Below are 70,910 nucleotides of genomic sequence, written 5' to 3' on the forward strand. Positions count from 1 at the left end.
GCATAGAAAGGCATCCCGATATTGCTTGCCATATAAAGTGTCTTAACTTAGATGAGCATTTCAATCTCCAAGAATGTGCTTGTAGATCCTTAATATTTGGTCCATAGTGGTCCTCTGAGCCCCCATATGATAATAGTCTCTCAGTTTTATACCCTGATTTTACCGTATATTTCCCAGATTTTGTGTAATGCCAACCCAAATGATCAGGCTTATAAGTAGTGCTGGTAGGGATTCCCCGGATTATTTCTACATCAAATAGTTCAATAATTGCTCTTATCAAATCCAAATTCCATGTACAAAACATAATATTTGTATGATTATGTTTTGTAATATAATGGTTTAGTAAAATTGGTTAGATAATTTAAGATAAATAAATAATTTTAATTTACATAGCAATGTAAAAAATATAAATTATAGTAATATTTATATCTATTTCTTAAAACATTAATTATAGCAATATTTACATTTATTTCTAATTACATAAATTATAATATTTGATATAATGTTATTAAAAGTAATAAAAGTTGAAAAAAATTAAGAAAAATAGTAAAAAATTATTCATGTTTTTCAAGCAAATAATTTGAATCAAAAAATTATGATGTAGATATATTATAAACATGCAAATTAAATAATTATAATTATGTTATGTAACTAACAAAATATTTGATATTATATATAGTTTTTATGACATGTTATCATTGATAGTTAGTTTTACGTAAATATAAAAGTCTAAGTAACTAAATTTTACTCAGTTATAAAATATGTGTATTGTATAATCAATATTTAATAACGATAACATATATAACATTAATAAATACATGTTTTTTGTTTTATAAATAAATATAATAGTTTATTGTTAAAATAAAATTTATTAATTATTATTAATGTTATGTTTATATTTGTAGATATGTCGTCTAACCGCTGACAAAACACAAATGCTTTGGTCTGAAGAGAGACAAGTGTACCTACAGAATCATCAGCACTGATAAATTGTTAACATTTTTTTTTTTATAATTTTTAGTGTAGTTATAATTGTGTAAAAAAAATATTGAGAATTTTGATAATATGTAGGGTGCATATAATTTTAAATGGACTCCTATCCGAGAAAGAATATTTTATGAGATGTATGATGAAACGATTAAGATGTATAATTATCTTTTAAAAGATCCCACAATTTTGGGTAAGGAGTTTATGGTTAAAAAGTTTAACAAAGAGTTTGGCGTTAATAAAACGTATAAGTTTTTCAAAAAAAAACTTGAGCAGTTGAAAAAAAATACAAGAAGTATCTGACTCTTTTAGATTCTACTGGCATCACGGTTTATCCTATTACATTTGAGATTGATGCATCTGAATCATGGTAGTATGATCGTGAACGTAAGTACTCATAAGTCGTTTCACGTTCTGAATTGAATAGTCGAAATATGGTACTACAAAAATTAGTAATAATTTTATTAACATGAATGTAAAACTATTAAATCATTTAATCGAAAGCCGCCACAACTATGGGATGTGATGCAACAGTGTTTTACTTTGTACAATGTCCAATCCCAGAATCAATACTCTGTTAACCAGCAAAGAGAAGAATTGATGAATGAAGGTGCAAATACTGTTGGAGATGAGATGTACCAAGAAACATATGATAATGAAATGCCATACAATCAAGTTCCAGAGACAGAAGAAAATGAAGAGGTGTATCGCGTTAACAATGATGATGCGATACGTTCTTTGAATGACTTTACCAATGAACATATACGGCATAGTTTTTCAGCAGTTGATCCGATTCAAATTCCTGGGTCTAGAGTTCAACAACGAGATAGAGAAAAACGTTTATGTACTTCAAAAAGATCTGCCAGAAACTCACGAGTCTCTTTTGGGAGTGGCTCACGAGTAATTTGTACGAAACGATCATTTGAAACAACCCTAACATGGACAATGACTGGATTTAGAGAGTTTCAACACTAAAGTTTACGTCTGAATCCATTTGACAAAGACGATTACAACAATTTTGATGGGGCTGTGAAGATATTTGAATCGATGGAGCTTCCAAAATATACAAATTTCTTCCAAAAGATACAAATTTCTACTGGGCATGCATCCAAGCATTTCGAGAAGATGAATTTTGTCGTAAGTATTTCATTGATAGAGCTGACAACACTTTCTACGATAAGATACAATTTTTACAAGGTCTAACTGGATTTACATGCGATGATGAACGTGTTGGAAAGTGTTTAAGCTCGGGAAAAAATTTGGGAGCCCAAGTTCAAGTGGTTTTCATTCTGGTAGTCCATCTTCTGGTGGTAATAATACAGGTGGTCAATGGGGTCATCCTTTTCAACGATGGGGTACGCCACCTAGCGCTCAACAATGGGGCATACCACCAAGCGCTCAACAATGGTGCACACCACCAAGCGCTCAACGATGGGGCACACCACCCAGTGGTCCACAATGGGGTACATCACCAAGCACTCAACAATGGGGCACACAATAAACTACACAACAATGGGGTTCACCATCAAATGCTCTACAATGGGGAACACTTCCAAATGTCTCACATTGGGTTCATCATCAAATATTTTGCCATGGGATTCATCGCCGAGTGCTTCACAATGGGGTCCGCCTACGAATGTGCAACATGGGTACAGTGCGAACTTAAACGGAAACAACAATGAATGCTCAAGAAAGAGTTACAGAGGAAACACCACTTCCTAGTTCAGGAAACGTTCAAAGACGTAAAGCATGAGGATTATTCAACATTTTGGGAACAAGACGAAGACCAAATTTGAATGAAACTCATCAAAGCAACTCAGACGATGAAGATTAGATTAGTATCACATGTACTTTTTTATTAGTGATTATGTTGTGTGGCGAAATTTTTATAATAATATAATTAAATTGTTATGTATTATATTATAACAATTCGAGTGTTTCACAATGGGGTCCGCCTACAAATGTGCAACATGGGTACAGTGCGGACTTAAACGGAAACAACAATGAATACTCAAGAAAGAGTTACAGAGGAAACACCACTTCCTAGTTCAGGAAACGTTCAAAGACGTAAAGCATGAGGATTATTCAACATTTTGAGAACAAGACGAAGACCAAATTTGAATGAAACTCATCAAAGCGACTCAGACGATGAAGAGTAGATTAGTATCACATGTACTTTTTTATTAGTGATTATGTTGTGTTTGGCGAACTTTTAATAATAATATAATTAAATTGTTATGTATTTTTCATTCATGTCATTTGAGATCTTATTTATCTAATATTATTTTTATTTGTGGGTTCTCAAATGTTAGGTTTTTCGTATATGCCAGCTGCAATCACAAGGACTCTGCTTTCTAAGTTATGAAGAGAGAGTTGAGTTGTGGAATTTGGAGAACAAGCAATTTGAGGAGTTATTAATCCAACCAGCACTCAATTACTATAATCAGTATTTTGAAAGTGGACCAGTACAAATAGATAATACTTTGGGGTGGAGGAACATTTGGCGTCGCTTACAACAAGATCATGCTGCTTGTCTTCAGCTACTAAGAATGTCACTTAGTTGTTTTAGAACATAGTGTAAAACCCTGCAAACAAATTATGGATTACGGCCAACATTAAATGTAAGCATTGAAGATAGTGTGGCCATGTTTCTACGCATATGTGGACACAATGAAGTTCAAAGGGATGTTGGATTGCGATTCGGAAGAACCCAAGCAACAGCGAAAAAGAAATTCTTTGAAGTACTTACAACGACTGACTTACTTGCTTGTGATTTTATCATAACTCCAAGAAGACAAGACCTATTCAGAATTCCTGACAGACTTCTAATAAATTCAAGATATTGGCCATTTTTTAGTGGATTTGTTGGAACAATGGATGGAGTTCATGTATGCGTAAAGGTGAAACCTCAATTCCAAGGAATGTATTGGAGTCGGCACAGTAGAACATCGTTTAACATCATGGAAATTTGTGATTTCAATATATTGTTCACATATGTTTGGAATGGTGCACTAGGATCTTGTCACGATACAGAAATTCTCACGATGACACAAGTTAGTGACGCTGAATTTCCTTTACCTCCGGCTGATAAATATTATTTAGTTGACTCTGGATATCCAAATAAACAGGATTTTCTTGTTCCCTATAGATCTTCACTAATAAGGTTATTTGGTATCATATGTCACAGTTTAACAATGGTCATCCACCTTGAAATAAGCAATAATTGTTTAATCGATGGCATGCATCATTGCGTTCTGTTATTGAAAGGATATTTGGAGTTTGAAAAAAAATGGAGGATTCTTTCTGAGTTTCCTAGATATAATATTGAAGTACAGAAAAAGTGGTAATGGCTACAATGAGGCTTCATAATTTTATCAAAATTTCAATTTTTTTAGATGAAGATTTTGCAGAACTAATGGACCAGATTGAATTTGACAATGAGGAATCTGAAACTGATTTAAACGATATTGAAGCAGCAGAGATAGCCGGAAAAAATCATATGATGTATATCAGAGAACAAATTGCAGATATGATATGGAAAAATTAAAATAATAATATATTAACTTTTTCACTTAATGTATTATCTCTTTGTTTGTTTATGTATAATATTCATATTTATAATCATAAATATTTTTTCTATTAATATTTAATTTAAATATAAGTTTTGAACCGCTTTTCTCATTCAACAATATATTTGGATCATTTGAACCGCTTGGACCGTTTGATCTGCACTTGTTCCACTTGATCCAATTCATCTGCACTTGATCCGTCTGATCAGCTTGAATCGCTAGATCTGCACCGTCTCATTCGTTTTCTCCATTCGGAGTCTAAAATATTGATTACGAAGTACGTACATTACACATGCTGCAACTATGCTGTACATGCCCTATACACTGTAAAGGCACTTGCATGAAATTATTCGATTGAATTATTTTCTTATTCAACTATTATTTTTTATTTTTTTGGGGACGGAAATCCAATTTTTGTTGTTAGATTAAATATATATACTCTCACGATTTTTTTTTTTTAAATTCTTCCAACTCTTTGCATTGTAAGATTTTTATTCTAACTTAGTAAAAAGAATATATTTTCATATAAAAAATGAAGATAGATATGAAAACAAAGAAACATTTATAAACTCATTAAAAAAAACGCCACCTTATTCACACGTCACAATACATACATTTTAAAAGAAACCATAGTCACTAATATACAATAAAAAAAAATTTAAGAAATCATATAAATTAGTAAATGTAACTTACATAGAAATAAAATTTTACAAGAAATTTAACTTAAGGAAAAAACGTATTGAAAAAAAATGAAGGGAATTCATTTAAAGATATTTAAAAACTTTTTTCTAGATAATGAAAATTTATAATTTGAGAAGTCATGGATCTCTTATTCAATTTTTTTTTCTTGGTAAAATGTTAAGAACTTCTTTTACAAGTGAACATGTTTATGCTGAATATAGAATCTGTTGTTGCTATTGTACATACTTTTATTTTTAAAACCAATTTGGTAAAAGAATATATTTCATTGCTTTCGTGGTAGAGTAGAAGCTATAAATGCATTGTAGAAGACAATGACATCATTGAATTAAGAGTATTTTTAACAAGAGCAAGAAAAATCAAATATTCAAATAATAATACCAAGCCTTCTAGTTCTTATAAAGTTATTAGTTTAGGAATGATTAAACTCTCAAATTCAAACTTTGAGCTCAAACCAATTTTTTCTTTCTTGATTTTGGCCTTTCAAAACTCATGGCCGACTTTGCTTTTGGTTTGGTAGAGTTGGTTGTGATAAATGGGGAACACAATCAGAATGAATTGAACAAAATCTATTGATGTTCGCTTTTACTCTCTTTCTCTTTTTGTGATGTGTTTTTTTGTTTTGAAAAATCAACATAATAGAAAAACCTATGTATTTATTTTTCCAAATGATTTATAAGATTGTAACCATCAGATTTCAACATCACTGTGAATTAATACGAAACTCTGTTAGATGGTTAATGCATCCAATAAATACATTTATTAAAACAAACATTCTCCTACTGCTAATACTTATACATTATATGTTCTTCTCAGAAAAAAGTGGTCAAACTTGCATGGAAGATTGAATGTACAATCTTTGCCGATTTTAGAATTAAAAAACAAAACACAGAGAAAAAACTCCAATGTCTAAATGACTAAGATATAAACTTTCACACTGTTTTTTTTTAGGTTTCATAGCTCAAATAACTTCAGCAGAGTTATTTCAACTATATTTGCAAAACAATATTTGATATCTTAAATGAATATGAAGTCCCATAGAACAAAACCCCATTAATATCTTTTGAGTTTTATTTGGGGTTTAGTGTGAGACATTTGACATTTGGCCAAATTTCAAAGGTATTAATTGGTGTTTTTTGTTATCAAAAACCTCAAATGTCTAATGTGAAACATTTTACATTTGGTCAAATTTCTAGATTTTCAAACTTTCTAAGTTATCCATATGAGATCTCCATTTTTTAATTCAGGTGATTTCCAATTTTGACATATGAATAAACCATCTTGTAATGTTCATAAAAGCAATTCCATCATATCCAAATTTTAATCTGAGCATTCCGACTAAAAATTTTCTGAAAGTGATTGGAGTCATTACCTCAAAACAATTTGGTTATGACCATTAACCACAATATTGTAAGTGTGAATAAATTCAAACAACAATTCCTATGATTGGAAAACAACAAATCCAATATTCATTAAAAAAAAAGTTTTTTGCTTAACTTTACAACAATTTCACTTAATACGAGTTAACCATATTAACTTCTTTAAATGGTATCCTATAAAGTAGGCCTGATTTTTTCGGGAATTGTGACGTGAATTTACGGATAAGGGATGAGAATGGGAATTTCGAGAATCTGAATATATTACTCAAAATATTCCCACAAAATAACGGAAGGGGAATTTACTGGTATGGGACAGGAACGAGAAATTCGGAAATCAAAACATACTACCCATACAATCCCAAAATAAAATATAATCGGGCAAGGAACGGGAAAGGAACGGGAAAGGGACAGGAAAATTTCGGATAATACGGATAATTAGACTAAAATCAATCTTTTTTAAAAAAAAATTATTATTTGTTAATAAATTAGAAAAATCATTATTTATTATAAAAAAATTTCAATTAACCAAAATCTCTAAAATTTCACTTTATATAATTATCCAACGGGAAGTTCGGATAATCTCATTCTCATTCCTACCATTTCCCTTACCCATTCAAATATTATTTTCAAACCCGAATGAGAAATTACAATTTCCCTTTCTCGAAAAGTTTGGGAATTTCGGGACGGGTACGGTATGAGACAGGTTACCCTTCCCGAGAAATTCAGGCCTACTATCAAGTAACAAAGTTTCACTCTAATGATCTTACACAACATGAACTAATGAACTAAACACAATTGGCAATTCGCCAGTTTCCATCATCATGTATTATAGTTACACTAGATTAAGTCCAACGTGATACAAGGGAAAACTTTTAATATGTAGATTTTAAAATTGATAACTCCATTATGATCAGTATAGTTATATTCTAAATTAATATTTCGTTAACTTATCCATAAATTATATTTTAATTTATAATTTAAAAAAATTAAAATTAATCTATTTTTCTACAAACCTGATAAAAAAATATTTCTATATTAGAAAAATATATTATAAGTTTTAGATTATCATCTTGTTTCACAGATATGTTTTAGTTGAATTAATTCTTAATTTATTCTCCTTTTTTAAATTAGATTTTTATAATTTTTGTTTGTTTTGTTTGCATGATATAATATTGAAAAATGGTCTGCAAATCCACACTGATGGTGCATATTAATATAAATATACATTAAAAGAGATTTTTAATTGAATTAGTTAACAAAATTTTTTAGGCTCACTATGTACATTTTTTTTTTTCAAAAACTTAACAATAATCAAAATGGCTTAAAGCTGGAAATGTATAGTTTACTTAGATAGTTTCAAATATATTGTAGTTAAGAAATACATTTTGTCTGCTTTTGTATTGGCAGTGGTGGATGAGCGAGATAAAAAAAAAAACAAACTAACAACTCCTTTATGTTTGATAAATTTTCCCAAATATTTTGAAATGAAGGTCATTCGCCAGCGTAGATAATATTTTTTCGGTTTAAAATAGTCTTGATTGTCTTCTTTATTTGCATGATCATACATATTTTATAAATATAGTATATCGTCTATATAAATGCTTCTAATTCATAATATAACTAGTTAATTTGTTCACGCCTCGCGTGGGTTATATAAGTCTACCAAATGTAATTTTATAAATAAATGATTTAAAAAATATTATTTTTTATCTCTGTAATAAGTTAGACGAATCCAAAATTTACAAATAAGCTTTTGATTTTAACAAAATGGTAAAAAAAAATATTTCTGAAGTATATAGATAAGAAATCTAAAATTTTAATCTAGATATCATAATTAACGATATTTTATTAGAGATATAGATTTCATTTATTATTTTTTTTACCTTTTTCTTAGAATTTTACTAAATTTTAGTTTTATAAAATTATAGAAAATAAAAATCTTATAAACATAAAAAATCGTAAATAATATAATAATTAGCGATATTCTAGAATAAATTCTAAATTTTATTCCAATTTTTGTTTCTTTTAACATTTAGTTAGATTTTTTTTTTAAATTTTGGAAATATAAAAAATGGTAAATTTTTAGTTTTTGTGTTTTTTTAAAAAAAATGTTTTTGTTTAATTTTTTAAATTCGGTTAAATATAAATTTTAAAAACGGTTTGATTGACTACGGAATTAAGCATTAAATCTTAATAATTTAGACCGATTTATTTTAATTTATTTTACATATCATCAGATAAAAACAAAAAAAAACGACATATAACTGTAAAATTGGGCTAAATAGTTTTTTTGCAGTTGAAACTCATTCTGAAACTGACACGTAAACGAAAAACTGTGAAATTTGCTATTCGCGTTGACACATTAACAAATTACTATATAAATAAGTATATAGATGGAGATAAATACTGCATATCTTCCCAACTATCATTAAAATATTATAAGACAACTAAAGTATTATATTTTGTACAAAATGAAATCATTATTATAGGCTTATATATTTCTATTACAACTTTGAACATTTTATTCTATACTGACAAATGAAAATATAAATCTATAGATGCTATCGTTTTTTTTTCTTTTGCCAAAATCTATTGATGCTTTTAAGTTGCTATTATTATATCAAAATGAATCATTTTATCCTATGAATAATTTCTGAAAATAGACGAAAATCTTTAAATAACTACTGTTTTTGCACATGTGGAAAGTACGTGCCAGACTTAATTGATTTGACACGCCTTTGAGTTGTGGTTCTTTTTAAAAGCCACTTCAATCAACCTGTGTAAATTCGTTTAGGGGAAAAGATACACAGATATAACTCCAAATAAGAATCTATGTCGTGTACACAATCATTATCTTTTCGTTTCTATAGAGAAATCTAAATCTAAAAGTTTAGCTTCTATGAAAATTCACTTTATCTACAGGATATGTATGTATGCAACTGATTAAATACCATATTTAGACTATACAAATGAAACCTAAATAATAATTAAAAAAACATAAACCAGTGTATCCGTTGTTAGTTGTTTTTGTTGTGCAGGCTCGTTAGACTTAAAATATTTACAAAACCAAATTTTGATTTAAGTAAAATGGTCATAGTAACGTTATCGATCTTATATACTGAAATTCAGTGTTTTTTTTTTACAGCTGAAAGTCAGTTTAAAGTCATAAAGGTAAATCATCTAAAAAATATGTAATATTCGTGTGTTGCTAATTTTTTGTTTTCTTTTTTAAAAAAAAAAATACATGAAACATAACTTTTAGTTATTTTATTATTTTAACTAATGCATTCGATACTAAATTTTTATATATTTACTTTGACAAAGAGAAAAAGGATTAAAAGTGATATTATGGAGTTTGATGTCCACTTGCAATTCTTAAATATTTTTCAATAGAGAGTTGAAGATATTGTATAAACTCTTGCAATCCTCATATCAATGAATCTTATTATATAAAATGAGCAATAATATCATGTGCATGGCATGTATACCAACATTGTGGTTATTTTATGTGTAAAGCAATTATGTCGCCAAGTGAATTAAAAAAAAAAATCAACCAATATATAAGTCTCATAATTTTTTTTTTCGTGCGGGGTCAACTAACTAATAATGATATTTTACACATTTTGTATAAATTGTTGTTATTTAAAAAAAATGAACACATATTAAAGACTTGTTTAATCTAAGAATGAAAATAATGTTATTGTTAACAATCCCACATGAAAAATACAATAAAACCTTAGAATAAATATATGTGATGTCGACCGATCCATTCATGATCAATTGATATTAAATTGAAAGTTTATAAAATATAATAGATACTTATCGTAAACAAAAAATAGAAATAGTCTATACTCTTGACGGCTCATGTGTATAAATGTATATTTTCTTATAAACGAGCACTTTATTCTTTACGTCTAAATCTATTTCTCGTATTACATATTACAATTTGTGTATTCCTGGTTCCATGATATATGTGGGTGATGGTCAATAATTGCTCAAAAATTCTTGACTTTTCCACATCGAGCTAAATAAATAAAAAATGAGTGGGATCTTTCTTAATCAGCTCGAGATCTATAAGGAGGACAAATCTCACACGACCCTTATTATATACTTTATGCTGATCTTGTCAACAAAATAAGAAACTTCCCTAGACTTGCTTAATAAGACGTTTCTGCGTGTCCCTTTTTTAATTAAATTATTATATAGTAATAGAAATAAAATTAGATTTTCTCAACAGAATTAGAAGTTACATCAAATAATGTGCAAGAGATTCGAATCCGAAATTTATGAATTTGTTTTCGCTTTGCATTTATAAACAAAATATTAGCAAACGCATATTTTGGGTCAAGGTCGTGTCTCGTGGGTACGTGACGTACGTCATCGAAATGTTTGTGATTGAAGCATCTGAACGAACTTACTTACATATTTTAATAATTATCTTTTGTCCAATAAGTCCTGGTCCAACGAAATCTTATCGTATACTAAGAAAATCAGCCGCTGGGCTAGGCAGCTGCCAAATCGTTCAGTGGAGAACCGCAGAGATTTATGGTAGTTTTGGCAGCTTTGGCGGATTTCTGATTTTCTTCTTTTTAAACCGACTAATTCCGCTCAGCTTAGTTTTTCTAAAGTATTATTATTTTTAAAATTAATTGGATCTAAATTTGACAAATTCAAACTTATGTTCATAATTCTAATGAAAATCATAATATATTGAATCTAATAACCGATTTATACATATGCGCTAAGCACACTTTAACCATCTGACTAATTCTTCGAAAAAATATCTGATTAGCGCTTAACAAAATTTAAACAAAATATATACTTATCAAACATTGAAGAACTTTAAATTTAAAATATTATTAGTCAAAAAAAGTCAAGTAATGGTAGTTAGCTTAAAGTGAAACGTTAGTAACAATAGAGCAAACAAACATTAGACAACGAAAACTGAATAGTGTCATAGAGAAAAATAGAACCGTTGTTAAATTTCTATAAATTTGTCTCTAAATTTTTTAAATAATCAAAACAATTTATTTTATAGAATTATGTGGATGAAAACTAAACACACAAGTTCACTACTCTACGAATAACTAAAAAACAAACAAGGAAATTGCAATACAAATTGATGTAGAACGCCGATGGTAAAACGGGAATAAAAGTCAACAAGAAAAGAACCAAACTGTATTTATGATTCGATAGAGAAAGAACAAAAAATGTATTTATTGCACATACAGTATTTGTTGCCATTAAAACGAATACAATAAACATGTGAAGAGCAGAGTAGCTGAATCTCTCTCTCTCTCTCTCTCCATATCTTCTCTCAGTTTCTCGACGATTGTTATTTTCTTGGAGAGAAAATGTGGTTGGTTTCGTCTTCTTCTTCTTCGTGGCTCTCCGAGCTCTCATGTTCTTCTTCAGCGGTTATAGAATCAACATCTTCTACTCCAGTAGCAATCCAATGGCTGAGATTTGTTTTCCTCTCTCCATGCCCTCAACGTGTTCTCTTCTCCGCCGTAGATCTTCTACTCATCGTCGTCCTCCTCTTCTTCGCTCTTCGGAAACTCCTTTCTTCTTCTTCCTCCACCGAAATCAACGGAAACGCCGAGATTAGGAAACCCTTAATCGGAAACCGTGGAAGAATCGCAACCAGAACAAACGCCTGGTTCAAAACGACGGTCGTAGCCACCGTTCTACTGTCGTTTTGCTCCGTCGTGCTCTGTGTTTTGTCTTTCACGGTGAAGCGACGGACTCAAACACCATGGAACCTCGTAGAACCTCTGTTTTGGCTAATCCACGCCGTCACAAACGCCGTCGTATTGATTCTCGTCCTCCACGAGAAGAGATTCGTAGCTCTGAAACATCCTTTATCTTTAAGAATCTACTGGGTTTCAAGCTTCGTCGCCGCAACTCTCTTCGCCGTCTCCGGTATTCTCCGTTTACTCTCCGACGACGCAGGAGACGTCGTCTCGTCCTTCATCTCCTTCCCGTTAACCGCCTTTCTCCTCATCGTCTCCGTTAGAGGAGTCACCGGAGTTTTCACAACGGAAACAGAGGAAACAGAACCATACGACGACGTTTCGGAGAAAGTTTCAGACAACGTGTCTCTCTACGCAACCGCTTCGGGTTTCTCGAAGACGTTCTGGTTATGGATGAATCCTTTACTAAGCAAAGGCTACAAATCGCCATTGACGCTAGACCAAGTCCCGACGCTAGCTCCAGAGCACAAAGCAGAGAGACTCGCGAATCTCTTCGAATCTAGCTGGCCGAAACCGTCGGAGAACTCAACACATCCTGTCCGAACGACACTAATCCGATGTTTCTGGAAAGAAATCCTCTTCACGGCGATCCTAGCCATCGTCCGTCTCTGCGTCATGTTCGTTGGTCCAGTCCTTATCCAGAGCTTCGTCGATTTCACCTCCGGCAAAAGATCCTCGCCGTTGCAAGGATACTACCTCGTCCTCGTCCTCCTAGTCGCGAAATTCGTCGAGGTCTTGACCACACACCAGTTCAATTTCAACTCTCAGAAGCTCGGGATGCTTATAAGATCGACTCTAATCACCGCACTGTACAAGAAAGGTTTAAAGCTCACGAGCTCTGCGCGTCAAAACCACGGAGTCGGACAAATCGTGAATTACATGGCTGTGGATGCACAACAGCTCTCTGACATGATGCTTCAGCTACACGCAATCTGGCTTATGCCATTACAAGTGACACTAGCGTTAGTGCTTCTCTACGGGAGCTTAGGCGCGTCTGTGGTCACGGCCGTGGTTGGTTTGACCGGAGTGTTCGTGTTCATCCTCTTGGGGACTAAGAGAAACAACAGATACCAATTCAGCTTGATGGGAAACAGAGATTCTCGGATGAAGGCAACCAACGAGATGCTTAACTACATGAGAGTTATCAAGTTCCAAGCTTGGGAGAATCATTTCAACAAAAGGATACTTAATTTCAGGGACATGGAGTTTGGTTGGCTCTCCAAGTTTCTCTACTCCATAGCCGCAAACATCATCGTTCTCTGGAGCACGCCGGTGCTTATCTCTGCGCTCACATTCGCCACCGCGCTTTTTCTGGGAGTTAAGCTTGACGCTGGGACTGTGTTCACCACCACCACCATCTTCAAGATCTTGCAAGAACCTATCAGGACGTTTCCTCAGTCTATGATCTCTCTCTCTCAGGCGATGATCTCTCTCGGAAGGCTTGACTCGTACATGATGAGCAAAGAGCTGTCTGGAGAGGCCGTGGAGAGAGCCACGGGTTGTGATGGAAGTGTCGCTGTGGAGGTTAGAGATGGGAGCTTTAGTTGGGATGATGAAGAGAATGAACCTGCACTCAAAGACATCAACTTACAGGTTAATAAAGGAGAGCTCACAGCGATTGTTGGAACCGTTGGCTCAGGAAAATCTTCCCTTTTAGCTTCGGTTCTTGGCGAAATGCATAAAACTTCAGGGCAGGTTAGAGTTTGTGGGAGCACAGGTTATGTTGCACAGACATCGTGGATACAGAACGGGACAGTTAAAGACAACATCTTGTTTGGTCTTCCGCTGGTTAGAGAGAAGTACGACAAGGTTCTCAATGTCTGTTGTTTGGAAAAAGACCTTGAAATGATGGAGTTTGGTGATCAAACTGAGATTGGAGAACGTGGAATCAACCTCAGCGGAGGGCAGAAGCAGCGTATACAGCTCGCTCGTGCGGTTTATCAAGATTGCGATGTATACTTTCTTGATGATGTTTTTAGCGCCGTGGATGCTCATACCGGTTCAGACATATTCAAGGTAACAAAGGGACACACACAAAAAAATCTTGATGTATGTTCAAAATGTAACACAAGTTGAATCTCGTTCTTTGTTGTGTTTTATTTTGTAGAAATGTGTGAGAGGAGCTCTGAAAGGCAAGACCGTCTTGCTAGTAACCCATCAAGTGGACTTCTTGCACAACGTCGATTGCATTTTGGTAGAGACACAATGATTCAGACTTTTTTATCTGATTGAAATCGAGAGTCTTGAACTTTTACTAACGAGATGGAGTTTCAGGTGATGCGAGAAGGGAAGATTGTGGAATCAGGAAGATACGACGAATTAGTCAGCTCCGGGTTGGATTTCGGGGAACTCGTGGCGGCACATGAGACATCAATGGAGCTAGTTGAAGCCGGTGCAGATTCTGCAGCAGCAGCAACAATCATTACATCACCAAGAGAACTAATAACATCTCCCCGTGGTGCAAGCTCCCCAAGAACGTCCATGGAGTCTCCTCACTTAAGTGATCTAAACGATGAACACGTCAAGTCGTTTCTCGGCTCTCAGGCCGTTGAAGATGGCTCGAAGCTCATCCAAGAAGAGCAAAGAGAAACGGGACAAGTTAGCCTGCGAGTTTACAAACAGTATTGCACTGAGGCTTATGGCTGGTGGGGCATTGTGCTTGTGGTGTTCTTCTCTCTGACGTGGCAGGGCTCTCTGATGGCTAGCGATTACTGGCTCGCCTACGAAACATCAGCCAAGAACGCAGTCTCATTTGACGCCTCTGTTTTCATCCGTGTATACGTCATCATCACACTTGTCTCCATCGTTTTGGTGAGCTTGCGCTCGTATTACGTCACTCACCTGGGACTCAAGACGGCTCAGATCTTCTTCAGACAGATTCTTAACAGTATATTACATGCTCCCATGTCGTTCTTCGACACCACACCATCGGGAAGAATTCTCAGTCGGGTAAGGCCACAACTTTCACCCTCTCAGCCTTATTTATTACATAAATTTGAGTTGAGCAGAGATGTTAAAAGGTATTTGTCTCTTTTGCAGGCATCGACTGATCAAACCAATGTTGATATCCTAATTCCATTCATGCTAGGACTTGTGGCTTCAATGTACACTACTCTGCTTAGCATTTTCATAGTTACTTGCCAGTACGCTTGGCCAACTATATTCTTTGTGATTCCTCTTGGATGGCTCAACATCTGGTACCGGGTAAGCATCTATCCTTGATTCTTCATGTTCTGAATGTGTTCTTGTTCTAAAACGCCACTTTTCCTTTTGATCATTTTCAGAACTATTACCTCGCGTCTTCCCGTGAATTAACACGTCTGGACTCGATCACTAAGGCTCCTGTCATCCACCATTTCTCAGAGAGTATAGCCGGAGTGATGACAATCCGATCTTTCAGGAAACATGAGATATTTAGACAAGAGAATGTGAAGCGTGTAAACGCCAATCTTAGGATGGACTTCCACAACAACGGGTCAAACGAATGGCTCGGTTTTAGGCTAGAGCTGCTTGGGAGCTGGGTGCTCTGCATCTCGGCTCTGTTTATGGTAATGTTACCAAGCAACGTAATCAAACCAGGTACAGATCACTAAACCCCACTTTTGAGTAGTTAATGCAACAAGAGACGATCAACTATGACATATTCTTTTGGTCTGATGCAGAAAACGTAGGATTGTCTCTTTCTTACGGGCTGTCTCTGAACTCTGTTCTGTTCTGGGCAATATACATGAGCTGCTTTGTCGAAAACAAGATGGTTTCCGTTGAAAGGATCAAACAATTCACTGATATTCCTTCGGAAGCTGAGTGGCAGAGCAAAGAAAACCTCCCACCTTCGAATTGGCCCTTCCATGGAGATGTACATCTCGAAGACCTCAAGGTAATTTAAAAGAAAACCGAAACATCTTCATGATTGTATAACTCACCTTTACTGCTCAAACTTGATCTCATGAGCTTTGTCTTAACAATAGGTACGGTACAGGCCAAACACACCACTTGTGCTCAAGGGAATCACTCTGGACATCAAAGGAGGAGAGAAAGTAGGTGTAGTTGGACGAACAGGAAGCGGGAAATCGACGTTGATCCAAGTCTTGTTCAGGCTTGTAGAACCATCAGGTGGGAAGATAATCATCGATGGGATTGATATCTGCACAATAGGTTTACATGATCTCAGGTCAAGATTCGGAATCATACCCCAAGAACCAGTCCTCTTTGAAGGAACCGTGAGAAGCAACATCGACCCAACAGATCAATACTCTGACGAAGAAATCTGGAAGGTAATGATAACAAACCTTTATCATACAGCCAGAACCTTGAACTTGCAATCAAAACCTTTATAAACTGTTTATTTTTTGTTTTCCAGAGCCTTGAAAGATGCCAACTGAAGGATGTTGTCGCTACGAAGCCTGAGAAGCTTGATTCTTTGGGTGAGTTCTTTCACAAATTGAGGTTGACATTTATATATACATTTCATGAGATGAGAAACCTGAATGAGATACTTGATTGTTACAGTGGTTGATAGTGGAGAGAACTGGAGCGTAGGGCAGAGGCAGCTTCTATGTTTGGGAAGGGTTATGTTGAAACGAAGCAGACTTCTGTTTCTAGATGAAGCAACTGCATCTGTAGATTCCCAAACCGATTCAGTGATTCAGAAGATCATCAGAGAAGACTTTGCTTCGTGTACCATAATCAGCATCGCTCACCGGATTCCTACAGTGATGGACGGGGATCGAGTCCTGGTCATAGACGAAGGTAAAGAGAAGCACAACATATGTATTTTCAGTCATACAAATTCAAAACTTATGATGATAAGTAACTTATAAATGGAAATCTAAAACAGGAAAAGCGAAAGAGTTTGATAGCCCGGCTCGTTTACTGGAGAGGCAGTCTCTGTTTGCAGCGCTGGTGCAAGAGTACGCTCTCCGATCTAGCGGAATATGAAAACTTTTGACACCGGCCGGGACTGGAAGTTTATTGTTAAAAGTTGCTAAATTTCTAAAAACATTTTTAACTAACACAAGAAGAATATCGAGATTGTTTCTTGTGTAATTTATGAGACAAAATCTAGATAGTGAAATGCTTTTGATCAAAACGACATCACTGATTCACGGCATAAAACAACACAACTACACAAGGATGAGAGAAAGCTAAGAAAAAGCTTAATATCGTACTCTAGAGTCACACTTCTCTGCAATCTTCCAATCTCCAAAGTTGTAGATTTCAAACCTTTTTTTTTTCCCTCTCTGTGATTGTGTTTTATCTTTACTAATGACTCTTTTTGTATTTTTCCCTCTCTTCTAAAAATATAACCTTTGTGGTAATGATTAGCTAAAAATGGCAAAAGACAAGTCAACTGTCGTTGTCCTTGATGTGGAAAATTTACTGGAATATCAAGTATGGACCATCTTTTCATATAGTTGAAGAAAGCCCCAAATTTTGCAAAGATAGTTGACGAGTAGCATTCTACCTTAGATTTGTTAGAACAGCTTGTATATGTAGACACAGAATGTGGTCAGATCTCAATCAAACTTCTACGAGCTAGAATGCTTGTCGGGTGCGTCATTTGCAGGCACACCACCACAAATCCTGCGCATTCTGTAACAAATAAGAATCATCAGGCATAATAATAGCGAAGAACATCATCAAAATTTGGCAAGCAATTGAACATAAGATAGAGATGATACAAGTCACTCTCTAAACTGAATTGGAATAAACAGTTTGGTGAGTTTCATGTCTAAGCAATATAAAAGTCTATTCAAGCAACAAAGAATGATCTCATTTAGATTCCAAGAAATGGCACGACATTACCGAAACTGAGAGTTAAAAAAGAAAAGGCACACTTAGCGAGTAACGCAGGAATCGAAACAATAGCTCAGCGAGAACAAAGAAAAAAAAAAGAACCAGTGATTAATTGTTCAGTTTTTTCGAAGCTATGACGAAGCAATTATGGATTAAATTAGGACTTTTTACCATTGGAGGATGACGAAGAAGACAGAGACATCATGCCCAATTAGACGAAATTGAAGAGGACAGAGAGATCATGCTCAACACTCAAACCGTATTTGGTTTTAATTCGAATCGAACCGAAACTAAACCGGATTTGGGGTAATTGCTTGATCTGTTGCCCTTCTCATCTAAAGCTTTTGAAACGGTAACGTTTCGCTTGTAAACATTTGTTTTTTCAGACGTTTTGAATAGGCGAAGACGGAGAGAGACGAGGGAAAGATTTGAGAAGGGATTCCGCCATTGAAGGTCCCATCCAAGATTCTCCGACTTATTATTACTGAGAAAGACGAACAAGTGGAGAGAGAGAGAGAGAGATCAAAAAAATGGATGATGATTTCTGGGATTTGACCATAGAAGAGATGGATGCTCTTGAGAAAGAAGCTATTCAGAAAATCAACCAGAAGGGCAATTCCTCTTCTTCTTCCTTGCGAACTCCCAACGAGGTTTTCACTTTCGCAATTACCATCTCTGGGTTTCATATATATCTTCCTTAATTTTGGTTTTTGTTTGCGATACTTAGGGCAATTTCGGATGGCTTCGAGTGTTGTGTTTTGTGTAATGGGTTCTTCTCACTTTTCTTTAAGGTGTTTTGCTTCCCTTATGTGTGTTTCTTTTACTCAGGTTCCTATTTCGTCTCAAGGAACCAGATTCTTACCTTCAATTCTCGCCCCTAAACCAAACACTGGTTAGTTGATTTTCCCATTAGCAATTGTCTGGTTTCCCTTCTCAATGGGGAGATGTTTTTTTTTTCTTACTCTTTATGTGTGTGTGTGTGTGTCCTTAATATCTCTGCATATGGTTTTTGTTTACTGTATTAACTGTGAGGGTAGCCTATACGCCAAAAGGTGAAGGCTCCAAGGAACCTGAGCAAAAGGTCTCTGTCAAAATATTGCTTCATCATAGTGGAGATCTTGCTGCAAAGTTCCTCTATAACCAGGTAACTTGTTAGAAGTCTTAGCGTGGAAATGATTGGTGGTTTGGTGTTTGACACTTACTTGCTGTTTATTATTATCCAGGCGGTGGTGGATGCTGTGCGTAAAATCCCTAAGGCCATTTGGAATGCTAAAGAAAGGTTTTTTTTTTTCCTTTTGTACTCTCTCATATGCATGGGTCATTTGTGTGATCTTGTTTCTCTCTTATCTTTCTTATTTCCAACGCGCTTCGTTGTGATCTGTAAACAAAACAGAGAAATAAATTCTTGGCATGTAACGCCTTGTTTATTCTCTTGTGGAAATCCAGGTTATGGATATTTCCTCAATCTTCACTGTCATCAGCAGAAAAGATTCTGCGAGAAGTTTCCAGTGTTAAAGTTGAGGTAAGCCACCTTGATTTTTTTATACTGGTTCAGAAAGTGCAGCTTAAACTAGAGGTCAAGGGTCTCTTAGATACATATTTTTCCTTTGAATGATCAGATAGAGAACTTGGATCCTCTCGTGCAACGTGCAATAGCTTCTGCCTCTAGAGTTCCAGATCTACGGCGTAAGTCAGGCATCCGGTTTATCACTTCAGACACATTAATGATGTGATCTTAACTAAAGATTTTTTTGTTTGGGACCCTTTGTATGTCTTACTTTTCTCTTTTCTAATTGTCCTAGATCTGTATGACAAGATACCAAGCCACATTGAGCCAAAGCTTCTTCCGTTTCAGCGAGATGGCATAGAGTATGTCAGCGATATCTAGTCTTCTTCATTAGCTCTGATTCCTCGTTATTATCAATTCTTCAGCAACTTATTGCCCTGTTGGGGACCTGAGAACTGTTTCCTTTGCCTCATGATCTGTTCCTGCCTTTCTCAGGTTTATTTTGCAGCACGGAGGGCGTGTGCTTCTAGCAGATGAAATGGGTCTTGGAAAGACTTTGCAGGCAAGTGGTTTCCTGTCTAACATATCCTTTCATTTCTTCATGAAAATCTCACTCTCCTTTCATGGGAGAAGATAGAGTTAGTCACTTGCTAAGTAGATATGGCGTTATGGCAATCAGAAAAATTCTCCTCACAAGTATGGCTCCTTGCAAACTGACAAGAAACTAATTTCTGGAAAATCTTCACTCTGCTTGTAAATTTCTTTCCCATCAATTTTATTCACATGCCCATTGTCTGTGCAGGCAATTGCTGTAACTTCATGCGTTCGTGAATCTTGGCCAGTTCTGATTATCGCACCATCTTCGTTACGCTTACACTGGGCAACGGTAAGCTCATGATCTTTGTATGAATTTAAATTGGACGTTGTGGATGTCAATTAAGATGAAGATGATTCGCCATCTTATTTTCTTGCAGATGATCCACCAATGGCTGCATGTACCTCCGTCAGACATAGTTGTATGTAGTTTATTGCTTGTCTAACGTCAGATATAGACATTCTTTATTTTTTACTCTCTCATGTAAGTCATCCTTTAGTAGGTAGTTTTACCTCAAGCAGGTGGATCAAACAAGAGCGGATTTACTATAGTTTCATCCAATAGAAATGGCACAATCCATCTTGATGGTGTCTTCAACATCATCTCCTATGACGTGGTCACTAAACTGGACCAACTCTTAATGGCGTTGGACTTTAAGGTGAGAATATGGCTTCTTAGTAGTTTTTTGGTTGATTGTCCCTGGCATCTTGATGTATAATGATCACGTTGGTTACAAATCAAGCACATGAGTGTGAGATTCTTCAAATTGACGAGGAGACGCTAGTTAAGGAATGGAGAGGAAGGAAGCATTTATGGATTCTGCATTTTTGGATTCTGCATTCTATAACTTGCATTTTTAGTATTCGTCTCAGATCTTTGGGGTTTGACGATGTACTTCTCCGTCTTTTCAGGTTGTTATAGCAGACGAATCACATTATCTTAAAAACGCTCAAGCAAAGAGGACAAGTGCTTCCCTTCCAGTCATAAAGGTATTGTTAATTATTATATATATCGTCCACTCATCGTTTTGCCTACGAAGCTAATTTTAGGTTATCGGCTGACGGATGTAAAATCAGTTTCTTTTTGGTGCAACTGTAAATCTTTAGTACATTGTTAATGAGTAGTACTCTATTTGAATCCATACCATTTGTTTCAGAAAGCTCAATATGCAATACTACTGAGTGGAACTCCTGCTTTATCTAGACCAATAGAGCTATTCAAACAGGTGATATATCCATTTTACTAGTGTCACATTTTTTTCCTTTTTGGCTGTGCATTTTTGAGGGGCGTGTGGATCTCTTGATGTGATTTGATTTACTAAAAACCCTTCGTTCTTTATTTCTTGGCAGCTGGAAGCTCTATACCCAGATGTTTATAGGAATGTAAAGGAATATGGTAACAGATACTGCAAAGGCGTAAGTTCATTGCACATTGAGAAATTGCCTATAATTTCATGTAGCGTGGTTACTGTTCCGTCATAAAATTTTATACATTCCATTCAAATTTCAGGGAGTTTTCGGAATGTTTCAAGGCGCAAGCAATCATGAAGAGTTGCACAATTTGATGAAAGCCACAGTAATGATTCGAAGACTTAAAAAGGATGTCTTGTCCGAACTTCCGTCAAAGCGAAGGCAGCAGGTTATTAGTAGTAGCTCTTTCTCTTATGTCCATGCATCTTATGTGATCTTTTACTGGTTGCTATTGGATTTCTTGTGACGTTATTATTTCTATCTTTGTGTAAATAGGTTTTCCTTGATCTAGCGGAAAAGGACATGAAGCAAATCAATGCTTTGTTTCACGAGGTAACTTGGTGTAGTTTTTAATATCCATGCATTTTACTTTCCTTGAAGGATTCGTATCTGAAAAAAGGAATTGCCTTTATATTACCTTTTACAGTTGAAGGTGGTAAAAGCAAAAATAAAAGATTGCAGATCGGAAGACGAAATTAAATCTCTTAAGTTTACAGAGAAGCACCTTATCAACAAGGTATTGATTTACCTTTTCCAAATTATTTCTTCACAGCCAGTGAAGTTCATTGCAACAGCAATGGCCCTGCTTGATTCAACTTGGTGTACTTTTAGCTGAGAATGTATGTTCTTCTTTTCTTTCGTTGGACCTGCTTGTTATTTCCTAGTATCTTGTAACATCTCCCCATTTTGTATTTTAGATCTACACATATTCCGCTGAAGCCAAAATCCCGGCAGTGCTTGATTATCTGGGAACCGTGCTTGAGGTAATAGTGCTATTAGCGATAAACGGTTTTGAAAATTTCTCATACATGTCTGCTACCTTATTGTCCTTTCTCTTTGAGCTTTGTGATGCAGGCTGGATGCAAATTTCTAGTATTTGCACATCATCAGTCCATGCTTGAGGCATTACATCAGTTTTTTAAAGTAAGGCATTGAACTGTCAGCAAAACTTCCAAAAACCCCCTATGTTTCTCATACGAGTTACAAAAAAAAAAAATTTGCAGAAAAAGAAAGTGGGCTGCATACGGATTGATGGAAGCACCCCTGCCTCCTCTAGACAAGCCTTGGTTTCCGATTTTCAGGGAAATGATGAGATAAAAGCAGCAGTGGTAAGTATTTTCACCATCTTTAAAACAGATTTATCTATCTCTCTCTTAGCATGCCACTATAGAAGGAACTTATAATTTGTCATTGTGCGCCGTTTCTGGACAGTGCTTACTAGCCTGAGGTTTATGTTTATATTTCTTGATTAATTCTCCTGAAACCATATAAACTATTTTATTCATCATTTGAAGGTTGCTTTTAACAATATATTTGCAAAACCATATACTTCAAACTTTTAAGTTGCACAGAGACGTCATATAAGTACAAAATTGATCTTGCTTTCTTTTTTGTTTAAAACTTTCATTGTATGTGTAAATCTTAATCCTTTCATTCTACAGTAGAGATTACTAGCTCTTAAATATTTTGTTGTTGTTTACATGAATTTGCAGCTGTCAATAAGAGCTGCTGGTGTTGGGATAACTTTGACAGCAGCAAGCACTGTTATCTTTGCGGAGTTGGCATGGACTCCGGGTGACCTGATACAGGCAGAAGATCGTGCACATAGGATTGGTCAAGTGAGTCACAGTTACACCTTTTTCTCACTAGTCATTTGCAGTGTCATTTTTAATCCCTCCTATGGCTTTTGCTTAATTTCTATAGGTCTCTTCAGTTAACATACACTACCTTCTAGCAAATGACACTGTTGACGACATCATCTGGTTCTTTCTCATTCACATTTACAGTTCAAATCTCAATGGTTATCTCAATTTTGTTTGTCCTAGGTCAATTACGCTGAACTTGACTTTCTTTACAGGGAAGTTGTTCAGAGCAAGCTGGATAATCTTGGACAGGTATTCTTATTCTCTATGACAAGCCATCATTTGAGAAATGGTGTCAATCACATATCCATTATTATGATTATCTTTGACTATTATTACTGAATCCTATCAAAGTCTCAAATACTGGAAGGCTGTGTGATTCGTGAAAAAATAAATGTTTATACTGTCCAAAGTTTTGAGTTTAGTCATCATTTCTTAACTACTGGAGACGAAACTTTGTGAACAATCTGCAATACAGATGCTTGATGGGCAAGAGAATGCTTTGGAGGTTTCATCTAGTCATCTGATTAGCAGTCCAACAAAACCAAGAAACAGCCCTTCGAAGCAGCCGACTCTTGACTCATTTTTGAAACGCTGCAACAGATCAGATGATGACGCCGAAGAACTTCATTCCAGGCCCAAAGTTCCCAGAATCTGAAACTAAAAACATGTAAGATCTCATCTGTACTTTTGTTGCTTGCAGACACATGATCTTTGGAGCAAAATGATCAGTTGTAATAGTTAGTGCAAACAAATGATCTTTAGTAGCTTATAGGCTTCAAGACAGTTGGGTAGGGGTTGTAATTTGCGAAGGTTTTTGTTAAGTTGATCTTTACAGGTCTTATCGCAACAGATTTTCTTTTCAAACCAAAGTACAGTAAGATAAATATATCAATGTTACACTCAAAGATGCATAAGAAGACAGATATGTACAATGAGAGAAAACATCACACTATAACACTATATATATATATATATATATATATCTTTGGTCAGTTAAGAACACTTTCAATAAGAGACATAACCGAGTCCCTCTCTGCTAGATTCTTCACCAAAGAAACTTGTGACAATAGTTTCAACATCCTGCAATCCAACTCCTACACAAACGGTCTTGGACGGTGTCTTAACTGAATCAGTCATCATAGAATCATAAGTCTCGTTCACAACTCTAACGTTTGGACCATCTCGACACTTCCCCATGCACTTGCAAGCCACAGCGGATCCTTCCATGCCCGTCATGGCCCTTTGAAACTCATTTAACAACACAGCTCCTCCTGATTTCTTACACTTTCCTCCCATACACACTTCTACTCTCTTCAATGGCAATCCAACCACTGAAACCGCTTCTACTGTCTTCAATCTCTGTCCAGGATTTGCCATTAAGGGAAAGACTGTGGACGCAGCAGCTGATTGAAGCAGAGCAAGCTGCAATGCTTCGCCTGTGATCTGTGCATCTTCTTCGAGCTTCTTATTAGAAATCAGAGTCTCTTGGATCCTAGGAAGGGTTGCTAAAGTAGATTCTGGCTGTAACGGCTCAAGAATCGGTTTCTCCTTGTTTCTGAGAGTGTTCATGTCAACAACTTTTCCTTTGCCACAATCACTGTCACTTGATTCAGACGAAGATGATGATGATTCAGAGTCCATGTCAGTAGTCATCTTCATGGCTTTAGCTTTTGCCTTTTCTTCTTTCCTTTGTTTCTTCAATAGCTTCTCCTCTGCTTTTAACTGCTCTAGCTGCTTAACCAAAATCTCTGTTGCTTCCTGCGTAATCATAAACAAATCAAGATCCAGTTTAAGACATCATTTCGATCAATACCACCATGAAACAGTCAAATCAAAGAAGGAGAAAGTAGATTACAGCTTGAAAACAAATTCTTACCGAGATTGACTTGTTCTGAATCTCAGAAACCAAACCGGCTTCTGGATTAAGACCAAACCCTATGCTTGAGAACATGTTTAAGTTCTTAGAAAGACTTTTAAGGACCTTAGCTTTCTTCTTCAACGCCTTCTTCTCCTTCTCCATAAGCTTAACCTTCTCCTTCTCTCCGCCGCATCTCGTTGGCTTGAAATAGTAATTCATGTGCTCTTTATCCGCAAACTCGTTATTACACATAACCCCGTGAAATTTCCTGGTTTGAAACGACACCGTGCGTGAATTGCCGGAAAATTTGGACACCGATCGGAGACCGGAGTAACGGCCATCGGCAACGGCACCTGAAACGGAAGGAATTTGTCGGAGAACGACGCCGGAAACTTCCATGTCTCTTGTCTCTGAAGCTTAGACGATTGACTTTCGAATTTGGAAGCTAGAAATCAATGAACTTGACTTGAGCCTTAAGCGATCTTTTAGATACACGAAATCCTTAAGGCTGTTCCTTGTTGTGGGAGATTTCCAGTTCTTGACAAGAGAGAAACAACAGTGAAGGATAACGTGGCGTGTTTTGATTGGATAAAAGTGTCGTGAGTTGCACTCAGGCTAACCACCTGTGGTCTTGAGATTTCCACACTTTCCCGCGCTTCGGACACGCGCCATACAATGATTCTAAGCCGTCGATGGAAACTTTTGTGGAACTCAACGGACCAAAAATATGACATGAGTACATGTCAGATCGCCACGTGGAGAACCTAATGCAGGTTTTGCCACGTACGTAATAAATTTGTGAGCAATAAATGTTTTTTTTTTCATTTATAGAAGCTCTCAAAACCGATTATTTTAGCTATTATTTCGGCAACTTGATCCGAATATTTTATAAATAGAGAATATAAGAATTTTTTGTCTTAAGTATTGTGTCCGTACTTCAATCTACCAAATTATATTAAAAAATCAATACCATTATCTAATCTGAAAATTCGTAATTATACTTAAATCTTGAGTTAGGTATGGTAACCGATAAAAGTGGGGGAATCACGCCACCTTTCACTTTGTGAGTTATCTTATCAAACGCCTTTTCAGCCGTTCGATTTGTAATCTCTTTTCGTCTCAAATCAATATTAACTCCCTCTCAGCCGTCGGATCTTTAATTACTTTTTCTTTTATCTCAGCTCTTTACATCCCCTGAATTTGGCGTTGATAAGAAGATAAGATGCACGACAAAAATAAGAAGATAAATGCTTTTGAAACTAAGCTCCAAATTCAAGAAAGATTCGATGGTGTGATTAGAGAGTATAATTTAAACGAAAGTGAAGAAGAGATGTGATTGAGAAAATGTATTATTTCTGTATGAGCATATAGCTCAAAAATTTCTTTGAGTAATTTCATTAGAGGGGACATTTAGATACATTTAACATTATTCTTACGTGCCGTGGGATACTACAACATGTACTCACTCAACAAACACTATTAACGCAAATAACGAATTTTTATAACCAAAACCAACGGCCATATTACTCACATTTACTCCGGTTACTTTTCTACGACGGAGCTCCGGCCAAATTCCCCCGTGCCAGACGGAGATGACCCGGAACACGTTGCTTTATCTCTTCTAATGCACATAATGTCTCTGGATCGAGTCCACCCGCAAACTGAATAAAACAAATTGTACAGATCAAACCATCAAGCATCAATGCACACATTGTGTTGTATTGGACCCGAGCGAATGCTTTTTAAATTTGAAGTCTAAGGATTATTACCTGGTGCGTTCTATAAGCGAACCGGACTCCTTGGAGAAGCAAGGCTTCTTGAGTAGACTCTCTATCCAAGTTACGAACTGATTCTAGCTCGTTCGCAACTCTATTCATGTAAAGTTTAGCAAGCTTGATCGATGCTCTTTTGATCTATCAATGGCATTAGAACAATGTTAAAAAGAGTACATTTACTTAAAGAGACAAAATAAAGTCTCCATAGAAAGAAAAAAACATACCTTACTAATCATTCCCGAGTCGAGCATCCACTCGACAGGGATTTTGAAATCCTGGTAAGAACGCATGGATGAGGCGCGTAATCTGACTAGCCTCCTTATCCTCTGCTCCGACCTTATCATAACAAGAGTTTTAAGTTATTCAACATTTTTGGGAATCTAAAAAACGTTTCTTTTAATCATTGAGCCTTCGTATTACTTGTCTAGTAAGTTGACCATTTTCTTCAGGGCAACACCGTAGTGGATGCTCGGATCATCGGAGTAGGAAGAAAGTTCTTTTTCCAGTTTCTTTAGCTCGCGGTACTCAACTGCAGCCTCTTGCAGAGCATCGGCTTTCCTCTCAGGCCACTTGAAATGCTTAAGCACAGCTCGCTCATCAGCCTGTAAGGCATTTAGGCAAGAGGAATACGCATGTAAGATATGTGACAATGTAAAACTCGCTAAATTCTATAAAGAGTTTGGACTCAATAGACAGTTGATTTAAACCACGTTCAAAATGTGATAAATCAGTCACTTCTGTAACAAAATGTTAAAAGAGGAAGTAAGCGTTACCAGTGTTGCCAGTTCACTATCAAGCCAATCCACAAATCTCATGACATCTTCCATATCCGAGAAACAAGTGGTCAGAACTTTCTGGATAAGATCGTTGATAAAATCCCCTTTTGTCTCAATGTCGGCTTTTATCTGTGGAATAAAATGAAACTCATCAAGACTCAGGTTAAAGTAAACAGAGTCCAAGAAAAGGAAATGTTTGGTAGTTTACAGCGATGAGGTGAGCAGAACGGTTCTGAATTTCTCCAACTATACTGTTGTGTGCACTGTTAACTTGAGGCTTATTCCCATTAACAGACGGCGAAAGGTCTCTACTATTATCTTGCTTTTTCAACAAATGATACAGCTGTGAAACCGGAGGAGACTTCTGAGCGCGAGCTGCTTTAGCGAGTGGCCTAGGTGGTGGTGGTGGAGGCGGAGGCGGTGGTGTTGGTGGTGCAATAGGCGAAGAAGAAGCTTCATCTCTTTTACCTGAACTGGTAGCTGGAGATACCAAAAACTTTGGAAGTGGTGGAGATGGAAGTGATCTTGAAGGTGAAGGAGATTGTGGAGATGATCTTTGTATAATGGAGCTTGATGATTCTACAACCACTAGCTCCTTTTTAACCTTGGATTGCTCCAATTTGCTAGCGATTATCTTCTGGATATCTTTAAATCTTGTGTTCTGGTGTTCTTTAGCTGGCTGAAATCAACCAAAAACACCTGAGAGATTACTTCGAAAAATGAGCATACCATAGCCTAAATGCAAAATTCCTGATTCTGTACTCTCACTAAGTCAATGCATTGGTGAGATTTTCTCGCTTAATCTATGGAAACGAAATGTTACCTTGTCGTTAGAGGAAAGAGATGAGATCTTAGCTTCAGCTGAAACAAGATCCTGAGAAAGCTTCCTGTTCTTCAATTCTAGCTCTGCATTTGAGCTTCGAGCTTCCTCTAGCTCCGCTTTCAAACTCGAAACCTGCGCCTGCAAATCCTTAATCAGCGATTCGTTCGCCACAAGCTTCTCCTCCAACTCCTCCATCTTCTTCCTCTTCTCATCCTCCTCCGCCGCCATCTCTTCGCTCTTCCTAGAAATCGGCCGCCTCGGACAACCGAATTGCTCAACAACCGCCGGACGATTCACAGACCGAGCTCTCTGAGGAGCCAAAACCGCCGTCTCCTCCTCGCCGGATTTCGCTCTCTTAAGCAGAATGGACCGCCGGTTCTTACCGGGATCGTGACCGGAGGATTTCGGTTTACCGTTATCGTCTTGGGCTCTAGGTCTAGAAATGACTGAGTAGTGCGAATTGGCGGCTCTCACTCGAGAAGGAGTGGTGGAGGTGGCGGAAACGCGGGACATAATTAACGAAATTCCGCCGTAAACGGCGGTCGCCGGCGAGAAGACTCGTCGTTAACGTCGTACTCAGCTTTGACTTGTGAGAAAACGCAAGAGACGACGACTTCAAAAGCTGCACAAGAAAACAACAAGTAGTATAATATTAATCACCAATCATTAAAATCCAATAATCCTTACGCGATTAATCCTTACTTGAGCGTTAATAATTTGTTAACCAAGCAACTAATGAAGGAATGATCCGTCTGGAGGAAACAGTGGGCTTTGAGGCCCACCAAATTTTTTGACGACTTTTGAAATAAGACAAAAGAATTCAAGTTTGTGGGCCCGCTCTGTTTTTTGTCTTCAAACGTGTCGTTAAAAATCTAATACACAAAAAAGTAGACAGTGTCGCGTCTGTAGGTGTATGCGTGTAACTGCAAGCTAACAAAATTATTGTTATACAAGAATTTTTTTCTTTCTGATAATTTACTTTAAGAAAATTTATGTTAATTACCTTAGCTAAATTGACAATCATGTAAAAATTCTAAGCATTTCAGATCCCTGAGGAGGGTATGTGCCTAAAGATAAAGAACAAAGACATAATATATCTGAAGTAAAACCAGATTGTAGAATAGACCATCTACAGTTTGATAAAAAGAACAAAAATTGGAGCATATGTTAAACACAAAATTAAGAGACGGACCCACCAATAATTTGTCTCATCTTGAAGTTGCAAATGGAACAAAGCGCATTTGACATTTATGTTGGGACCATTATGTTTGGAATAAAAGTTGTGTGATTATTAATAATGAAACTACGTACAAAAGAGAATAGCGTATGAATATATGTGTGTTTTGGGGATAATTAAAAAAAAAACAAGTTTTAGAGAATAGGGAAGAGTATGTCCTAATCATACTCAAACTCAAAGCTGTTAGTTACCATTGGTTACAAGTTAAGTTATTGACTTATTTTGGAGATTTTGGGGAATTTGATCATAATTTGATATAATGATATTATGAATTATTTTGTCCCTATCTAAAAGCAATTATTGGGCTATGTATAAGTTGCCTTGCTAGGTAAATAAACTACTTCCAACTATCTACGATTTTATTGGACTCTCAAATGAAAAGAACAACAAATTAAAGCCTTGATAAAGTCGTAGTTTGATAGGAAAATTATAGATATGTATGATGAAAACTTATATTTTATCAAATAGAAAGTTGGCACTATAAATCTGTTTGCGTTTAATTTAATCAAATACTGTGATTATATTTTTCTACATTTCTATTAAATATCTTTAAGAATAAGAAAGTAAAACACAGACAAACAAATAATTGATTGATTCTTTTTTCAAACTAATTTTTGTGTTTTTATTTGAAGACATGCATAATATTTTGACATCTAAACATAAACACAAAAAGAAACTAAAGAAACGTCAGTCCCTGAATCTCAATGTAGCAAACTAGTTGGTAAATTATTGCATGGTAAAAAAGTCATTAATTATAAAATTGCAAAGCTACCAAGGTTGTAGCAAAATAAGATAGATAAAAGCAAATCATCTGTAGCACGTAATTATAAATTTCTCACCATAGAAAATGATTATTTGGATGCAATTAAGTGTGTTGTGAAAGAATCTTCAGTGCTTTGTGGATTCAGGGTACAAGAAAAGAAACGCAGTTCGATAATCAGAAACTATAACAAAAAATTTATATTCGTTTTTGGCAGATGATAATAATTTGAGGTTGAGCGAAACAAAAGAGGTAACATTTTATATCTAATTCAAAAATTAAAATTCATATATCTAACAAAGACATCAGACGTTTGTTCTTGTTCATTTTCAGAAAGCGAGAGAGATGAAGGAGAAATCAAGAATTAAAAATAGTACCTTGGAAACGAAGCTCTTGAAGGAGGAAGGAGAATGTCGTCTTATGAAAAAAACTTTGTTACATTCTCATTAGTGATGATGATCGATGATATTGCACATATGCAGCTCTTATATATACATGTATACGATGATATCATATTCATGAATCATGTGTAGATATATAATATCGTGAGTGTGTGTGCTTTATATTATCTCTGCCCGAGAATGAGTATAATTTTCGTTTATGTAATTGCGCTCAAAGGTATGTAAATGTCTTGCAGTCTTGGAAAGATCAAAAACTTGGAGGAACCGGAAGAAAATTAGTTAATAATGAAATAAACAATAAAAAGAAAGAGAAATAAATATACAGATCGGTTAGTACCTCGCAGTCTTGCATTGATCAATCTTTAATCTTAGTTGACCGGCCAGTTATAAACTTTTTTTTCCTCCCGGCCAGTTTTAAACTGATATTTAACTCTTACCCATCCATCTAGACTAGAGGTCACATACATGAAAAGCATCGAAATTAGTTAATTTAAAATATTCAGAAAATAAGTTGTTTATATAAAGTTTTGAAAATTTTGTTATTTATTCTATATCTATGTGAAAATCTTCTTATTTATAACCTTAATCAATATTGGAACAAAATCATGAATGCAACAACTCGATTCAAACTTCAAATAAATTGAAAAGCATATTTAATAATATAGAGTTATTGGTAATTGTTTGTTTATGACAAAACTTTAATGGTAATTTGTTCTCTATAGTTTTTTTTTAATTTGTTAATTTGCTATAGACGATATGTATCCATCTTCAAGATAAGATATAATATGATAGGGATGTCGTTATATATTCTTCAAACACTAGCTATAAGTATGTAGTCTTTATTAAATTTATGAAATATATATCATGAACCTTAAAACGCTAAACAGAGAGAAGAATAGAACCTTAAACACTCATTAAGTAGATAGTACGATGTATGTAATGTAAATGTAGACGTCTTTTTCACGAATGGAGTACAAATCAAACCATAGTTTAATACGGACAAATCAGGTGTACCCCTTTTGTATGCAAACTAACATAGTAATACTAAAATTCGTAAGGATAATGGGATGCATAATAATTTATTCAAGTGATAAATTTTGATTAGATGATGGGTCATGTTCCAAGAAGGAAGCGTGTATTTTCGTATGCCTCTCAATTGAAGAAATAATTCCAAAGTCATCTATTCCAACATATGTAGATTACATGTTTGAAGTTCAATGATTTAGTATGCAAAATATGCGTATATATACATGTGTGTGTTTTTTTTTTCCGTTACGGTTGAACTAAGATAGATGTCAATCCGTTGTTATACATTCATCAAACTGTCAAGAAGTAAATTTCTTTTCTTCCAATAATGTTCAGACATGATAATGAATTACCACAACTATGTGCTGATTTCCTTAACTAATGTGTCACTTCAAGTCTTCAAGACTACTTTTTTTGAAAAAAAATAAAATAATATTTTAGGCTACTTGTATATAGGGTTGGAATTATTATCTGGTATCCGAGATCCAATCCAGGATTCGTTATTCGAAAAAAATCTGGAGAGTAAAATCTTATATCTATCAAAACCAAATATGGATCTAGATAGTTAAATTAAGGTGTGGATATCCGTATCCGAATCTCTAACCTCTAAATATATTAAAAGTTATATTTTATTGATAGTTGTGTAATATAATTGAGATTTATATATACAGTAAAACCTCTATAAATTAATAATGTTGAGATCATGATAATTTATTAATTTATCGTGATATTAATTTATAGAGAAAATTTACTTTCCACATATAATTTTCTAAAAATTTCTTTGTATTAATGTTATATTTTAAAATTTTAACAAATCTCATGATATAAATTATGATTAAGAATCATAACTATCACAATAAAATAGTTTTTAACACCATATTGGATTGTCCATGTAAAAATATACATGTTCATAAGTTTAAAATTTATAAAAAAAATCATGGCTGCTATCAATATTACTGATGATAAAATTGAAGATAACACTAAAATACATTTAAAAACATTTAAAGGTGAGAAAATTAATTATCACGATAAAAAAATCATCGTAAATGTTGAATGTATATAGTAAAAGAGCAATAAAAACTACTGATATAATAATTAGAGAGATAAGAACCAATGAAATTTCAAATTTAAGTAAAAACAAACACATTAGTCATATTTTAGAATATTGTATTTATATATATTTGCATAAATTTATATCATTATTAATTTATGTTTTTGTTGGGACCATAAATTTACATAAGGGTTTCAAACAAAATTATTATCTTATTATCTTATCGAATTTGATGGATTTTTACATTGGTCCGACTTGGGACCAGCAAAATTTATTAATTTATAGTGATTATTAATTTATCGAGTATTAATTTATAGAGGTTTTACTGTATATCTATATATATAATTAACAATATATTAAAATATTTTTCTAATAAAAAGTTTATTTTTACAAAATAGTAAATAAATATTAATTTTATCATTTTTAATATATATTTTTTAAATATTTTATTTTTCTGAATTTGGATCCGGATTCGAATATCAGTGGATATCCGCAGAAATCTTAATATTTAAGCGAATATCCGAAGTTTGGATATCTAGACATTCCAGATACATATCCAAATAACTAAAACTCCCATGTAGCAGATCCGGATAAGAATCAGGTAATCACAAAATTATGAAGAGTCATTAAAAAAATTTTCATTTATCATAATAATTTGTAAGTATGGAAGTTAATCAAATTTAATAATCTTGTTGGAACCCAATATTAATAAGCATTTGGACTTGTAATATTGAGTTTGTGTGTGAATAAGAAATGAAGTTTAATAAGCAAATAGACCTTATAAATTCATTTGAGATTTGGGTTTGAGCCTATGGAAATGAAATATTCCTATTGGCTATAACTAAAAGTGGAAGTTTAGTGGAAGTGTATTTGTCCCACATTGCTGACCAAGGAGAAAAATCTCTTGTATATATATATGGCTTTCTCACAATAAGAGTCAGCAGCATTGTGGAAGTAAAAGGGCATTATGCAAAAACACCTACGCGCGCCGCCGTCGCCGCCGTCGCCGTCGCCGGTGCCGGTGCCGGTGCCGAGCTCGTGCTCGTGCTCGTGCTCGTTGCTCGTTGCATTTTTTAGTTGGCTCTTAGGGCTCTTGGGCTCTTGGGCTCTATATAGCTGGGTGTGGGTCGTGGGCCTCTTAGTTCCAGCGATATATTTTTTTGCATATTGAAAGGATAAATCTTAGGAAATAAAAGATTGCGTCCAGATAATAACAGAAGATTTCCGAATCCTTTTACTTGCGGAAAAAGGAGAATATTTTGTGAATATTCTTTTTTTCGTCAAAGCTTATTCCTTGTGGATCAAGCTGAACCTTCCAGTATAAATAGACGCCCTCTTCTCTCATTCTAAATGATCGAATAATAATCGAATTCTCTAATACTCCAAACACACAGCAAATAATTATTTCCAGCAAATCCCTCTCATCTTAATATCGTAAGTGTCTCGAGAGCTATAGCGTAGCATAATCTCAGTTCGCAGATTCTATTACGGGTGTTGCGTAATAGTCTCATCACGGTTGTATCCTGGAATTCAAAAATCGCAACAAACCGTCACACATTACGGGCGATTTATTGAGTTAAGGAAAGAGATCATATCTCGACTCCGTGTTTTCGTCTGTTTTCAATCGGTTTTATAACTCTCGTTTTAATCTCTTACCTTAACATATCGTTTATAATATTGCTAATTTTTGATTTGTAATTTCAGTCGGATTTTCGCGGTCCTTACAATCTTAACTCAATAAATCCGCTTCCTGCTTATCGCTTGAATTGGATTGAATATTGCGAAACAGTTTTTATAAACGGTTTTTTGAGAAAACGAGTTTTTTAAAATCGATCTACAAAATGTCTGCGAAAGTTTCTTAGCTATTTCGTAGAACTTTTGATCTGTTAAAGATGAATCTTCTAAAATGGTTTATGCGGCAGTCATAGACAGGTCCGCAAAACGTGTTAGGGTTTAAGAACGTCATCAAAAGACGATTTTGAGAACACCTATTTTCGAGTTCTAAGAATACCTATTGGTAATATCTGTGGAAACTCAAAGCGAGTCCTTTTCGGAAAAACGCTGTTCATAGCGACTTAAACGTCTTAATCGCTGATTTGAATCTTGGTTCTCAATACTAACTTCAGTTATCTTCTGTGAACAGATTCAACTATGACTAACGGTGATGTCGACATGACTACCAATGGAAGCTCGGGTGAAGTCAGGATGCCAGCATCGGTAACCGCAGGACTTCAGCCCGACAAGTTCAATGGTTCGAACTTCAAGCAGTGGCAGAAAGGATGCACTTCTTTCTGTCGTCAATGCAGCTGAGCAAGTACCTCACAGAGGATCCCCCAACAGTGCCAGAAGGAAACAAAGATGTTACGATTCTGGCTACCGTTGAAGCATGGAAGCACTCAGACTTCCTATGCAAAGGGCACATCAAGAATCGCCTGGTGGACCAGCTGTTTGATGTGTACAGTGAGGTCAAAACTTCCAAAGAACTCTGGGATGCTTTGGAAAGGAAGTAAAAGTCCTACAATGTCGGCTCTGGGAAATTCGCTACAGCGAAACTCCTCAAGTTTGAGATGGTGGATTCTCGTCCCATCATGCCACAAGTGCACGAGCTGGAACTAATCTTTCAAGAGATTAGGACTGAAGGAATGAAGCTGTGTGAGACATTCACGGTGAACTGCTTCATTGAGAAGTTACCTCCAAGTTGGGCAGACTTCCAGAACTATCTTGCTTACAAGCAAAAGGCCCTGTCGCTGGAAAATCTGATCTCCAGATTGCAGAATGAGTCACTAAAACGTGACAGAGTTGGAAAAGAAGATGGTCAGATCATGACCCATGATGCAAACGTGGCTGAGTACAGGAAAAAGGGCAAAGGCAAACCATCCAACAAGGCTGCGCCTAACAAGTTTCCTCCACGAAACAACACTAGCTTCAAGAAGCAAGGTCAAGCACCCATGAAAAATAAGTTCAATGGGAAGTGCAACTACTGCAACAAGCTTGGACATAAGTCTTCAGAGTGTCGCCGAAAGGCTAAGTCTGAGAACAACCAAGCTCACTTGACTGAAGCAGACCTGTGTGCAATGGTTACAGAGGCTAACTTGGTGGAAGAGAACCCCAAGGCGTGGTGGTATGACACAGGTGCAACCACACACATCTGTATTGACAGAGAGATGTTCAGTACCTATCAGAAGTGCAAGACTGATGATCAATTGAAGATGGGAAACGTCTCCCAATCCAAGATTGAAGGTACTGGAAAAGTTGTGTTGAAGATGACTTCAGGCATGGAGGTTACTCTCAACAACGTGAAGCATGTTCCAGACATGAGGAAGAACCTGATCTCTGGTACTCTAATGAGCAAGCATGGTTTTGCAATCAACTTTGAGTCTGACCAGCTGATACTTAGGAAGAATGGTGTTTTCATAGGAAAAGGTTATGTTAAGTCAGGATTGATCAAAATGTCTGTAATGACAATCCTGAAGAAAAACAAAGTTGTACCTGATTCCAAAGATTTAATTAATAAGAATCCAGTTGCTTATGTAGTTGAGTCTTCTAATATTTGGCATGAACGTTTAGGACATGTTAATTACAAGTCTATTCAAAGACTGATGAATTTAAACATGATTCCAAAATGCAAAATTAGCAAAGACAAATGTGAAATTTGTGTCCAAGCAAAGCTCACAAAAACACCATCACCTCATGTTGAACAAACTACCGAACCTCTTGGATTAATCTACACTGATCTGTGCGATTTAAAATATCTACCATCAAGAGGTGGTAAAAAGTATTTTGTGACTTTCATAGATGATTGTACAAGGTACTGCTACGTGTATTTGCTGCGTAGTAAAGATGAAGTCTTGGACAAATTCAAAGAATACAAACTCGAAGTTGAAAAGCAACTAGCAAAGACCATCAAGATGATCAAAAGTGATAGGGGTGGAGAATATGATGGACCTTTCAATGAGTTTTGCCAGATAAACGGAATTATCCATCAAACTACAGTCCCCTATTCACCTGAATCCAATGGAGTTGCGGAAAGAAAGAACCGAACTCTGAAGGAGATGATGAATGCAATGTTGCAGGAATCTGGGACACCCCAGAATCTGTGGGGGGAAGCACTGCTCACCACAAATTATATCCTCAACAAAATACCTCATAAGGTAACTGGCAAAACACCGTATGAACTTTGGAAAGGTAATGTACCTTCGTACAAATACCTGAAAGTGTGGGGGTGCTTAGTAAAAGTCGCAGTGCCACCTCCAAAGAAGGTCACAATTGGACCTAAGACTGTGGACTGTATCTTTATCGGATATGCTCACAATAGTGGTGCTTATCGATTTCTGGTACATAAGTCAGATGTATCAGATGTCCAAGTGAATACTATCATGGAATCAAGGAATGATTCTTTCTTTGAACACATATTTCCATATAGGGATAAGCAAACTACTAAACGCACTCGTGAAGAAAGAGATGTGACTACTTCTGTAAATGAGATGGAAGTAGAACAGGTTGAAGATGAACCTAGACGAAGCAAAAGAGCTCGTAAGGAAAAATCTTTTGGTGAAGATTTCATGATGGTCTTTCTTGTCGAGAATGAACCGAGATCTTACACTGAAGTCATGTCTACACCAGAAGCTCCTTATTGGAAGGATGTTGTCAATAGTGAGATGAGTTCTATAATGCAGAATCATACCTATGAGATAACTGACTTACCTCAAGGGTTCAAAGCACTAGGGTGTAAATGGATCTTCAAGACCAAGCTGAAAGCTGATGGTTCTAAAGATAAGTACAAGGCACACCTTGTGGTGCAAGGATTCAGACAAAAAGAAGGTCTAGATTTCTTTGACACCTATTCTCCAGTTACGAGAATAAATTCGATCAGAATATTGATTGGTGTAGCAGCCTTGCGAGGCTTGAAAATCCATCAGATGGACGTTAAAACTGCCTTTCTAAATGGTGATTTAGAAGAAGAAATATACATGAAACAACCCGAAGGTTTCGAGGTTAAGGGTCAAGAGCACAAAGTGTGTAGACTCGTGAAATCATTGTATGGACTGAAAATCCAAAACAATGGCACGAAAAGTTTGACAATGTGATGATGTCAAATGGTTTCAGCATTAACGAATGTGATAAATGCATCTACTACAAATGTACTCCAAACGGATACATCTTACTATGTCTGTATGTAGATAACATGCTGATTATTGGCAGTAACAAAGATATCATTCAAAAAACCAAGAACATGCTCAATGGAAAATTTGACATGAAAGACATGGGACTTGCAGATTTCATTCTTGGGATTAAGATCATTCGGACATCCGATGGAATTACTCTGTCTCAAGATCACTATTCTGAAAAGATCCTAGAGAGGTTTAAGACCTACTCAAATGGAACCGCAAAAACTCCAATGGATATGCAAGCTCACCTAACCAAAAACACAGGTGAACCAGTATCACAGGTGGAGTATGCACGGGTAATTGGAAGTCTGATGTACTTGACCAATTGTACAAGACCCAATCTAGCGCATGCGATAAACGTGTTAAGTCGCTACACAAGTTATCCAGGTCATACTCATTGGAAAGTAATAACTAGAGTGTTGAACTATTTGCGATACACTAAGAGTTATGGGCTACACTTTGGTAAAGAACCAGCAGTGTTAGAAGGGTATAGTGATGCTAATTGGATTTCAGATTCTAGAAATTCCAAATCCACAAGTGGATATGTCTTTACACTTGCTGGAGCAGCAGTATCCTGGAAATCTTCCAAACAGACACTCCTGGCCAGATCAACCATGGAGTCAGAGTTCATAGCTTTAGACAAAGCATGAAGAAGCAGAGTGGCTTCGGAACTTCCTGGAAGATATCCCGATGTGGGAAAAACCAGTGCCAGCATTACGTGTACACTGTGATAGTCAGTCGGCTATTTATCGGGCACTGAATAATCTGTATAATGGCAAGTCTCGTCACATACGAAGACGACATAAGACCATTAGGCATGTGATCTCAAGTGGTGTACTCACGGTTGATTACATCAAGTCAGCGGAAAATTTAGCGGATCCGTTCACCAGAAGCTTGCCGCGAGATCAATTCATTAAATCATCTAAGGGAATGGGCTTATTGCCTATCACGAAAGAGGATGTTTGATGGAAACCCCACCTACGCGATTGGAGATCCCAAGAGGTTGGTTCAAAGGGACAACTAAATCAAGCAGAATCTGAGAAAAGCACTGTAAAATGCTCAATTTCCATGATGATAAACAGTGCTTCCTGTAATTATGTAAGGTTAAGCTTTATGGCTTTTAATGAGATAAGACCATAGCCTTCATATACATGTATATAAAGTATAACAGGATACTTTTTGTGTATGTGACAGGTACTTGGCAATCACCTAGTGAGTGTGAAATGAGGCCGTTTCTAGGAGAACGAAGACAAGGCTATACTCTCCAAGTTCACTCATGATAAACTAGGCACGTTCAAGGCCACAATGAACACAATAGAGAACTGAATGCTACGAGAAAACGAAGCTGGGTTGTATCTGTTGATTTGGTTTACACCAAAATCCGGGCGGTTCAAGACATCATGTTCACTTCCTGGAGAGTAAATCCGTCAGATATTAACAATGAGTGGTTCAAGGCTGAAAAACGCTATTTCCTCAGACACAGTTAGTTTTCGCTTATACTCTCGAAAAGTCCGTCTGTCGAGTCTGTAGTCTAGTTTGAGTCTAGTCTGCATAGTCTATCGAGTCTGCATATGTATAGAGTCATTTCTATTCATGTGGGGGATTGTTGGAACCCAATATTAATAAGCATTTGGACTTGTAATATTGAGTTTGTGTGTGAATAAGAAATGAAGTTTAATAAGCAAATTGGCCTTATAAATTCATTTGAGATTTGGGTTTGAGCCTATGGAAATGAAATGTTCCTATTGGCTATAACTAAAAGTGGAAGTTTAGTGGAAGTGTATTTGTCCCACATTTCTCACCAAGGAGAAAAATCTCTTGTATATATATGGTATTCTCACAATAAGGGTCAGCAGCATTGTGGAAGTAAAAAGGCATTATGCAAAAACACCTACGCGCGCCGCCGCCGCCGCCGTCGCCGGTGCCGGTGCCGGGCTCGGGCTCGTGCTCGTGCTCGTTGCTCGTTGCATTTTTTAGTTGGCTCTTAGGGCTCTTGGGCTCTTGGGCTCTATATAGCTGGGTGTGGGTCGTGGGCTTCTTAGTTCCAGCGATATATTTTTTGCATATTGAAAGGATAAATCTTAGGAAATAAAAGATTGCATCCAGATAATAACGGAAGATTTCCGAATCCTTTTACTTACGGAAAAAGGAGAACATTTTATGAATATTCCTTTTTTCGCCAAAGCTTATTCCTTGCGGATCAAACTGAACCTTCCAGTATAAATAGACGCCCTCTTCTCTCACTCTAAATGATCGAATAATAATCGAATTCTCTAATACTCCAAACACACAGCAAATAATTATTTCCAGCAAATCCCTCTCGTCTTAATATCGTATGTGTCACGAGAGCTATAGCGTAGCATAATCTCAGTTCGCAGATTCTATTACGGGTGTTGCGTAATAGTCTCATTACGGTTGTATCCTGGAATTCAAAAATCGCAACAAACCGTCACACATTACGAGCGATTTATTGAGTTAAGGAAAGATATCATATCTCGACTCCGTGTTTTCGTCTGTTTTCAATCGGTTTTATAACTCTCGTTTTAATCTCTTACCTTAACATATCGTTTATAATATTGCTATTTTTGATTCGTAATTTCAATCGGATTTTCGCGGTCTTTACAAATCTTAATTTGAATACGTATGTGTAACCTTTAAGTATAAACATAAAACATATATATATATATAAGTTGTTCTATATATGTATACTTGTGTATATAAGTTGTCTTATATATATATGTATGTGTATAATATATAACATATTTTTAAAAAATAATTACGAAATACAGAATCAAAGAAAATATATGTTTTGTGGTTTAATTATCCATATCTATGTTTATTTATAGTTTGCAAAAAATAGATGGAAAAAAACTGATAAAAAATTCATGATTAAACATTATAAGTTTATAACACGTTAAACGTTACAACAATCAAAATTAAACTCTAAACACGATTAGAGCGATAAATTAATAGGATAAGGGAGGGATACATGTATACATGAGTGACGACACAAGAGAAGCAATATGTGTGGAGGAAAGTCTCCATCGTTAACCTAATTTACTTTTACGTTTCATATTTGTATATGCTCTCTTTATTTTGTTAACACAACACGATTGCCGACTTCACATCATACATTAATTTTTTTTATGATTAGATTTAAAGGATTCTCAATTCGTTTTTTATTTCTTAAATTTTGATTTTTAATAACATCAAAACTCTTCAGACATGCCACAGGTAGACACGATTTTATGATGACTAGCTCTTCTAGACACGATGAACACGATTTTACGTATATTATAATTATTTTATTTATATAGCTTCAAACATATATTAAAGCCTTGCTCAGTGATATGTGGATCAATAACTTTAAGGATCGTGTGACCTCGTTACCACAAGAATTGTCAGATCATACTCTTTGCTTGATCAATACAATCTCTCTTGTCCTCTTCAATCTACTGCTTCTATAAGTCTTTTTAAATTCCTAGACTTCCTTTCAAATCATTCTTTTTTTTTTTTTTTTATGTGATTGAGGATTCAAAACAACGTTTCTATAATATACGATAATGGACTTAAATGCCATGAATCTAATTCGATGTACATATTCAAGTAGTAGAAATTGCCAAATTGTTTTTTTTTTTCAATACTGAATCTATTATTCCATTACAAATTAAAAAATTATTACATCCACAATTTCACAACAATCGACAATTCCTCAACATATAATTCTTCACGCCAAACCGATTTTCTTATTACATTTAATAATAAATCGTAATTTTTAGAATTCGATACCAAAATCTATTAGTATAGAAGCATTAATAAACCATTGGAATTGAAGAGCTACCACACTAATTTTTTTTTTTTAACTTCTAAATATTATTAATTAAACAGTAACAGGTGAATACAATAAGTTTACAAGCCATCTTGGTGGCAGCGTTGATATTGAAAACAATAAATCAGACTGTAAAGATTTCTTGTCAAAATGTCTGCTGCTTAATTTCTTTCTCGGTTCACATGTTCTAAAGAACAATAAGGAAGCTTCGTGGTCCACCATCTGATATCATACATAATATTTCCAATCTCCACACTTTGACCATTCTTGTTAACCAAGTTAACAAATTCCAGGTTATCGCCTTCAAACCAGACATATCGTAAACCTTGACTCCATATGAGTTGTAATACACACTATAAAAAAATATGGATTTAGCGACTGTATTTAGCGACTGATATATTGGCAACTGGCAACTGATTTACTTTTATTTAACGACTAATAAATATCAGTTGCAGAGTAGTCACTAATTAACGACTAATAAAAACAGTCGTAATATAATCACCAAATAACGACTAATTTAGCGACCAGAATATAACAGTCGAGAATTTGCGACTGCTTTGCGACCACAATTTGGTCCAAAATAAACAAAAACGTAATTAAACCCAAAACCAGCCCAAAACACTAAACACTTAACCATTTCTTTTCTATCAGTCCCTTTTCAATCGAGAAACCCTAATCCCTTTTCATTTCTCCTTTGATCCAATTTCAAAACCCTAATCCCTTTTGCTGCAATTCTTATTCATTCCCTGATTAATCTGTTCTTCTCTCTCTCAATCCATTTCATTTCTTCTCTAAAACAGTTTTCCCTCCATTTAATCGACATAATCCCTTCTTTCCCTAACCCTAATCAGCACAATCGATTTTATTTATCCTCTCTATCAATCTATTCGCAGATGAGTGGCACTGGAAAGAAGAGGAGGAAGAGGTGGTGCATCTTCTTCGCAAGCCAGAACTCCATCCCCTCTTCCTAATCGGTACGATGTCACTCCAAATCTCCGCCACCGCTTGTGCCCACTTGTCCACCATCTGTCTTGGTGAGGGATTATCCACTGCCTAATCATCTTTTCCAGCACTCACAGAGTCAACGTCGGAGCTCCGAGTCTCAACCTGCCAACTCTCCACGGTCTCAACTTCGCACCTCTCTGCCGCCTCAACCACGAAGTTCTACACACTCTCATCACCGACCTTCTCCAATGTCTAAAGAGAAAACATCTCCAAGGTGTGAAGCTAACAACTCCGAAGCGGATGAAGGAGCCACCTTCGAAGAAGAAGACCTAGTATCAGCCAATCTCACGGAGGACCAGCTGCGAATCCTCAATGCTATGCTCACTCAACCTGGCAGAGAAGAGTTTACGACAGTCCTCTCTCCCATACAGAAGCCGAATACAACATGGTACACCTCTCTCTCTTAACTTATTGTTCTTAACAATAATCATGTTGAGCTGCAATGGAACCATAGATTGTGTGATGGATGTTTAGCTTGTTTGATTTGTGATATGTACTATGTTCGTATAGGATGTGTAGGACGTGTAGCTTCCGTGATATGTGATATGTTCGTGTGAAATTCACACATATGTGTAGGATGTGTAGCTTCGTGTAGGATGTGTAGGATGTGTAGCTTTGTGTGATATGTGTCTTGTTAGAAACTGATGACTGTTTTGGTTAGTACTAGTGCATATGTGATACTGTTCTCATCGTGATATTACATATGTCTGTGTATTGGTTATGTGATATGTACTGGTGCATATGTGAGTCATTATTGCATCATTATTGCATCGTGATATTGCATATGTCCAGTCATTATTGCATCGTGTAAGTCATTATTGCATTGTGTGAGTCATTATTGCATCGTGTATTGCATTGTGATATTGCATATGTCTGTGATATTGCATCGTGTATTTGATATGTACTGGTGCATATGTGAGTCATTATTGTAACTGATTGTTTCTCTGTTTGTAGGTTTGGTCGTGACAAGTCTTCACTGACCCGTAAGATTACCGAAGTCTTTACAAACAAGTTCGATGGTCCTTTTTATAGCTGGACATGTGTGCCTCGGGAAAGACAGGAGCGGTACTTTGTTGAATTCGCGGTAATGTATTCTTTTTTGTAACTTTGATTTAGTTTTTAATCTTTTATGTTTGCTCACTAACATCATATTCTCTCATGTTATTTGTAGAAAACACACACCTGGGATCCCTTAATAACTGGTGTTGTTCAACAAAAGTTTGAGAGTATATGTCAACAAAGGATGAAAGATATGCTGAGCAAAGTAAGGACTTCTCAGGAGCAACCTAATCAGATAGGTGATACTCTCTGGAAACAAATGACCGAGTATTGGAACACTAAAGAAGCCAGAGAGAAGAGTGCAACCACATCAGAGGCTCGGTTGTCTGAACATAAGGGTCTTGGCCCTCACATACACGTGTCAAGCAAAAATCATATCTACAAATCTAACAAGAAATGGTAAGTACTATATCCATACCTAATCACTCAGTTAATCCTTTTAAACTTTTAACTCTTGCATCTTGTTCTTATCATTTCAGGAAGAAGAATTGGGAAGACCGGTGAGTATTGGTGAAGTTTTCATCAAGACTCATACAAAAGCAGATGAGACCTTTGTAGACCGAAAGGCAGAGAGCGTGGCTGAAAGGTATAAGAGGAACTTGGAAGCTAGAATTTCTAACCAAGGGACAGTAGACTCAGATGCTTTAGAGAAGCTAACCGTAGAAGAGGAGAACGACCTCTTTCTCCAGGTAAGTCCTCGTTTTTGGTTTTGTAGTTTTTATTTTATAATATAGTGTGATCATTTGGGTTTTTTTTTTTGTTTGAATCCTTCTTTTGTTGTTGCAGTTGACATTCACAAATGACAGAGGCATTCCATATGGAATTGGAAGCCTTTCACAGTCGCATATCAATAGAAAGAGGAAGTAACCGGGTAGCTCTTCAACATACAAGACTCTGCAAGAACAGCTAGAAGAAGCTCAACGCAAAATAGAAGAACAAGCAGCTTAGAATGCAAGGCAAAATTCTGAGCTTACAAGAGTTTCCGCAGAGAAACAAGCCAAGATCGACAAACTCTCCCTGGTCGAAAGGTATTTGGCTGCAACTGATCCAGGGTTTAGATTTTTTTGGCCGCAAACAAGACCTCTGATCTGCCAAATGCTGCTCCGATGACTTCTGCTCCTCAAACTGCTGCTGCGGACTCTTCTTCTAATCAAACCACTCATCTCTCGGAATCATAGGTTACTCTACCTCTCTCAACTCTTTTGGTCTCCTTTGAACTGTTATCAATGTTCTCTCTAGTAATCTCTCAGAATCATAGGCTCTAGAACTATTTCAATGACTTTGATCTCTTTTTAAACTTATCTCCATGGTTGTATATAGTAACTCATTTTCCAATGGAAGTTACTATGACATTTGACTTTGTATGTGATCTCTTTTTTGTGAACAAATGATATTATGTAATTTAAGGTTTCTTTGCTTTTTCCTTTCATATATATAGTTTCAAATTATTATGTGAACAAATTCTTTTTTAAAATCTATAAGTGGATTCAAATTACAAGTTTTGGAGGAGCAAATTCGTAATACCAAATTATTATGTGAACAAATTCTTTTTTAGTGACTACGTAGCGACTGTTCTTGTGGTCACGAAACTGATGTTTTCTTGTAGTGACATGAAGAAACGCCAGAGCCTCTGCTTAGAGCGATGAATTCACTTTCTTCAACTTCGCCATTCCAGAAGTGATATGTCGCGCATTATGGTATCGTAGAACCCATCCTGCACCTGTAAAATCATTATATTCCTTAAAACTACTATCAAAATTACATTTAATCCACCCTTCTGGAGGAGGTTCCCATTGACTGCTGCGGCTTATACGTGTTACATTATAATGATGTGAATGCTCTGTTTCATCCTCCGAAAAGGCTGGTAACCATTCTGCCACATCTTGTTGCACACGTTCTGAGACGGTTGTACCATTCTTTTATTAAAGATCAGTTCATTCGAGACTTCCAAAGAACCCATGTCATCCAAAATGGTAAGAGCCGTATGTTCATTGGAAGAGCCTATGTTTCGTATATTTGGAACATTCTTGCTATATTGTCTTCAACATCGTTTGAGGGAGAATCAAAGTCCTGAATGTTAGCACATCTCCAAACAGCGTGTGCATATTGGCACTCAAATAAAACATGATTTATGACTCTGCTTGAAGACAACATCTCTGGAAAGTTGGATCCATATTCACTTGTCGAGAGACCAGGCCTTCTGCAATTGGAACAGCACCTGAAATAACCTTCCAGAGAAAGTGTTAAATCTTCGAGAGGATAGGTAATTTCCAGATTTTCTTCTTTAGATCTACAGATCCAGCTGGTGGGACAATGATTTCATCATCAGGTAGATTGTGTGTTGCAAACCAGTATCCGGATTTAACCAAATATCTACCATCCCTCGAGTAAGGCCAAATATATTTATCACCAACGGCATGTTGTGATAAGCTAATTTGTTTTGCAAGATTTGCATCCTCTGCCGTCAATATCGCTAATAGTTTCTCCTCATCCCATTCCCGTTTGTTAGTTTTCCATAGATCCGCTACACAAAGATTTAAATTGTCAGAATTACCATTTGCTTTCCTTGGAGGTAATACAGGAAGCCAATGGTCTTGCCATACTTTCGTTAATCGACCATCATCAATTTGTAGCTGTAGGCCTTTTTCCAATAAGGTCTTGCCTTCTTGTATGGATTTCCATCCATATGAAACATATCCTTTACATATTGACTGCAAAAATGTCGACTTGTTATAATACCTTCCTTTATAGATTCGAGCGAGAAGGGAAGACGGGTTAATTAAAATCCTCCATGCTTGCTTTGCTAGCAAGGCACAATTAAATTGGTGTAGATCCCGAAAACCTAGCCCACCTTCACGCTTTGGTATTGACATTCTTCTCCAAGCTACCCATGGTATCTTTCTTTTAACAATTTCTTTACCCCACCAAAACTCTGTTAGAGCACTATTAATTTGATCACAAACTGTCTTCGGGATAAGATAATTATTCATCGAGAATATATGCATAGCTTGTGCAACTGTTTTGATGAGAATCTCTTTACCCGCTGGTGAGAAGAAGTGATTATACCAAACATTTAGTTTACCTCGGATCTTATCAATGAAAAAGTCAAAGGCTTCAATCTTACTCCTCCCAAATTGTTCTGGGAGACCCAAATATTTCCCTCCTCCTCCAATTTTGTCGATGTGCAGAATATTTTGTAGTAGTCCTCTTCTATTTTCTAATACTCTCATACCAAATATCATTGAAGACTTATCCAGATTCACTTTTTGTCTTGATAAGTGCTCATATTCATGAAGAATTTTAGCAATTGCTTGGCAATCTTGCTGTGTTGCTCGACAAAACAAATAAGGAGTCATCAGCAAAAAGAAGGTATGACACGGAAGGGCATGATCTCGCAAACTTCATTCCTTGAAATTTCTTCTTTCTTTCGGCAATAACCATCATTTGACTTAAAACTTCAGCACATAAGAGGAAAAGATATGGCGAGACTCTCAGCAATGCCAACTAAGTCTTCTGACTCTCAGAGAACTATCTCTGATCCTCCAGCCAAAGCTAAACAGGGATATTCTTCCCCGGAGCACACGCGTAGTAGACCGTTCCACCTCTCCCTTACCAGTAAGACATCACATCTGGGGAAAGGGAAGATGTATGAAACCGGTGAATCTTCAGAAGCAGGCAGCTCAGCGAAAAAAGCTCTCACTTTTGAACCTGCAATCCCAATTGAATCAAACTCTATTATAAGCCATCCCAAGCTTAGCAATGCGATGTCTCTACCCCCATTGGAACCTTGTATCCATGAAAATTGGTATGAACAGACTCTGGAAGAAGGTAGAGAGGAAATGAATCTTACCACATCAAAACCAAATGACGAACAGCTCGAGTTCCCGATGGAAGAGGTCATGGAGACAGGCGGAGACTTAAGGACATTTCACAATGTCCAAGAGAACGAGTTGTTGGAGGATGAGATTATGGAGGATCCAGCTGTGTTTACCAACAATGAAACAATTGAGGGTATTGATGAGGAAGAAGAATGGATGAATGATGATGATCTCTTTGATGAAGGGGAACTGGACGAACTCCTGAAAGATGCTGACAGCCCTGAAAAGGATCAAAATGGAGAAGACCAGGAGATGACCGATGAGCTAGCGATCCTTGAGGCGAATCCGCCGACGTTCCAAGCTGCTTCCTGGTTCAGATCCCCCGAAAAGGCTGATGTTGGGAAGAAACCGGCGGCGGAAGCTGACAAGAGCACCAGGGTGACCGGAAAAAAGAAACCGACGCCGAGATCGCCGGCGGCTCGCAGTTTATCCCTGAAGAAGAGGAATTTTCCTCTGGGCCGTGTCTCTCCAAAAACTAAGGGGAAAGGAAAAGGCCCAAAAACAGGCCCAGGCCCAACTGCAGATCAAGAGGATAAGCCCAAGGGGGATAAGGGTTCTAAGGCCCAGAAGAAAAAACAAAACTCTGTAAGGGGAGGAAGCCCAGAAACCGGTTAAACATTCTCCATGAACGTGATAGGCTGGAATTGTTAGGGGGCGGGAGCCGACCTGACGAAGGATCACCTAGAAAAATTGCACCACTGTTTTTCTCCTCGTCTTTTATTTTTATCAGAAACTAAAAACAATTGGCTTTTTATTTAAGATATGCAAAAGTATTTTGGCTATGACCATGTCTGTACCGTTGAACCGAGAGGTCGTAGCGGCGGTCTAGCCCTCTTTTATATGGATGAACCTTTAGTTACTATCTCCTATTAGGATGAACATCTCATTGATGTAGAAACAAGTCTAGACGGACACAAATTTTTTTTAACATTCGTTTACGAAGATCCGGTCATCAAAACCCGAGAATATGTATGGGAACGTCTCACCCGAATGAGTCTTTCTAGAAAAGAAGCCTGGTTTATGATTGGGAATTTCAATGAAATCTACGGAAACCATGAAAAACGGGGAGGAAGACGGAGACCGGAATACTCGTTTATTCCTTTCCGAACTATGTTAGACAATTGTGGGATGCTCAAATTTCCATTTAAAGGAAATTCTTTCTCATGGGTTGGGAGAAGACGGAATGGAAAGGTCAAGTGTCGTCTAGACAGAGCGGTGGGGAATGAAGAATGGCAATCTGCCTTCCCCCATACCTCGGTGGAATACCTTAAATTATGGGGTTCAGATCACCGGCCCGTGTTGGCCAGAATCCAAGTGGACAATTGAAGAAAGAAGAAGTCTTTTAGATTTGATAAAAGATGGCTGGAAAAATCAGGATTCAAAGAGGCGGTAATCTCCAGCTGGAGCTCTTTAGATGGAATCCCACGTCAGGATTTCCATCGCAAAGTAGCAAACTGCCGGAAGAGTATCTCTAGGTGGAGAAAGTCCCAATTTTCTAATTCCGAGAAGATAATAGAGGAACTTAAAAACAAATTGGATCCGGCCCAAGACGACGAAAACTCTACACTAGACGAAGTAGAAGAAATTAGAAAAAACCTTTGTACTGCTCTACGGGAGGAAGAAACCTTCTGGAAACAGAAGAGTCGCGAACAATGGCAAACAGCCGGGGATAGAAACACAAAATTCTTTCATGCGCTCACAAAACAAAGGAGGAGCCGGAATCGAATCGTCGCTTTGAGGGACAAAAATGGGAACTGGGTGGAAAATGCACGAGGTATTGAACGGGTAGCCTCCCATTACTTTCAAGATTTGTTTACCTCGTCACAACCCCCGGAACCAGATAATGCACTCCGGTTTATCACCGAGAAAGTATTAGAGTCTTCTAACCAGCGTCTCATTCAAGAACCCACAGAAGCAGAAATCAAAGAAGCGCTTTTCGATATCAACCCCGATAAAGCCCCGGGACCCGATGGAATGACAAGTAAGTTCTACCAAAGATTCTGGCAGGATTTCCGCCATGACATTGTAAAATTAGTAAAGGATTTCTTCACATCAGGATCTTTTGATCCCAGACTAAGTCAGACCAACATCTGCCTGATCCCCAAGAAAGAAAAGCCTAGAGCTATGACAGAATTTCGTCCGATAAGTCTATGTAACGTGAGTTATAAGATAATCTCAAAGCTCATGTGTAAAAGACTTAAAAAAAATACTACCTAACCTAATCTCAGAGACCCAATCGGCCTTTATGGCTAGGAGGCTAATCACTGATAACATTATGTTGGCGAAAGAGAATTTCCATGCATTTCGTACTAACTCGGTTTGTAGAGAAAACTTTATGGCCATCAAGACCGATATGAGCAAAGCATACGACAAAGTGGAATGGTGCTTTATTAAAGCATTAATGATTAAATTGGGCTTCTCTGAGAGATGGGTTAAGCTTCTGATGTTCTGTGTGTCATCAGTATCCTACCAAGTGTTGATAAACGGAGAACCAAGAGGGCATATTACCCCGTCACGAGGCTTAAGACAAGGAGATCCACTCTCTCCGTTCTTATTTATCCTTTGTACCGAGGCCCTGATCTCTCTCCTAAATGGAGCAGAAAAGGAAAACCGAATTTCTGGGCTAAAAATAGCCCAAGCAAGTCTTCCAGCCTCCCATCTACTTTTCGCGGATGATAGTTTGTTCTTCTGCCGAGCAGATATCCAACAAGGAACAGAGATCTTCAAGATCATCACATATGGCTCAGCATCGGGACAACAACTAAATTTAGGCAAATCATCTATCATGTTTGGGAACCGAGTTGATATGACATTGAAGCAAGGTATCAAAGATGCTATTGGAATTTCAATAGAGGAAGGCATGGGCATGTACCTGGGGCTCCCAGAACAAATTTTTGGATCAAAAAAGAAAGTCTTCTCTTACGTCCACGACCGACTTAGTACCAGAGTGAATTCCTGGTCTGCGAGACTTCTTTCCAAAGGTGGAAAAGAAATTCAGATTAAATCGGTTGCCCAGGCTGTCCCTACTTATGTCATGTCATGCTTCCTTATTCCCCAAGGAGTGACTGATAAGTTACGGAGTGCCATTGCTAACTTCTGGTGGAGCTCAAAACAGAACAACAAAGGGATTCACTGGATAGCCTGGGACAAGATATGTACCCCCCAAGATATGGGAGGTCTAGGTTTCCGAGATCTACAAGACTTCAATTTAGCTCTTCTAGCTAAACAGCTATGGCGCCTTATCCAATACCCCTCGTCCCTACTGGCTAGGGTTTTACGAGGACGATACTACAGACAATCAGACCCGTTGGAAGATCGTCGAGTCTACTCCCCATCCTATGGATGGCGGAGCATCTTAGATGCAAAACCATATCTAATGATGGGATTGCAGAAGACGATAAGATCGGGTTTAAATACAAGGGTCTGGAGCGAACCATGGATCCCGGATATTAGAGCTTGACCGGCGAGAGCCACCCCACAAATCGGCTATCAGGATCCGAGATTACTTGTTTATTCCTTCATCCGACAAGATACAAAGGAGTGGGATGTTCCTCTTCTTAGGGTTTTTTTTCAACCCGAGGATGTCTCCCTGATTCTAGGAATGAGACCTAGTCGTAATCGTATCCTGGATGGATACGCATGAAACCATTCAAAATCAGGGCTCTATTCGGTTAAAACGGGTTATGACCTAATTGGGAGGTCAAAATTACAACGGGAACCCACAATGGTGGGGGAGCCGAGCATTACGGTATTGCAAAGGCAGGTGTGGAAAACTAACTCCCCCGGCAAAATGAAGCACTTCATGTGGCAAGCTTTGTCAGGATGTGTGGCTACATGTCAGAGTCTAACATACCGACACCTTGGATCTGACACGAGTTGCCCCTGGTGTGGCGATCCCGAGGAATCTATAAACCACCTCCTATTTTTATGTCCCATGGCACTTCAAGTATGGGTGTTATCGGACTTTCCGTCCCTTTCGGGCCTCTTCCCGAGTACTTCTATTTACCAAAATATGAGCTTTCTCTTTTGGCAAACAAAAGAGCTAGGCATGACGGATCCTCAAAAGGACTTATATCCTTGGATCCTATGGTTCATTTGGAAAGCGAGAAACGACAAAATTTTCAACGGGAAATCAATTTCCCCACAAGATACCTTGATCCATGCAAAGGTGGAAGCTGAGAGCTGGAGAATTGCGAACCAACCAGAGGAAGCAGAGGTTTCCCCCGGGGAGACCCCAGCCCCCCCGCGCCCCCAGATACCTATCCCCGCGAACCATCGAGTCCCAACATGTTGGATTGATGCCTCTTGGATTGATCACGGACCTGTCAGTGGACTCGGGTGGAGCCTGGTAAATGCTAGGGGAGATGAGGTGTATGGTCAACAAAGATGCCGCAGAAGCCTCTCCGCCCTCCATGCGGAGATGGACTGTCTATTGTGGGCTATGGCAGCCCTGAGTCAACGACACATAAGAGCGGTGTTTTTTCTGACCGACTGCTCCAATCTAGTGAATATGACGGAATCCCCAGCTGATTGGCCGTCTTTTACGTCCGAGCTAGAAAATTTACGTATCCTTCGTGAGAATTTCTCAGAGTTCGCCATCTCCTATATCCTGAGAAGTGAAAATGTCCGGGCGGATAGTCTTGCAAAAGGACCGAGCAAAAGGACAAATATTCACCCACATCGATCATAACGAGTCGGTTGAGGACGGTTCACAAAACCAACCTCGGGCCGGCCAACAGTGATGTAATAGTTTGGATAGTCGACAAAAAAAAAAAAAGGAAAAGATATGATGATAGAGGATCACATTGAAGAATTCCTCTAGTTGGCCTTATATCACCATAAACCGAACCATTAATCTGCACTGAATATGTGACTATGCACCTAAAATTGTTTATGCACCTATTGTATTTTTTTCCAACTTTTAACGGTGTAAATAAAATAAAATAGGTGTTTAAAGATAAAACTTGGGGACTATGATGAGGCTGAACCAAATATTTTGGCTGGGCCTAAATCGAGATTTCACGAGGAGTCCGGTTCATTAAACAAAACTCGACCCGACCAACCGGACCCGACCCGATCCGGATGAGAAGTTAGCCCACCACGCAACGTCCGTCGGTGAGGATACACCAGTACACCACGCGACGGGAAAGAAACGACGAGCACGAAAAGCGGAGGATCGTCAAATCTCTCGATCGGGTTTAAATTACAGGTAACTATGTCGGCGGTTCTCGCGGCCGGCGGCGGATTAACTGCCGGAGATCGCAGCATTATCACGGCGATTAACACCGGTGCTTCGAGTCTCTCGTTCGTCGGCTCAGCCTTCATCGTCCTCTGCTATTGCCTCTTCAAAGAGCTTCGGAAGTTCTCTTTCAAGCTCGTCTTCTACCTTGCTCTCTCTGTAAGTTTCCCGTTGTTGTCTTTGATTCGTACAAGTTCCAAGTAAAAGATCATGCTAGATCTAGGATTATGTACTGTTTTTGCTTCTTTCCTTCACCGATTTTCGCACTTGGGAAGTGCTGTATCGCTAAATTCGATGTGAACATTGCTTACGGATTAAGTTTCTTGTGCATTGTGGGATCAGTAGTTATGATCTTCAAGCTCTATTGCTTATTGTCGGTGATGTTACCAATTGTTGCAGGATATGCTTTGCAGCTTCTTCCTAATCGTTGGGTATGCTTATGTTTTAACTACTATCTGTCAGTTTTTGGTGACTCTTCTTGAGAACTAGTCATAAGATGATTTGTTACACTTTTGATCATATAGAGATCCTTCAAAGGGGTTCATTTGTTACGCACAAGGCTACACCACACATTTCTTCTGCGTAGCTTCGTTCTTGTGGACAACTACTATTGCTTTCACTCTTCACCGCACTGTGGTTAAGCACAAAACTGATGTTGAGGATTTGGAAGCCATGTTTCACTTGTATGTCTGGGGTATGCATAAAGATACTTGTTTATATCACTGGTTTTTGGGATTCTCTTTGGTTTATGCGCACAATTTTTTTAAGCATTCTTCCTTGGGTTTAAGGAAAGAAATGTGTAAGTATCTGCTTTGGTGATTTAGTAAGGTAAGAGTCTGATTTGGTCTACTTTTTTCTCTTCCAGGAACTTCCTTGGTTGTGACTGTCATACGTTCTTTTGGTAATAACCACTCGCATTTGGGGCCGTGGTGCTGGACCCAAACTGGTCTTAAGGGAAAGGCAAGATTGAATCCTTAATTGAACAATTCCTAAGTTCTATCATGGGGTTTGGTTACTTATTGCCTGTCAAAATGCATTAGAATTGGCTTGGTGCAACTATACGATACATGAATCTGGAATAGTTCTTTTTCAGTTCTCCATTTCTTGAACTTACTCACCGCTTGACCCATGCAGGCTGTTCATTTCTTAACTTTCTATGCTCCTCTTTGGGGTGCTATTCTCTACAATGGGTTTACATACTTCCAAGTGATACGGATGCTAAGAAACGCTAGACGTGTATGTATCCCTCTATCAACACAGTCTTCTTAGTCACATAACATACTTTATTCACTTGTCTGTGTATTAATATGGCGATGTTAATTTTTAGATGGCGGTTGGAATGTCAGACCGAGTGGATCAGTTCGATAATAGAGCAGAGTTAAAGGTTTGTTTTCTCTACATTACTAAATACTTATGTATCTTGTGACCGACTTTGTTTCATTGTTTAAACCTCTCCGCTTGTTTCCTGAAACCACAGGTGTTGAACCGATGGGGATACTATCCGCTGATTCTAATAGGATCGTGGGCATTCGGTACTATCAACCGCATTCATGATTTCATCGAGCCAGGCCATAAGATCTTCTGGCTCTCAGCTCTTGACGTGGGGACAGCTGCACTAATGGTAGCAAAAATCTGCAAGAAACACTAATGATAAAAATTTTCACGGATCATATTTGCTCATCCCAATTCTCTGTTTCTGAATGTTGTGTTTACAGGGCTTGTTCAATTCAATAGCATATGGTTTCAACAGCTCAGTGCGCCGAGCAATCCATGAAAGACTGGAACTGTAAGTTTGCAACATTCTCTATGGGTTATTTCTATCCCCAAGAATCAATGAAGTTTAATTGTCCTGAACTAAAACACATGGTTCTGCTAGATTCTTGCCGGAACGGCTATATCGATGGCTTCCGAGTAATTTCAGACCAAAGAACCATCATCTGATTCTACACCAGCAACAACAACAACAGCGAAGTGAAATGGTCTCACTCAAAACCGAGGAGCAGCAATGACACTACCTAACTTTTCAACATTATATTTCATGGACCGATAACAAGAAGGCGGGTTGTGATAATAGCATTTGGATGGAGATTGGTAAGTTTTTTGGTTGTTTGTTTTGTCTGTTACATCCGTTTACGTGTTATGAGCACCAATACGTTTCTTCTCTCTCCATCAGATATGCTGAAGGGGAAGCACAAAAACTCGTCAATGTGTATATGAATCATTCTTTTGGACCACGAACTCAACAACCTTATATTTTCTGGTGTGAACAAATTATATTGGATGTCTTTTGATCCTCATCTGAAGTTTATGCACAAAGATGCTGGAGAATTTGGATATCCACGACAATGCAGTTGAAATTGCCAAAATAACTTATTTGTTACACATGAAGGTATAACATCGATGTCCACATTCATGTGTAAAGTATGATCTTTCATACAAAAACAAGATAGGTCTGTTTTCGGTTGAAAATTAAAGAGGTCTATATAAATTGAATTGATCCAATGTCAAACAAAATGACAAACCTTTTTAGCAATATAGATTTGTTAGTTCATTTCTATACATCATTAGATACACAAAGATAACAAACAATTTCACCAAATCACAATTTGTTCTTCAAATACACAACACACATCATCATGGTAAGGCAATATTCAATCATGTTCAAAAAAACCATTTTTATCAAATCGATCAGTGAATTATACCAGGCTTCATTAAAAAAATAATCATATACCTTCTCCTAAAAAAAATTTAAAAAAATTCATGGAGACTCCTCCAAAAAAGCTTTCTCCTTTTTTACAAATGCATTGATTAACGCAGTGAAAGTGATTACACCGTGGCTAATTTTCCTCTTCATCAAATTGATCAAAGCTGAGAAAAACAAAAAACAAGCCCCGATGTAGTCACTTTCAATGCATTGATCGACGCAATAACTGGTCAAAAGCCGAGTTTCGTCATCTAAGGAGAAAGAGAGGATTGATAAGAGCTTCGGCAGAAAAGAAAGAAGAAATAACTGGAAGATTGAAAATACGCTCGCACATAAATAAGACAAGAGTGTGTTTTATGAGAGGACAACAAAAAAAGTAGAAGAGTAAGGGAAGAGACAAGGTTATATAAACGAAGATGATAAGAGAGAAAGAGAAGAAGCGGCGTAGAAAGGTTGAAGAAAAGAAGCCCTAATGGTTAATAACTCGATGGGTCTAAAGTTTACAATTTATATCAACTAAGAAAGAATCTGCACTATGCGCGGATCTTGTTTTAATTTATATTTTAAATAATATATTTTTATAATTTATATTGAATATTATGTTTATAATTATTTAAAATATTATATTTTCTTCACTTTTTTCTTAATGATATATTATTTGTAATCTCTTTTACACCTAATTGTGCTAAATATTATAATTTTTCTTACAAGATAATAAAGAATTAAAAAACTACTATTTTAATTTTTGTATAAAAACGTAATCGTTCACTTAAAAATATATGTTGAATATCAGAGATAAATATTTATTTGTTATTCGATTCTCATATTTTTTTATTCTTGTAAATCTTACTAATGTAATATTTGTTAACTTTCTTAATTTTATATTTTGAATTTTTTGGTTATATATTATTGATTCCAACTTTTTTTAATTTAAAAAAGCATGTATGATATTTTTATGTAGACGCCCTTCTTTTTTACTATTATTTTTAATAACTTTTTTAATCATTTATTTAATATTCTTGTGTTTTCTAATTTTATTAGTTGGAGTTTTATAAAAGATTATTTTAAACTTTAAAGTTATTAAGTTTTAATATTTTTTTACTTGCATTAAAAATTTAATTATATTTTTAATTTGAAAATGAAGTTTAAATCACTTAAAAAAGAAAATAGAATGGTGCATTTAAAAAGTTTTGTATTATATAATATTTATAAATTTTGTATATTGAAAATCAATTTGAATTCATTATAATATATATATATATATATATATATTAATCTTTATTTATATGTTCTTTAATGTATTTGCTTTAAATTTAATTAATTATTTATTTATTCATATTTTAAATTGACATATGTCACTCTCTCCATTGTTGATGTGTCACTCAGCTTGAGAGAGTTGATTGTCTTTTATATATAAGATTGGTTGGCTTTGTTTAACTTTATTTTTGGTTTAGCAAGTAAATGAATAAATTGCAACATTACTTTTGCAATGACTATATTATATAATTTTGTCTTGGTTTTGCAATGAAAAGAGTGTTCAACTTTTTTTTGCTTTAACAGGTAAATAAATAAATTGCAATCTTACTTTTGCAATGACTATATTATATAATTTTGTCTTGGTTTTGCAATGACAAGAATGTTTAACTTTCTTTTAGTTTAGCAAGTAAATGAATTAATTACAATCTTATTTTTGCAATGACTATTTTATATAACCGTGTCTTGGTTTTGCAATGACAAGAGTGTTTAACTTTCTTTTGGTTTAGCAAGGAAATGAATAAATTGCAATCTTACTTTTGCAACGACTGACTATATTATATAACCTTGTTTTGGTTTTCAAATCTAAATTAATGGATGTTATAGGTAACAAAAATTGTGTAAATAAAGTCAGAAACATAAGCATCAATAAATATGTTTTACAGGAGATCCCCAATCTACTAACATACAATAGTAAATCTCAAATCTACTGTTTTTTGTTTTTTTTTGTTTTCTATGGTTATTACACCAATCAGCATTTGTAAACATAGTTTAAGTTCAGTACCCTAACCTGATGATACTGTATTCATCTCACACTAATGTTTCTAGTGAACATGAGGTTGACCAGGAATCCTACAAAGTTTAAACTTGAACACAATATTACCTTGAGCTCCTATCTCTTTCCAATAATCCTTAACCCAATACAACCCATCATAAGCATACATCTTCTTTCCACTTTTTTTCAATCCCTTCTCTCCACGTATCACTCTCACTGGAGTCTTTTCCTTCATGCTATTAGCTAGAGCCTCGTTGCCATTAACCAGCTGCTGATCTTTAACTACTTCATGATCCTTGCTCATCATGTAACCTCCTTCACCAGAGTAAATGATCACATCAGACTCGAATCTGTCATTGTAACCATTATCTTCTGATGATACAATGCTTGTAGCTAGTTTCAAGTTTCCTCTGCACATGTAATCAATCCCTCCCATGAGGTCGAAATGGAGACCGATCAAGCTGAGTACTGATTTGTATTCAAACTCATCACCAACTTCGATTCCAGGGACTGGTCCAATCATCTTTTGACTATTCACTTGCTCCCCTTCTTTTATGAGAATAGCCCTTGTCTTTAAATCTATCTGACTCCTTGCATCTTTGGTTCTCCACGCCGCTCTGCCTTCTCCCGATCCAGCTCATTAAACACAAGTTGATATCTATGCAACACCTCAAGAACTTTCTCTCGTGGGCTAATAACTTTGTTAATCCTGTTTTGTTGCATGGCTTGGATGGGTCCAGTGAGTTTGTTTGGCTGCCTGTGTTGAGTTTGTTTATCAGTCTTTGCTCTGAATGCATCTCCATTACTCAGCAGGAAACGAGAAGAATCCGATTGATGAGAAGAAACGGTAGAGAGATAAAAAAAGAGGCGGCGTAGAAATTTTGAAAGAAAGAAACCCTAATGGCTAGTACTTGAATCAAGTAATGGGCCTAAAGTTTACAATTTATATCCATTGGTTGGTTTTTGTTTAACTCTCTTTTGGTTTAGCAACTAAATGAACAAATTGCAATCTTATATATGCTACCTTATTGGTCATACTCTTTCTTTTATTTTCTTTTGTTTATAAATCTTCTGTAATTAACAGATGTGAAAGAGATGAGTGATTGCATATGCAACTCGTAGTCATCAATTGTGGTCATTCGACAGAGGTGTCTTTGCTGTAGTTTAGCGGTAACACTAAGCCTTCATCATTGTCTTACGTTTAAAAATTTATTTGCATTTTCAGGTGGTGGCTTTTCCTTTCAAACTTCATCATTCATAACGTGTAAAGTCGCCTTCGGATATATATTGGTCTAACCGAAAAGTAAATTCCTACAACTATGCAGTGGTCTGGTGTTGATCACTAGTTTTTTTGTCCATCCTAACTTCTATAGTTAATTTTGAGGGTAGTTTTCTGTGGTCATCGTGATTGTATGGTGTACAAATCATAACAGATTTATTGTGGAAATGATGACTCCAATGGTAACCACTATGGAACCAATACGCTGAGGATGGCTTCACTACCAAAAGATGTGATAAGTTGATTTCAAATGGAAGAAAATCAAAGTCTAAATATCTGAAATTGACTCTGATACGGAAGATGTGATAAGTTGATATCAGATTCTCAAAATTCCAAATCTATTGTTGGAAGCATCGGGGTTTGACATTTTTTATATGGTATACAATTGAAAGGTTTAGCCGAGAGATGCTACTTGTGCTCATAATTCACATCAGATTAAGATTGAATGAAGTATAACCTATTCGATCGATTAGCGTAAGACTTGTCTACAGAAAGTATCGTCATAATCACTTATTTTGTTGTATTTTTTTTTCACTATATATGACGCATATATCTGTTTATGTAATAAATTATTTTCCAAAAATTCCGTATAACTTTGTAATCCTTATTTGAAGAAAGCAGTGAAATTTTTTGTCGTAAAAAATATGCATTAACTATACTATGTATATAAAGGTATGTAAATAAATTTGCAAGTAAATGTAATTGCAAAGTTATACATGCATTAACTATATTATGTAAATAAAGGTATATAAATAAATTAGCAAGTAAATGAACAAATTACAATTTTAAATATGTACTGACTGTACTGTATTAATAAAGGTATGTAAATAAATTAGCAAGTAAATGAAAAAATTGCAATCTTATATATGCATTGACTAGTCTATGTTAATAAAGGTATGTAAATAATGGTTTTGTTAAAATTATTAATATATTTTTTTATCAAGCTGTGTTATATTTTAAACTAGAAAATTTTATTAATTATGAAGTATTAATTTATATATTTTTTACATACCTTCAAAGAGAGAGAGAGAGGGGGGGAGAGAGAGAGAGAGAGAGAGAGAGAGAGAGAGAGAGAGAGAGAGAGAGAGGGGAGAGAGAGAGAGAGAGAGAGAGAGAGAGAGAGATTAGGGTTGTTAATGATAAGAAAATGAGTAAATAAAAGAGATATTTATAGGAAAATATAAGACTTGGGGAGAAAGGAAAAGAAGAATTATTCTTCCAAATAAAAAGGAAAAATTAAAAAAAAATAAGATTTGAGATTAACTAAAAGGAAATATAATATTTTTTGATGATAACAAAAAAAAAATATTTAATCTGTGGAATATTCCAAAAATCTAGAAATCAACTTAAACTGAAAATTAAAAACCAGAAACATACAAATTTTTATAAACCGAAGATCAGGATGTTAAAATTTTGTTGTAAATTTCAAGTTTCTCTTTGTTAAAAATATATATTTGCATATATTCTATGGATAATGGACCTTATGGAATAGTTTACTTCAACTGATCGAGAGCAATTTTTGGTGTTGGATTACTCCCACCGAATTTAGGTAGTCTATGATTGATTTAAAAAATGTCAAGTTTTATTTAAAAACAAAAAAGGATTCATATGGTTATATTAAAGGAATAACAATTGGAATTTGTCATTCATCTAAACTTTCACTATATGAAGTGAATATAGTGAAAACGTTTCACTGAAAAAAAGTAAGCTTGTTAACAAAATTTTAAAGTTGTTCTTCTATGATCGTTAAAAGCAACGAGTAGATAATACTGATTATGACAGTTAACAAAATTTCTTTATCAACAAGTGGAACACCATAAAGTTAACATAATTTTCCAATCATTCTTCAACTGCTGATTTCTAGTTTGTTTATCTTTGTTTATATGTAATTTTTTTTTATTTCAACTATTTACACCCAATGTAGTGAGTATAAACAGATACAAACTAAACAGGCATAAAAATTGAAACAAAAAAAAAGAACCAACCCAAATTAACTGATTCGGTCTGGTTTTCAGTTATGCCCAAAATACTTGATGATTCCTCCATATTGATATTTGTAGGTATCCGAGTATATCCGAAACCAAACTATTATCCAATCAAGTATATGAATTATTTGATTAAATTTATATACCCAAAAATATTAAATATATTATGGATTTTCAGGTATCACATGTTTAATTTTATAGTTTTAAAAAGGATTTTGAATATATTTTTGGTATATTTTCTTTAATTTCTTTTCAGTTGTAAGATATATTTTTGGATTTTGGATATATTTTTGATATTCAGGTATAATTTAAGCATTTTGGGTAAAATAAATATCAGTCTTGAGGATACTATCTGGGATCCGGTATTCGATTCGGAATCCGCTCCGATTCGATCCAAAACAAGATATCCAAGTGGTTCAGATACACATTCAGATAGTAAAATAATGTATCTGATGGATCCGGGTACAGATTCAGATAATAATATAATAATGTATCCAGGATCTGGTATCCGATCCAAAAATCCGCTCCGATTCGATACAAAAACGGATATCCAAGTGGTTTGAATACACATCCGGATAATGAAATAATGTATTCGATGGATTCGGATACAGATTCAGATAATTGAAAATTTTATAAACGGATATTGAATATCCGTTTGTGAAATTAAATATCTAATGTAGGCCATGTTGGATAATAAATAAGCCCATGATTAATTGTTAAAGTTAATAATGTTTTGAAAAAAAAATAGCCCATTACTATCACTTCATCTCTCCTTCCGATAAGCTTATCGACGAGATGACTATAACCGAATCCAGCTCCACCAGTCACTATAATCCTCAATCTTTGCCATCCAATACTGACGGGCACCCGACCGGTTTTACCTTCGCAGAAATTAAAAGGAAAACTTGGATGGCGAAAAATTATCCACGACATTTGTGAAAACAAATCTGGTGATGAGAGAGTTAGATTCGGCAACACCTAAACAGGAGAGAGAAGGCTGGAGGATGAAAAAAGTGGATCCGATCAAGAGAGAGCTTTATTGCCAGTAAAATAAGATCTCAGAATTGTCAGGAGAAGCTTTGGATCTGGACATTTAACCGTTTGAGAAGAAGAAGAAGAAAAAAAGAAGATAATGAGAAAATAAGAGCGATGAATTCGTGATTTTTTTTTTCATTTTTAATTAGATATGCCAGGTTGGATTCAGATATCCGTGAATATTTAAGTTTTTAATGGATATTCAGAACCTAGATATCCATAGTTTTCGGATTCGGATTCGGATATTAAAGTTAATTATCTGGTGGATATGGATCCAGATTCTGATACTTTAATACCTGGAGATCTGGCTCCGTTCGAGGCCTATAATTACCAGAACAATTAAGATAAAAAAAATTCTGATTATTTACTGGTCCTTAAATCTCGAAACCAAACCAACCCAGAAACCGAACTAGAACCAAAATAAAAACATTCCAGTAGCTATATAGATCATAAATCTCCCTACCCAAATTATTCAGAATCAATCTGTTTCTAGCCAGAACCGAACTGAATATCCAAATGCCCATGGCTAATAAAGAACCCATATATATAAATCAGTTTGATGGAAAAAATTCTGATAAACTTTTTTTGCATAATCTAACATCAGACCATCTCCAACCACTATTCATCTAAGCACCAAATTTGGTGTTGTGAATAGTGTCAAATTTGGTGTTTGGGTGAATAGTATTTTTTTCATCTCCAACCACAAACACCAAATCTCACACTAGAAATTTTTTATTTATTACATTATTAAATTTAATATTTTTAATTTTTAATAGTTTTGATAAATAGTAATTATTTTTATAATAAATTAACTATAAATTATATATAAAAATAATTACAATTGATAAAATAAAAATAGCAAAAAATAAAATAGATTATACTAATTCTCAGAATTAGCATATTCAGATCACACATGTTTGATTAATACATTTTGAAGTTCAATATGAACTTCCCGATCTTTAATTTGCCTATGCCAAACTAAATTTTTTGTGTATTCATAATAATTATAATTAAATTTTCATATTAATTACACTTAAAATTACATAAAAGGTAGTTATAAAATTTAATCAATTGATAAATAATATAATATTTATATTATAATAAAAACGTAATCATAACATATTATTATTTAAGAGTTTTGTGAATAGTATCACACCAAATTTGGCGTTGCACTATTAACAAAACTCTAAAAAAATGGCGTTGGAAATGGAGTCCCATTAGAGATGTGAGAACTCCATAATTGAAGATATGAAGTCCAATTGAAGTTGCTCTCAGAATAACATAAAAGAGATTTTATGAAATATGGTATTTAATTTTATCTAACATAAGATCATATGAATCAACAAAAACAAATAAAGAGAGGAAAAAATGTACCTGAAATTGGCAGGAAATGAGAAGAATCCGATTGATGAGAAAAAACAGTAGAGAGATAAGAAAAGCGGCGGCGTAGAAATTTTGAAAGAAAAAAACCCTAATGGCTAGTACTTGAATCAAGTAATGGGCCTAAAGTTTACAACTTATATCCATTGGTTGGTTTTTGTTAACTCTCTTTTGGTTTAGCAACTAAATGAACAAATTGCAATCTTATATATGCTACCTTATTGGTCATACTCTTTCTTTTATTTTCTTTTGTTTATAAATCTTCTGTAATTAACAGATGTGAAAGAGATGAGTGATTGCATATGCAATTCGTAGTCATCAATTGTGGTCCTTCGACAAAGGTGTCTTTGCTGTAGTTTAGCGGTAACACTAAGCCTTCATCATTGTCTTACGTTTAAAAATTTATTTGCATTTTCAGGTGGTGGCTTTTCCTTTCAAACTTCATCGTTCATAACGTGTAAAGTCGCCTTCGGATATATATTGGTCTAACCGAAAAGTAAATTCCTACAACTATGCAGTGGTCTGGTGTTGTTCACTAGTTTTTTGTCCATCCTAACTTCTATAGTTAATTTTGAGGGTAGTTTTCTGTGGTCATCGTGATTGTATGGTGTACAAATCATATCAGATTTATTGTGGAAATGATGACTCCAATGGTAACCACTATGGAACCAATACGCTGAGGATGGCTTCACTACCAAAAGATGTGATAAGTTGATTTCAAATGGAAGAAAATAAAAGTCTAAATATTTGAAAATGACTCTGATACGGAAGAGTTGATATCAGATTCTCGAAATTCCAAATCAATTGTTGGAAGCATCGGGTTTTGACGTTTTGTTATATGGTGTACAATTCAAAGGTTTAGCCAAGAGATGCTACCTGTGCTCATAATTCACATTAGTTTAAGATTGAATGAAGTAGATAACCTATTTGATCGATTAGCGTAAAACTTGTCTACAGAAAGCATCGTCATAATCACTTATTTTGTTGTATTTTTTTCACTATATGGCGCATATATCTCTTTATGTAATTATTTTTTTTCTAAAAATTCTGTATAACTTTGTAATCCTTATTTGAAGAAAGCAGTGAAATTTTTTTCGTTAAAAATATGCATTAACTATACTATGTATATAAAGGTATGTAAATAAATTGCAAGTAAATGTAATGGCAACGCTATACATGCATTAACTATATTATGTAAATAAAGGTATATAAATAAATTAGCAAGTAAATGAACAAATTACAATTTTAAATATGTACTGACTGTACTGTATTAATAAAGGTATGTAAATAAATTAGCAAGTAAATGAAAAAACTGCAATCTTATATATGCATTGGCTAGACTATGTTGATAAAGGTATGTAAATAATGGTTTTGTTAAAATTATTATTTTATTATTTTATCAAGCTGTGTTATATTTAAACCAGAAATTTTATTAATTAGTTGTTAAGATTCTATCACTACACACCCATATATGCATGTAAATCCCATCCTCTATCTACATTACTAGACACGTCCAGTTGTGATTCTCTTCTTCTTCCTGAAACTTCATCTTTTCCTCCTGAAACTTCATCATTTCCTCCTGAAGCTTCATCTTTTCTTCCTGAATCCTTTTCTCTCGAAGCTTTATCTTTTCCTCTTGAAGCTTTATCTTTTCTTCCTGAATCCTTTCCTCCTGAAGCTTTATCCTTTCCTCCTGAAGCTTCATCTTTTCTTCCTGAATCCTTTCCTCTTGACGCTTTATCTTTTCCTCCTGAAGCTTTGTCATTTCCTCCTGAAGCTTTATCTTTTCCTCCTGAAATTTTATTAATTATCAAGTATTAATTTCTATATTTTTTATTTTAGTATAATTTATAAATTTACACAACTAGGATTAACGTGTTGATTGGTTCACCCGCTATCACCCGCAAACGCAGCGTTCGCGGTTGGTAGCGGTTAGTGGCGTTTTATCACAATCATAGAAATCGCTGCAAACTGTTCCGTATCGTTTTATACCGCTGAAATCCAAAAGCTGCTTCCCGCCAGCGTTTGCGGTTGCAGGCGGTAGCGGTTGGGTAAAAAAATAAAAATAAATAAATTCACGCTAAAAAAAAAGAACACTTTAAAAACAATTATAAAACCCTAATCCCACTAATCTTTTTGTATATATATAAACCTTAACCTCTCACTTTTTCTATCAAGTTCTAATCTATAATCATGGCTTTCCATATCAGTTGAAGAAAATTAAGATACAAGCATAAGTGTCATAATACTTTAGTTTAATTTAATTATATTAATTGTTCTGTTTCCACTTTTAAATTTAAAGTAAGAGATTATAAATATGTATCTTATTAATTACAAAATTAGTTTGTTATAATTATTTTTTTTTGTTCTTCAGAAAGTTACATGATCAAACGAGATGGCATGTGCGTTACTTCAACGGATCATTGTGGAAAAACAAAGTCAAGATAAATATCCTAGATTTTTGAATGCACTCTAGAAAAAACGTATTTTGAAGAATACTAATAAGCAATTTGGAGTTGATTTGAATTGGGATCGTGTAAAAAATCGATTAGATCAATTGAAGAAATTTTACATCATGCATAAGACAAATCCAGAAATCCACATATTGGAGTAAATTTTTCCAGTCTATTACATTACTAGACACAACTTTGGGTGATGTTCCCAATAATTGAAATAAAACATATTATTATAATTTTTTTTTAATTTTAAAAAAGATTATCTAGTATTTATTTATAATTTATTAATTATTTTAAATTATTGATTTTGATATTAATCATAATAATATAGTTTTTCTGTTTTTTTATAATTATATATGATGTTTATTTTGGTAATTTTATGTTTAACCGCTAAAACAATCATTGGTTTGCCAGTCAAAATTTTCCCGCAAACAGATCCATCTTAAAAAATTTAACCAGTCGTGCAAACCGCTGAATAACGCTCATAACCGCAATCGTCCGCTTCCGCAAACTCCCGCATTTGCAACCGCAACCACTGCGTTTAAACCAGTCAAACCCTAAGTCTGTGCTTTGCGCAAATTGTAATTTATGTTTGTGAATTTTAATTTATGTTTGTGTTTTAATATGTTTTAATAAGTTTTAATATGTCTTTTTTCTTTTTTCAATCACACCGTATGGCGACTGTTAAGGCAATGTTGTTTCGGTTACTTTGTAAACTAACTATCACCACTCCGGTGACGGTTAATGCAGATTTCGCCGGTGAGACAAGAGAAACTGAACCACTTTCTCATTCGGCAACAGTTATTCCCACTTCGGACACGATCCCAAGTGATGCACTTTCTCCATGCCCTTTGATAGTTTCCTCTGAGTATAAATCCCGGATCCGTATATGGATTTCTTCACATCTCTAACAAGTTTCTGCAATTACTCTCTTCCTTCTTCGTTTCAACAAATTTCTCACCCAAATGGCTGATAACCTACGAAGGGCAATCCAGGATCTCGATCTCGGTGTGGAGGACGAACCTTTTGCTCTGCCTCTTGATGTTTTAGACCAAGCGGCCAATGCTCACAGATACGTCATCATGGGAAGACCCACAATCCCACGGCGACAAAACCTACGCTCAATCATTGCCAACATGCCTCGTATATGGGGCTTAGAAGGTCTTGTTTTTGGTCGGATTGTGGAAGGAGACCGTTTCCAATTCATCTTTCCGTCTGAAGAAACTCTGGAAAGTGTGCTTCGCCGTGGTCCATGGGCCTTTGCAGAGAGAATGCTGGTTCTTCAAAGATGGTCTCCACTCTTGGATCCTGGAATGTTGGATTTCATCCCTTTCTGGATCCAAATCCGAGGCATCCCATTCCAATTCATGTCACAAGATGTCATTGCTCACATTGGTCGAGCTATGGGTATGTTGATGGATGTTGACTTCAACCAGGAGGCTGTTGCTCGCCGGGAATACGCCAGAGTGAGAATTCAATGGGATATCACACGACCATTGCGTTTTCAAAGGCACTTCCAATTCTCACAAGGAGTCAATACTCTCCTGTGTTTTCGTTTTGAACGACTCAGAGGGTTCTGTGAAGCTTGTGGAATGTTGACGCATGATTCCAGGAGTTGTCTGATTCAAAATGGGGGAGCTGTCCACATTTTTTATGATGAAGATGATGATGATGGTTGATAACACTAGATTTTGACCATTTTTATGGATCACTATAATATCTTTTACAGGTGTTTTTACTCCATTTTCAAAGGTTTTCAAAGGATTTCTATGTTTCCGGATTTTAAAAGACTTTTCAGGTAATTTGGGATAAAGAGGCACAAAATAGAACAAAATGACTCTTTTAGATAAATGCAGACCGTCAGAACTCTCATGGAGAGAAGAAGACCTTCTCACCGTCTGATCACCCTCAAAATTGGAGAACTTATAGAAGAATCAACCAGCTTTCAAATGCACTTGGTTTGGAGACATTCCAACGATTGGATCTCAAGATATTCCATTAGCCCCGGAGCCACTCGAAGTCGGCCAGCAAGTCACGCGACTGCGGTGATCAACCTATTTCCCGCGGTCAGAAGCTTCTCGACCGCGGCCAACCAGCCAATCCCCGCGGTCACAACACTCCCGACCGCGGCAATCAAGCTCCGATTTAAAGCCCATGTATCTGAAGCCCAAAGTCATTCTCAGCCTCAATTCCGGAACCCTAGAGACCATGGAGTATTGGAGACTATAAATACATGTCATTTAGGTTGTTTTTAGAGAGAACAATTGATACTTTACAGAAACCCTTTTCCTTTAGCCGTTTTTATGAGATTTTTGTAGAAGATTGTTCTAGTCCGAGTTCTTCAATAGAGAAGCTTTATTTATCTTTTTTCTTTACTGTTTTTCATTACTTTTATTAAAACCGATGATGATGTCGACCTCAGCCATGTCTGAGTAGATTCCGAGTTGGGCTTAGGGTTCCCGAAAGGGGCTCTCATAATCGATTAAGACATCTAGGTTTATAGATCTGGGATTTCGACCTGTTCTCTGTTTATTTTTGTTCTTATTGCATGTATGCTTGATTGATCACCTAGTATCTGATCTATATAGTTAGTGTTGCAAAAGTTTTCATTAAGTATCAGCCCTAGAATGAAACAGGCGATTTTTCCGTAGGAGTGGAAACCTACCTGCGGCGAGATCGTGAGTATTGACGAGTCTTGTGCAGCTCTTGCGTTCTCTCCCTTCCAGGGCCAGAGTGGAAACCTACTGGTCAGGGTTGCGAGAAACAGTTGGTTATGATCACGACAGTGACGTAGTCATACCGCCGTACTCTAGCTCTAGAACCCATATATCGTTATCTGTCAACCCCAATCTATCTACCTTAGTGTTAAAACCGATTATGATCCCTTAGAGTTCCCAAAATCTCAGCGTTTTTAGTCATAGTTTACAATTCCATCGATTTTTATTTGCTTATTTAGGCCTGCATTTCGATTTCCTTAGTTCGTTATTTACTTGCCTTATTAGTCTTTCATTCGATATTTTACTTGTTCTATTTGCCTTTCATTCGATTTCTTTACTTGCTTTTTAGGATAGATTTATTTGCTTTCTTTTGTTTTAGTTTAATTCGTGAAAAACAACCTACCCTTAAAAACCAATCTAGTCTAGACATAAAGTTAAAAACCGTAGAAGAATACCAGGCACACAAATCTCTGTGGATTCGATCCCTAAATACTACAAATGATTAGCTGTGCACTTGCGGCTTTCATTTGTTTTGTTAAGGGTAAAACTTGTTCCCTCACGCAGTTGACACGACCATCAAGTTTGGACAAAGGCCGCAGGAGGAAGAGCCGCGATCGCGACTGACGGAACCGCGGCCAAGGAAGAATCGACCGCGGCACCGTGAATGTGACCGCGGCCGAGCCCTCGATCACCGCAGTTGCGCGTCTCCTGACTGCGGCCGTTGGTCGTTGAGGTGACGCAGCGGATTTCTGCCGCTTTTCGGTGTTGCCTGGTGTTTACCTGGTGTTGCCTGGTGATTCCCGGTGATTCCCGGTGTTTCCCGAAATGTTCCCAGTAAAACCCAAAAAGATCCTCCGTAAGTTTTAAACAAGAAAGGTAAGTTCCCGTAAACTTAAAAATTTCCAGAAATTTTCCATTTTTGCTACAAAAACGCTTTTTAAAGAAAAGAAACAAACTTTTTGGATCAAAACTCTTTCTTCTCTTCTCTTCCAAAAGACTTGGAGATTTAGGAGAAAGAACACATTTTTCAATTCTTAAGCTTTTTAAGAGATTTTTGGCTCAAACCTCACTCTTTTTCAAAGCTGATTTCAATTCTGCCATCAAATCTCTCTTTCCAGCAAGGTATGAACCTCAAACTCGCCATTCTTACTTGATTTTAGAACTTAGGATTTTTCTTTAAAAACCCAAATATTGGTCTATTGATGGTGGAAATAGCTTAAGAATGATAGATTATCCATTTAGGTTATCTAAAAATCGATTTTAGCACCTAGCTTAAGAAGAATTGAGATTTTTGAGATTTGGATTCTACATGCTTCATAAAAATCGAATTTGGAACAGCAAAATTGATGAGTTTGATTAAGTCTTGTGTGATTAGTGATTAGTATTGGGTAATCTTTAGAATTTACATGGAAATTGCTCATAAAAACCGATTTTTAGAAGATTTCTATGTTGAGAACATCAAAAATCCGAATCTGGTCATGAACTACTTGATTTCTCTGATTTAATATCGATTTTGTTTGCTCATGGTTTTAATTAATCTCTTTATGCTAGTATTAGTATAACAGATCTTAATGTGTTAAAATCAGCATCCAAATTCACTCTTTTTCCAAGAACTATTTCGTTTTGCAGAAAAATGGACCAAAACACATCCCGAAGGAGCCGTCGCACTAGTGGCAGCTCTGAGGACATTCCCGATGATGCTACTCTAGGAGAGTACATGCTGAACCAAACCAGACCGAGAAGGAGAAACTATGTGATGAGATTGCTCCAGCAATCAAGAGAAACACGAGCAGCTCCCGAGCCACCACAAATTCGATACATTGGGAGGGAGATAAACCCGAGAGTGGACTATGCAAGACTTTTCAAGAAGCTGAACATCAAACCCACGCCTTGCATTGATTATCATACACTCGAGATGCTTGGAATCAGAGAGGATGTGATCTGGTACATCGATGCACATGGAGCTGAACCTTCTGACTTATCCTGAGCTAGTCCGTGAGTTCTTAGCAACTATTACACTCCACCACACGAAGAGGAGGA

The 70,910-nt window shown here is 36.1% G+C and overlaps 7 protein-coding genes and 2 pseudogenes across 8 annotated transcripts; 6 read left to right on the forward strand and 3 right to left on the reverse strand.

Annotated features, from left to right (window-relative positions):
- The first annotated feature begins 1,587 nt into the window (after positions 1-1,587).
- On the forward strand, positions 1,588-2,488 carry LOC112082985 (annotated as a pseudogene).
- Positions 2,489-2,579: 91 nt separating this feature from the next.
- LOC112082986 lies at positions 2,580-4,294 on the forward strand (annotated as a pseudogene).
- A 7,578-nt stretch (positions 4,295-11,872) lies between these two features.
- Positions 11,873-17,479, forward strand: LOC18011388 (ABC transporter C family member 4). Its single transcript, XM_006393380.2, has 10 exons — positions 11,873-14,403; positions 14,495-14,581; positions 14,662-15,336; positions 15,427-15,591; positions 15,672-15,966; positions 16,050-16,264; positions 16,356-16,661; positions 16,748-16,811; positions 16,897-17,136; positions 17,225-17,479. The coding sequence occupies exons 1-10, from the start codon at positions 11,989-11,991 to the stop codon at positions 17,323-17,325; spliced, it is 4,563 nt and encodes a 1,520-aa protein (XP_006393442.1). The 5' UTR covers positions 11,873-11,988; the 3' UTR covers positions 17,326-17,479.
- Positions 17,480-18,574: 1,095 nt separating this feature from the next.
- Positions 18,575-24,416, forward strand: LOC18010365 (SWI/SNF-related matrix-associated actin-dependent regulator of chromatin subfamily A-like protein 1). Its single transcript, XM_024150182.1, has 24 exons — positions 18,575-18,833; positions 19,012-19,075; positions 19,221-19,327; positions 19,407-19,462; positions 19,630-19,705; positions 19,803-19,869; positions 19,986-20,052; positions 20,186-20,252; positions 20,493-20,576; positions 20,665-20,706; positions 20,788-20,943; positions 21,197-21,274; positions 21,442-21,510; positions 21,635-21,700; positions 21,795-21,923; positions 22,031-22,087; positions 22,182-22,271; positions 22,453-22,518; positions 22,610-22,678; positions 22,759-22,863; positions 23,248-23,373; positions 23,459-23,517; positions 23,613-23,649; positions 23,876-24,416. Exons 1-24 carry the CDS (start codon positions 18,714-18,716, stop codon positions 24,053-24,055), a joined length of 2,037 nt encoding a protein of 678 aa, XP_024005950.1. The 5' UTR covers positions 18,575-18,713; the 3' UTR covers positions 24,056-24,416.
- Positions 24,252-25,816, reverse strand: LOC18011418 (diacylglycerol O-acyltransferase 3, cytosolic). Its single transcript, XM_006393381.2, has 2 exons — positions 25,277-25,816; positions 24,252-25,158 (listed from the first exon to the last, which is right to left on the reverse strand). Exons 1-2 carry the CDS (start codon positions 25,655-25,657, stop codon positions 24,406-24,408), a joined length of 1,134 nt encoding a protein of 377 aa, XP_006393443.1. The 5' UTR covers positions 25,658-25,816; the 3' UTR covers positions 24,252-24,405.
- Positions 25,817-26,596: 780 nt separating this feature from the next.
- Positions 26,597-31,060, reverse strand: LOC18011417 (protein CHUP1, chloroplastic). Of its 2 annotated transcripts, XM_024150415.1 has the most exons (8): positions 31,007-31,060; positions 28,633-29,254; positions 28,018-28,488; positions 27,807-27,938; positions 27,454-27,635; positions 27,258-27,369; positions 27,028-27,171; positions 26,597-26,919 (listed from the first exon to the last, which is right to left on the reverse strand). In XM_024150415.1, exons 2-8 carry the CDS (start codon positions 29,143-29,145, stop codon positions 26,809-26,811), a joined length of 1,665 nt encoding a protein of 554 aa, XP_024006183.1. In that variant the 5' UTR covers positions 29,146-29,254; positions 31,007-31,060; the 3' UTR covers positions 26,597-26,808. The 2 variants fall into 2 exon arrangements, with proteins under 2 accessions (XP_024006183.1, XP_006393445.1); XM_006393383.2 differs by lacking the exon at positions 31,007-31,060 and having other exon boundaries at positions 28,633-29,285.
- Positions 31,061-47,647: 16,587 nt separating this feature from the next.
- LOC112082987 lies at positions 47,648-48,661 on the forward strand. Its single transcript, XM_024150707.1, has one exon. It carries the CDS (start codon positions 47,648-47,650, stop codon positions 48,659-48,661), a length of 1,014 nt encoding a protein of 337 aa, XP_024006475.1.
- A 4,489-nt stretch (positions 48,662-53,150) lies between these two features.
- Positions 53,151-55,582, forward strand: LOC18010400 (G-protein coupled receptor 1). The gene is made up of 10 exons (XM_006393384.2): positions 53,151-53,444; positions 53,685-53,716; positions 53,810-53,979; positions 54,151-54,245; positions 54,420-54,521; positions 54,613-54,669; positions 54,763-54,906; positions 55,001-55,071; positions 55,162-55,376; positions 55,459-55,582. The coding sequence occupies exons 1-9, from the start codon at positions 53,262-53,264 to the stop codon at positions 55,292-55,294; spliced, it is 987 nt and encodes a 328-aa protein (XP_006393446.1). The 5' UTR covers positions 53,151-53,261; the 3' UTR covers positions 55,295-55,376; positions 55,459-55,582.
- A 2,485-nt stretch (positions 55,583-58,067) lies between these two features.
- On the reverse strand, positions 58,068-58,741 carry LOC18010381 (YDG domain-containing protein At5g47160). Its single transcript, XM_024150708.1, is given in 2 exon segments — positions 58,068-58,624; positions 58,627-58,741. Coding segments are annotated over 2 exon segments (672 nt in total).
- Positions 58,742-70,910: the final 12,169 nt, after the last annotated feature.

This window comes from Eutrema salsugineum, unplaced genomic scaffold (assembly GCF_000478725.1).
Source record: "Eutrema salsugineum unplaced genomic scaffold, Eutsalg1_0 scaffold_7, whole genome shotgun sequence".
In the NCBI taxonomy this organism is placed as follows: domain Eukaryota; kingdom Viridiplantae; phylum Streptophyta; class Magnoliopsida; order Brassicales; family Brassicaceae; genus Eutrema; species Eutrema salsugineum.

Bases quoted from the DNA above. Each gene is read 5' to 3' on its own strand.
- LOC18011388 (XM_006393380.2), top strand. From the start codon at position 11,989: ATGTGGTTGGTTTCGTCTTCTTCTTCTTCGTGGCTCTCCGAGCTCTCA. The intron at 14,582-14,661 runs GTAGAGACACAA...ATGGAGTTTCAG, and splicing joins ACAACGTCGATTGCATTTTG to GTGATGCGAGAAGGGAAGAT. The intron at 15,967-16,049 runs GTACAGATCACT...GGTCTGATGCAG, and splicing joins AAGCAACGTAATCAAACCAG to AAAACGTAGGATTGTCTCTT.
- LOC18010365 (XM_024150182.1), top strand. From the start codon at position 18,714: ATGGATGATGATTTCTGGGATTTGACCATAGAAGAGATGGATGCTCTT. The intron at 22,272-22,452 runs GTATTGATTTAC...TTTGTATTTTAG, and splicing joins AGAAGCACCTTATCAACAAG to ATCTACACATATTCCGCTGA. The intron at 22,679-22,758 runs GTAAGGCATTGA...AAAAATTTGCAG, and splicing joins CATTACATCAGTTTTTTAAA to AAAAAGAAAGTGGGCTGCAT.
- LOC18011418 (XM_006393381.2), bottom strand. From the start codon at position 25,657: ATGGAAGTTTCCGGCGTCGTTCTCCGACAAATTCCTTCCGTTTCAGGT. The intron at 25,159-25,276 runs GTAAGAATTTGT...ATGATTACGCAG, and splicing joins TTCAGAACAAGTCAATCTCG to GAAGCAACAGAGATTTTGGT.
- LOC18011417 (XM_024150415.1), bottom strand. From the start codon at position 29,145: ATGTCCCGCGTTTCCGCCACCTCCACCACTCCTTCTCGAGTGAGAGCC. The intron at 27,939-28,017 runs GTAAACTACCAA...TTTATTCCACAG, and splicing joins GTTCTGCTCACCTCATCGCT to ATAAAAGCCGACATTGAGAC. The intron at 27,370-27,453 runs GTAATACGAAGG...TGTTATGATAAG, and splicing joins ATGGTCAACTTACTAGACAA to GTCGGAGCAGAGGATAAGGA.
- LOC112082987 (XM_024150707.1), top strand. From the start codon at position 47,648: ATGGCGAGACTCTCAGCAATGCCAACTAAGTCTTCTGACTCTCAGAGA.
- LOC18010400 (XM_006393384.2), top strand. From the start codon at position 53,262: ATGTCGGCGGTTCTCGCGGCCGGCGGCGGATTAACTGCCGGAGATCGC. The intron at 53,445-53,684 runs GTAAGTTTCCCG...CAATTGTTGCAG, and splicing joins TCTTCTACCTTGCTCTCTCT to GATATGCTTTGCAGCTTCTT. The intron at 54,522-54,612 runs GTATGTATCCCT...GTTAATTTTTAG, and splicing joins TGCTAAGAAACGCTAGACGT to ATGGCGGTTGGAATGTCAGA.